At 47.3% G+C, this 69,873-nt stretch overlaps 5 protein-coding genes and 1 pseudogene across 11 annotated transcripts; 4 read left to right on the top strand and 2 right to left on the bottom strand.

The window, feature by feature from the left end:
- Positions 1-13,693: 13,693 nt before the first annotated feature.
- LOC103654144 (lysine-specific demethylase pseudogene) lies at positions 13,694-27,465 on the bottom strand (annotated as a pseudogene). Its single transcript, NR_163847.1, has 13 exons — positions 26,979-27,465; positions 26,791-26,902; positions 21,674-22,011; positions 21,504-21,584; positions 21,341-21,418; positions 20,780-21,249; positions 20,268-20,492; positions 19,997-20,158; positions 16,811-17,179; positions 15,334-16,732; positions 14,952-15,055; positions 14,678-14,875; positions 13,694-14,445 (listed from the first exon to the last, which is right to left on the bottom strand). The product of NR_163847.1 is annotated as a lysine-specific demethylase pseudogene (transcript).
- On the top strand, positions 23,308-24,236 carry LOC109945452 (uncharacterized). The gene is made up of 2 exons (XM_023302253.1): positions 23,308-23,403; positions 23,569-24,236. Exons 1-2 carry the CDS (start codon positions 23,308-23,310, stop codon positions 24,145-24,147), a joined length of 675 nt encoding a protein of 224 aa, XP_023158021.1. The 3' UTR covers positions 24,148-24,236.
- Positions 27,466-44,640: 17,175 nt separating the features above from the next.
- Positions 44,641-45,035, top strand: LOC118476983 (uncharacterized). The gene has a single exon (XM_035967432.1). The coding sequence runs from the start codon at positions 44,692-44,694 to the stop codon at positions 44,992-44,994; it is 303 nt and encodes a 100-aa protein (XP_035823325.1). The 5' UTR covers positions 44,641-44,691; the 3' UTR covers positions 44,995-45,035.
- A 157-nt stretch (positions 45,036-45,192) lies between these two features.
- On the top strand, positions 45,193-46,648 carry LOC109945866 (putative nuclease HARBI1). The gene is made up of 2 exons (XM_020552236.2): positions 45,193-45,728; positions 45,815-46,648. The coding sequence occupies exons 1-2, from the start codon at positions 45,225-45,227 to the stop codon at positions 46,499-46,501; spliced, it is 1,191 nt and encodes a 396-aa protein (XP_020407825.1). The 5' UTR covers positions 45,193-45,224; the 3' UTR covers positions 46,502-46,648.
- Positions 46,649-46,750: 102 nt separating this feature from the next.
- On the top strand, positions 46,751-48,028 carry LOC103654143 (uncharacterized). Its single transcript, XM_020552235.1, has 4 exons — positions 46,751-47,071; positions 47,166-47,238; positions 47,315-47,828; positions 47,965-48,028. The coding sequence occupies exons 1-4, from the start codon at positions 46,751-46,753 to the stop codon at positions 48,026-48,028; spliced, it is 972 nt and encodes a 323-aa protein (XP_020407824.1).
- Positions 48,029-52,784: 4,756 nt separating this feature from the next.
- On the bottom strand, positions 52,785-63,259 carry LOC103654141 (lysine-specific demethylase JMJ703). Of its 6 annotated transcripts, XM_035967430.1 has the most exons (13): positions 62,963-63,259; positions 62,776-62,887; positions 60,477-60,814; positions 60,307-60,387; positions 60,144-60,221; positions 59,582-60,052; positions 59,070-59,294; positions 58,799-58,960; positions 55,945-56,313; positions 54,468-55,866; positions 54,086-54,189; positions 53,812-54,009; positions 52,785-53,579 (listed from the first exon to the last, which is right to left on the bottom strand). In XM_035967430.1, the coding sequence occupies exons 3-13, from the start codon at positions 60,810-60,812 to the stop codon at positions 53,319-53,321; spliced, it is 3,684 nt and encodes a 1,227-aa protein (XP_035823323.1). In that variant the 5' UTR covers positions 60,813-60,814; positions 62,776-62,887; positions 62,963-63,259; the 3' UTR covers positions 52,785-53,318. The 6 variants fall into 6 exon arrangements, with proteins under 6 accessions (XP_035823323.1, XP_020408302.1, XP_020408303.1 ...); XM_020552713.3 differs by having other exon boundaries at positions 60,477-60,866; positions 62,776-63,016; XM_020552714.3 differs by lacking the exons at positions 62,776-62,887; positions 62,963-63,259 and adding an exon at positions 61,383-61,595.
- Between the last annotated feature and the right edge of the window lie 6,614 nt (positions 63,260-69,873).

Below are 69,873 nucleotides of genomic sequence, written 5' to 3'. Positions count from 1 at the left end.
AGCCCTGGGGTCGGGCGGAGCGGAGTTCGCCGTCTTCCGGGTCTTAGCCCGAGTCCGAGCCCTGGGGTCGGGCGGAGCGGAGTTCGCCGTCTTCCGGGTCTTAGCCCGAGTCCGAGCCCTGGGGTCGGGCGGAGCGGAGTTCGCCGTCTTCCGGGTCTTAGCCCGAGTCCGAGCCCTGGGGTCGGGCGGAGCGGAGTTCGCCGTCTTCCGGGTCTTAGCCCGAGTCCGAGCCCTGGGGTCGGGCGGAGCGGAGTTCGCCGGGGCGCCTTTGGCAAGGCCTAATTGCCTGTCAGACTCACTCTGTCGAGTGGCACTGCAGTCGGAGTGGCGCAGGCGGCGCTGTCCTTCTGTCAGACTGGCCAGTGGAGCGGTGGAGTGACGGCGGTCACCTCGGCTCTGCCGGGGGCGCGTGTCAGGATAGAGGTGTCAGGCCACCTTTGCGTTAAATGCCCCTGCAATTTGGTCAGTCGGTGTGGTGATTTAGTCAAGGTTGCTTCTGAGCGAAGCCAAGGCCTTGGGCAAGCCGGTGATGTGTCCGCCATAAAAAGGGGGCCTCGGGCGAGACGGAAGTCTCTCGAGGTCGGCTGCCTTCGGCCGAGGCTAGGCTCGGGTGAAGCGTGATCGAGTCACTCGTGTGGACTGATCCCTGACTTAATTGTGCCCATCAGGCCTTTGCAGCTTTATGCTGATGGGGGTTACCAGCTGAGAATTAGGCGTCTTGAGGGTACCCCTAATTATGGTCCCCGACAGTAGCCCCCGAGCCTCGAAGGGAGTGTTAGCACTCGCTTGGAGGCTTTCGTCGCACTTTTTTGCAAGGGGACCAGCCTTTCTCGGTTGCATTTCGTTCCGGTGGGTGCGCGCGAGCGCACCCGCCGGGTGTAGCCCCCGAGGCCTCGGAGGAGTGGTTACACTCCTTCGAGGTCTTAATACTTCGCTTAACGCTTCGGCTGGTCTGGTCGTTCCCTCATGCGAACTGGTCGTAGCCCGGGTGCACGGTCGGGGCCCAAGCTCTCGGGCTGGTATGTTGACGCTGTCAACGATTTGGCCGGAGCCGGTTTTTGCGAGAGCAGCCCCCGAGCCTCTGCACAGGGCGAGAGGACGATCAGGGACAGACTCGGCTTTTTACATACGCCCCTTCGTCGCCTTTCCGCAAGGAGGAGGGGGGAGTGCGCCATGTTACCCTCGATGGGCACCGAACATGGTGTCTCCGGTGAGCTGCAAGCGGGTAATCCGAGTGGACGTCCGTGCCCCGTTCGTTGGGGGTCGGCTAGGGGCCCAGAGGCACGCCCAAAAGTACCTGCGGGTGACTTGCCGGACCCAGTCCCCTGGCGACGGGGTCCGAGGGCTCGATGCCTCCCTCCGATGGGATTCCGTTACAAGATCGTTCCCACTGGTCTCGGATATGTCCTAGGGTACCTCGGGAGCGCAGCCCGAGCCTCGGTTATGTATCGAACGTAACCCTGGTCATCCCTCGCTCGGTGTCTGAGGCGACTGTGAACCCTTCGGGGGCCAGCCTTCGAACCCCTGATCAGTAATGGGCGCGGAGCCCGAGTAGCCTGAGGCGGCCATGGAGCCCTTCGGGGGGCTGGCCTTCGAACCCCTGACCAGTAGTGGGTGTCGGGCCCACGCGATCTGAGGCGGCTGTTGAACCCTCGGGGGGCCAGCCTTCGAACCCCTGATCAGTAATGGGGGGCGCGGAGCCCGGTTCCTTCGCGGAGAAGGATCCCTCTCGGGGTATCCCCCTTCCCCGGTCCCTGTTGCAAGAGATAGAGAAAGAGGAAAACGGAAAAGGATACGAAATCAGACGACGTGGCGTACCTTTTCTGACGCGGTTATTAAGGCGAAGGTGAAGCGTCGCGCGCTCCTCCCGCCAGAAGCGCCGCGTGTCCCGCCGCGGAGTTAATGCGACGGGGCGAGTGGTTGGCGGAGCGGCCGTTGCGCGCAGGTGATCCGTTCGAGGAACGGGTCACGGGTGCACCGTCTTCACGCCGTGAGAGGAGGCTCTCTTGCTGTCTCAGGATGGGACGTGAGCCTAGCTGACGACGTGACCGCTGCGCCCGCCCGCCTGCCACCGCTATTACTGCCGGCCCACTTTCGGTCGCTTTGACCGACGCGCCAGTCTGGCGCTGTTGGGTCGCCTCGAGTCGTGGCATAGGCTTCGCAACCGAAGAGGCGCGACGGTGGCACAAGTGGCGGTGCGGTTGCTTGCATGCAGCAACTGGCGTGCCAGTTGCTCGACGCGTGGGCCTGGGCCCCAGGCTGGCGTGTCAGAAGTTGGAGAAGCGCGTCCATCTGGCGCGGTTGCATGCCGCCTGCATGGCTGCCCGCCCCTTCTGCCCGTTGGTCTGGGCGAAAATGGGGGGTCGCCTGTAACCGCTGGACGGTCGTGCGCACCATGCGCGGCGGTTTGGCTTCTTCTGCCCCGAGCCGGCTTGCATGACATGCGGGACCCAGCCCCCGAGTCGCAGGGGAGGGCCTTGGAGCGTGTGTTTTCTGCGGCCGCCGAGGCCAGAAGAACACTCCCTCGCCGCGCTTGCGAAGCTGCGTCCTTTTTTCCTCTTGTTTCGAGCATCTGGACTCTGTCGGTAATAGGGATGTTTGTGTGAGCAAGAGTTGCTTTTCGCGGAAGGGACGAGTGAGGTATCCGTATCCCAGAGGCGTGGGAATCCCTCGGCTCGGTCGGCCTTGCCGCTTACGCGTACTTTCACCCGTCCATGAGGCCCTGTCCCCGATTTAGTCGAGAAAGCTTGAAGGACTGCTTCGGCAGGAGAGCTTCCGAACGTGATGACTCGTTCGGTCCACGGAGTCGCTTTATCCGAGCGCAAGTTACTTATCGCAGAAGGGGACGAGTGAGGTATCCGTATCCCGGAGGCGTAGGAGTCCCTCGGCTCGGTCAGCCTTGGCTGCTTACGTGTACCTCGTCGTTTCCAGGATCCGCTTTCCAAAGTAGTCAAGAAGCACGGAAGAAATCCTGCTAAAAAGAGGTCCTTTTTCGAGGAAAAAATTCGACGCAGAGGGGGTCTCCCCCCTTTTAGCCCCCGAGGGAGGGTCGGGCTTTGCCGAGGCTAGGCCGACCCTTCCTTGACAACTAAACTTTGCGTAGGTGCGAGGTATGTGAACAACTTGAAAACATCTTAAGGGTAGAAGCGACGTAGCTGTTTGATGTTCCAAGCGTTGCCGTAGATCTCGCCTTGACTGTTGGCCAGCTTGTATGTTCCGGGCTTCAGAACTTTGGCGATGACGAACGGCCCTTCCCAGGGGGGCGTGAGCTTGTGCCTCCCTCGGGCGTCTTGTCGCAGCCGAAGCACCAGGTCGCCCACCTGGAGTTCTCGGGACCGGACCCCTCGGGCGTGGTAACGTTGCAGGGACTGTTGGTACCGCGCCGAGTGTAGTAAGGCCCTGTCCCGAGCTTCCTCCAACTGGTCTAGCGATTCCTCTCGGCTGGCTTGGTTGCTTTGCTCGGTGTAGGCCCTCGCCCTTGGGGAGCCGTATTCCAGGTCAGTGGGCAGGATAGCTTCAGCCCCGTAGACCAGGAAAAACGGCGTGAAGCCCGTGGCATGACTCGGCGTCGTCCTTAGGCTCCAGACCACCGAGGGGAGTTCCTTCATCCATCGCCTGCCGAACTGGTTGAGGTCGTTGTAGATCCGAGGCTTGAGCCCTTGTAGAATCATGCTGTTGGCACGCTCTACTTGCCCATTCGACATGGGATGAGCCACGGCGGCCCAGTCCACCCGGATATGGTGATCCTCGCAAAAATCCAAGAATTTTCTGCCGGTGAACTGGGTGCCATTGTCGGTGATGATGGAGTTCGGGACCCCGAAGCGATGGATGATGTTGGTGAAGAATGCCACCGCCTGCTCGGACCTGATGCTGTTCAGAGGTCGGACCTCGATCCACTTGGAGAATTTGTCGATGGCGACCAGCAGGTGCGTGTAGCCCCCGGGCGCCTTTTGCAAGGGACCGACGAGGTCCAGACCCCATACAGCGAAGGGCCAGGTGATGGGTATTGTCTGCAGAGCCTGAGCGGGCAGGTGTGTCCGCTTCGCATAGAATTGGCACCCTTCGCAGGTGCGGACAATTCTAGTGGCGTCAGCCACCGCCGTTGGCCAGTAGAAGCCTTGCCGGAAAGCATTTCCAACAAGGGCTCGGGGTGCTGCGTGGTGGCCGCAAGCCCCCGAGTGTACTTCTTGCAGCAGTTCCCGACCTTCGGCGATGGAGATGCATCGCTGGAGGATGCCCGAGGGGCTGCGATGGTAGAGCTCCTCTTCGTCGCCCAGCAAGACGAATGACTTGGCGCGTCGCGCTACCCGCCGAGCCTCGACTTGGTCGAGGGGTAGCTCTCCTCGACGGAGATATTGCAGGTACGGGGCCTGCCAATCCTGGTCTGGCGTGGCCCCGCTCTGCCCTTCCTCGACGTTCAATGCCCCGCCCTCGGGGGCCGAGAGTACCTCGGGCTGGGCCGAGGGTGCCTCGGGCTGAACCGAGGGTACCTCGGGCTGAGCCGAGGGTACCTCGGGCTGAGCCGAGGATACCTCGGGCTCGGGCGCGTCGTCGAGCTTGACGGAGGGTTGATGCAGATCCCGGGAGAAGACGTCCGGGGGGACTGTCGTTCGCCCCGAGGCTATCTTCGCCAGCTCGTCTACGGTTTCGTTGTAGCGCCGAGCGATATGGTTGAGCTCGAGCCCGAAGAACTTGTCTTCCAGGCGCCGAACCTCGTCGCAGTAGGCCTCCATCTTCGGGTCGCGGCAGTGGGAGTTCTTCATGACTTGGTCGAGCTGCGAATCACCGCGGGCGTCGAGGCGTCTGACCCCTAGCTTGATGGCGATCCGCAATCCGTTGACCAGAGCTTCGTACTCGGCCACATTGTTGGACGCCGGGAAGTGGAGGCGCAGCACGTAGCGCAAGTGCTTTCCGAGGGGCGAGATGAAGAGCAGGCCCGCACCGGCCCCCGTCTTCATCAGCGACTCGTCGAAAAACATGGTCCAGAGCTCCGGTTGGATCGGAGTCGTTGGTAGTTGGGTGTCGACCCATTCAGCCACGAAATCCGCCAACACTTGGGACTTGATGGCCTTCCGAGGGGCGAACGAGATCGTTTCGCCCATGATCTCCACTGCCCACTTTGCGATCCTGCCCGAGGCCTCTCGGCACTGGATGATCTCCCCCAGGGGGAAGGATGACACCACAGTCACCGGATGGGACTCGAAGTAGTGTCGTAGCTTCCGCCTCGTCAGGATCACAGCATACAGCAGCTTTTGAACTTGTGGGTAGCGGATCTTAGTCTCGGACAGCACTTCGCTGATGAAGTAAACCGGCCTCTGAACGGGCAATGTATGCCCTTCCTCCTGCCTTTCGACCACAATCGCGGCGCTAACCACCTGAGTGGTCGCGGCGACGTAGACCAAGAGGGTTTCTCCGCCCGCCGGCGGCACCAAGACTGGCGCCTTTGTAAGGAGCGCCTTTAGGTTGCCGAGGGCTTCCTCGGCCTCAGGGGTCCAAACGAAACACTCGGCTTTCCTTAAAAGGCGGTACAGGGGCAGACCTCTTTCGCCGAGGCGTGAGATGAAGCGGCTCAGGGCCGCGAGGCATCCCATGACCCTCTGTACCCCTTTTAAGTCCTTGATGGGCCCCATGCTGGTGATGGCCGCGATCTTCTCCGGGTTGGCCTCGATGCCTCGCTCAGAGACGATGAACCCTAGGAGCATGCCTCGGGGCACCCCGAAGACACACTTCTCAGGATTAAGCTTGACTCCTTTCGCCTTGAGACACCGGAATGTCACTTCAAGGTCGGAGAGGAGGTTGGGAGCCTTCCGTGTCTTGACTACGATGTCATCGACGTAGGCCTCGACTGTGCGACCGATGTGTTCGCCGAACACATGGTTCATGCACCGCTGGTACGTCGCGCCTGCATTCCTCAGGCCGAACGGCATGGTGACGTAGCAGTACATGCCGAACGGCGTGATGAAAGAAGTCGCGAGCTGGTCGGACTCTTTCATCCGGATCTGGTGATACCCCGAGTAGGCATCGAGGAAGGACAGGGTTTCGCACCCAGCAGTGGAATCCACGATTTGGTCGATGCGAGGCAGAGGGTAGGGAACCTTCGGACATGCTTTGTTGAGACCAGTGTAGTCTACACACATCCGCCATTTCCCCCCTTTCTTCCTCACAAGCACAGGGTTGGCAAGCCATTCGGGATGGAATACCTCTTTGAAGAACCCTGCCGCCATTAGCTTGTGGATCTCTTCGCCAATCGCTCTGCGCTTCTCCTCGTCGAATCGGCGCAGAGGCTGTCTGACGGGTCGGGCTCCGGCCCGAATATCCAGCGAGCGCTCGGCGACATCCCTCGGTATGCCGGGCATGTCCGAGGGACTCCACGCAAAGACGTCGGCGTTTGCGCGGAGAAAGTCGACGAGCACTGCTTCCTATTTGGGGTCGAGCCCGGAACCGATCCGGATCTGCTTGGTGGTGTCGCCGCTGGGGTCGAGGGGGACGGCCTTGACCGTCTCCGCTGGCTTGAAGTTGCCGGCATGGCGCTTCACGTCTTGGACCTCCTTGGAGAGGTTCTCCAGGTCGGCGATGAGGGCCTCGGCGTACTCCACGCACTCCACGTCGCATTCGAACGCGTGTTTGTACGTGGGGCCGACGGTGATGACCCCGTTGGGGCCCGGCATCTTGAGCTTCAGGTAGGTGTAGTTGGGGACGGCCATGAACTTCGCGTAGCATGGCCTCCCTAACACGGCGTGGTAGGTTCCTCGGAACCCGACCACTTCGAACGTCAGGGTCTCCCTTCGGAAGTTGGAGGGTGTCCCGAAGCAGACTGGGAGGTCGAGTCGCCCGAGGGGCTGGACGCGCTTCCCAGGGATGATCCCGTGGAAGGGCGCAGCGCCTGCTCGGACGGTGGACGGATCGACGCGCAGGAGCTTGAGGGTCTCGGCGTAGATGATGTTGAGGCAGCTGCCCCCGTCCATCAGGACCTTGGTGGGCCTGACATCGCCGACAACGGGGTCGACGACGAGCGGGTATTTCCCCGGGCTCGGCACATGGTCGGGGTGGTCGGCTCGGTCGAAAGTGATGGGCTTGTCGGACCAGTCTAGGTAGACTGGCGCCGCCACCTTCACCGAGCAGACCTCCCGGCGCTCTTGCTTGCGGTGCCGAGCCGAGGCATTCGCCGCATGCCCTCCGTAGATCATGAAGCAGTCGCGGACCTCGGGGAATTCTCCTGCTTGGTGATCTTCGTTCTTGTCGTCGTCGCGGGCCCTGCCACCCTCGGCGGGTGGCCCGGCCCTGTGGAAATGACGCCGAAGCATAACACACTCCTCGAGGGTGTGCTTGACGGGCCCCTGATGGTAGGGGCACGGCTCCTTGAGCATCTTGTCGAAGAGGTTTGCACCTCCGGGGGGCTTCCGAGGGTTCTTATACTCGGCGGCAGCGACAAGGTCCGCGTCTGCGGCGTCGCGTTTCGATTGCGACTTCTTCTTGCCTTTCTTCTTGGCGCCGCGCGGAGCAGACGTCTCGGGAGCTTCTTCCGACGGGCGGCCCTGGGGCTGCTTGTCCTTTCGGAAGATAGCCTCGACCGCCTCCTGGCCGGAGGCGAACTTGGTGGCGATGTCCATCAGCTCGCTCGCCCTGGTGGGGGTTTTGCGACCCAGCTTGCTCACCAGGTCGCGGCAAGTGGTGCCGGCGAGGAACGCGCCGATGACATCCGAGTCGGTGATGTTGGGCAGCTCGGTGCGCTGCTTCGAGAATCGCCGGATGTAGTCCCGGAGCGACTCCCCCGGCTGTTGCCGGCAGCTTCGAAGGTCCCAGGAATTCCCGGGGCGCACGTACGTGCCCTGGAAATTGCCAGCGAAGGCTTGGACCAAGTCGTCCCAGTTGGAAATCTGCCCCGGAGGCAGGTGCTCCAACCAGGCGCGAGCAGTGTCGGAGAGGAACAGGGGGAGGTTGCGGATGATGAGGTTGTCGTCGTCCGTTCCACCCAGTTGGCAGGCAAGGCGGTAGTCCGCGAGCCACAGCTCCGGTATCGTTTCCCCCGAGTACTTTACGATAGTAGTCGGGGGTCGGAACCGGGTCGGGAATGGCGCCCGTCGGATGGCCCGACTGAAAGCCTGCGGACCGGGTGGTTCGGGCGAAGGACTCCGATCCTCCCCGCTGTCGTATCGTCCCCCACGCCTGGGGTGATAGCCTCGGCGCACCCTTTCGTCGAGGTGAGCCCGACGGTCGCGTCGATGGTGCTCGTTGCCGAGGTGGCCCGGGGCCGCAGGCGCGGTGTTGCGCGTGCGCCCGGTGTAGACCGAGGCTTCCCGCATGGATCGGGAAGTCGCGGCATGAGGTTCCGAGGGATATCCTTGCCTTCGGGATGCAGTGCTCTCGGCCCGCCGGGCCGCGGCGCCTTCCAGGAGATTCTTGAGTTCTCCCTGGATCCGCCGACCCTCGGTGGTTGACGGCTCCGGCATCGCGCGGATGAGCATTGCTGCGGTTGCCAGGTTCTGACCGACCCCGCTGGATGCGGGCGGCGGCCTGATCCTGACGTCGTTGGCGACGCGGTGCTGGAGACCTTGGGGCAGATGACGTATTTCTCCGGCCAGGGGTTGGCCCACCCATGCCTGTCCGACGTCCCGACGGATCGGCTCAAGCGCTCCCGTTCCCTCGTTGAGCCTGGCCTGCGCCTCGCGGACTTGCTCGAGTTGTGGGTCGTAACCCCCCGCCGGAGCGGGGACCACAGCTAGCTCCCGTGGGATGTCGGCGCGAGGCACCGGCCTAGGGAGATCACCATCCTCCGGCATGCCAAGATGGTTGCCTTCGGTGGGATTCCCTAGCTCGATGTGGAAACATTCGCGGCTTGGGCCGCAGCTCTCGTCGCCAAGGCTGCGGCTTGCATCGGAACAGTCGGACAGACAGTAGTCACATGCGGCCATGAAGTCCCGCACGGCACTGGGGTTGCCAAGTCCGGAGAAATCCCAACCGATGCTGGGATCGTCATCTTCCTCGGACCCAGAGGGCCCGTAGGTCGAGACGTCCGTCAGTCGGTCCCAAGGCGATCGCATACAGAACCTCAGTGGGGTTGCACTCGCCTCAATGAGGGCGCCCGCCAAAACGAGGTCGTTTGGCGGGTTGAGGCCGAGTCGAAATGACGCAAGATGGGAGTTAGTCGTTACCTTTTGGTCGACGAGGAGCGACGTAGTCACATCGGGGTCTGGTTGCGCCGTCATCTCTGGTTCGAGGGCGACGTCCTGCAGGCTTTCCGCGAGCGCGCCGGCGTCGTCTTCTTGCTCGGGGTCGTCGTGCCGCGGGGGGACGGCGCTTGCCTCCGTCTTGAACGCGAGGTCGATGTCCGGCGTGCCTTCCGTCGGGGCGTCGGGGGCGTCGATTCGCCCGACGGCCGGCGAAGCGCGGCCTCCCGTCTGGCCTTGACGGCCCCGCCTCCTCCTCCGTTGGCGGGGGAGAGAACGGAGCGAGCCCGAATGTTGCTTTTCCACCACGCGGGGTAGACGTCGTCGATTCCGCCGCCGGCGGGCGGGTTGTCGGCCGCCATTGTCGTGGTCGCACGGCGGTGGAAGAAGTATCATGTCGTTGCTGCCGTCGAAGGACATGAACTCGAGAGCCCCGAAACGAAGCACCGTCCCGGGCCGGAGAGGTTGCTGGAGACTGCCCATCTGGAGCTTGACGGGGAGCTATTCGTCAGCACGCAGCAGGCCCCTACCTGGCGCGCCAACTGTCGGCGTTTCGAGACAGGGGGGTCCCTAAGCCGACGAGTGAGTGTGCTGCGTGCCCCAGCCCAGATGGGTCGAGCGCGTGGGCGAGCGCGGAGGGGGGAGAGGCGAGGCAGCCGGAGCCGAGCGTGAGAGAGGTGGAAGTCCCGCGGCCTTCGTGTTCGTCCCGCGCCCAGGTCAGGTGCGCTTGCAGTAGGGGGGTTACAAGCGTCCACGCGGGTGAGGGAAGCGAGCGGCCCCAAGAGAGCGCCTGTCCCGTCCTCGGTCCCGCGCGGCCAACCTTCTCTGAGAAGGCCCTGGTCCTTCCTTTTATAGTCATAAGGAGAGGACCCAGGTGTACAATGGGGATGTAGCAGAGTGCTACGTGTCTAGCGGAGGGAGAGCTAGTGCCCTAGGTACATGCCGATGTGGCAGCCGGAGAGATCTGGGCATCCTGCTGGCGTGATGTCGTGGCTATCGGTGGTGCGGCGGAGCCTGATGGAGGGACAGCTGTTGGAGCGGTCGAGTCCCTGCTGACGTTGTCCTGCTGCCGTAAGAGAGCTGGGGGCCGCCGTCGTCATAGAGCTCGTGGAGCGCCATCATTGCCCCTCTGGCGGAGCTGGCCGGACGAGACGCCGGTCTTGTTCTCCGTGACCCGAGTCGATTCGGGGTAGGGTGATGATGACGTTTCCTGTTGACGTGGCGGTCTGTGCTCTAGGCAGGGCGACGTGGGGTTTCCTCCGAAGCCGAGGTTGAGTCTTGCCTTCAGTTGCCGTGGCCGAGCCCGAGCCAGGGGGTCGGGCGAGGCGGAAGTCGTCCGGCCGAGGCCAGGGCGGAGTCCGAGCCCTGGGGTCGGGCGAGGCGGAGTTTCGTCGTCTTCCGGGTCTTAGCCTGAGTCCGAGCCCTGGGGTCGGGCGGAGCGGAGTTCGCCGTTTTCCGGGTCTTAGCCCGAGTCCGAGCCCTGGGGTCGGGCGGAGCGGAGTTCGCCGTCTTCCGGGTCTTAGCCCGAGTCCGAGCCCTGGGGTCGGGCGGAGCGGAGTTCGCCGTCTTCCGGGTCTTAGCCCGAGTCCGAGCCCTGGGGTCGGGCGGAGCGGAGTTCGCCGTCTTCCGGGTCTTAGCCCGAGTCCGAGCCCTGGGGTCGGGCGGAGCGGAGTTCGCCGTCTTCCGGGTCTTAGCCCGAGTCCGAGCCCTGGGGTCGGGCGGAGCGGAGTTCGCCGTCTTCCGGGTCTTAGCCCGAGTCCGAGCCCTGGGGTCGGGCGGAGCGGAGTTCGCCGTCTTCCGGGTCTTAGCCCGAGTCCGAGCCCTGGGGTCGGGCGGAGCGGAGTTCGCCGGGGCGCCTTTGGCAAGGCCTAATTGCCTGTCAGACTCACTCTGTCGAGTGGCACTGCAGTCGGAGTGGCGCAGGCGGCGCTGTCCTTCTGTCAGACTGGCCAGTGGAGCGGTGGAGTGACGGCGGTCACCTCGGCTCTGCCGGGGGCGCGTGTCAGGATAGAGGTGTCAGGCCACCTTTGCGTTAAATGCCCCTGCAATTTGGTCAGTCGGTGTGGTGATTTAGTCAAGGTTGCTTCTGAGCGAAGCCAAGGCCTTGGGCAAGCCGGTGATGTGTCCGCCATAAAAAGGGGGCCTCGGGCGAGACGGAAGTCTCTCGAGGTCGGCTGCCTTCGGCCGAGGCTAGGCTCGGGTGAAGCGTGATCGAGTCACTCGTGTGGACTGATCCCTGACTTAATCGTGCCCATCAGGCCTTTGCAGCTTTATGCTGATGGGGGTTACCAGCTGAGAATTAGGCGTCTTGAGGGTACCCCTAATTATGGTCCCCGACAAATAGTATTTGTACCAAAGTTTCTATTTTATAAATTAGAAGTAAAAATATAAAGAGTCCATTAGAGTAGCTATATATCTAAAGTGCATCTCATCGATTGTTGTAATTAATAAAAGCATCACATTGCTTATAATTCAATCTTGAAGTACGCTTGGGAATATCTTGTTTTCTATCACAAGGAAGGATGCATGTATATACACAGCTAGAACAACGTAATACCACCATCAGCATGATGTCAGTTGTGTTATATACTAACTCCATTCTCGAATATTTATCACCTGTTAATTTATTTTTTAACTAAGAGTATGGTAGTAGAACAATGCAATTTTAGGCCCTTGTCGTAGTACGTCTGAGATTTGATAGAGCAAAAACAGGCCGCAGAAGTCCCTCGATCGCGAGCCTATCAGACGTCCTGTACTCCTGTCGACTGTCTTGTCATCACCGCAGCTGCTGGTGTCGCTGTGTGGACGTTGTTCTGAGGAGATTCTGCTTCGAATATTTTGGTCACATGGGCAAAAAGCAGGCCACAACTCGCCTAGTTTGATGCTCATGGGTAAGAATGTTTTGATCCAGATTATCCCGTTACCTATAGATTAAATAAGATTTGAAAAAATTTAAGAAGAAATTTAACTTGCTTGGAATTTAAACTCATTCAATCTCACTCAATCAACATGGATTAAGAACTAACCGAACAAACCCTTAGTTGATCGGGGTCTTTTCTCAGTGCGGTCGGCCCAAAAATTGCACTGTTAGGCCTTGTTCGGTTATTCCAATTATACATGGATTGGATGAGATTGAAAAAATTTGGAAAAACTTTGACTTGGTTGGGATTTAAACCCATCCAATCCCACTTAATCCATATGGATTGAGAGCTAACCGAACAAGCTCTTATAGGGTTTGAACAACCCATGTCTTACTGTGATAGCTGTCCATTTCAAATATGTATCAGATTATGTTGTAATGCATAAGCACATGTTTGCTAGTAAGTAGTCGATCACTATTAGAAAAACAATGTTGGAGGATTCGCCGTCACCGATCTCCGTGCTGGTAGACGGGACTACAAGTAGGGACGAAAACAAGTCAAATTTGCATGAAGTTGAATTCGGATATCAAATTTTGCCATGTTTTAATTCAAATTCAAATAGGGATATGGATACTATCGAATATGAGTAAGAAATGGATGTAACGGATTCCGATATCTGCTCAGATAATTACTCAGGTAAACTCAAAGTGCATGTTATCAAACTCAAGATAGATGAATAAAACTTTACTACTAATCTCATAGATAACCAAAGTGAAGTAAAATTAAAGTACATTCTTTATTATCTCCACTATCAAAGTAAACTAAATTAATCATGATGGTCAAAGTAAAGTAAATATATCAATTAATTAGTTATTATTTATATAATATTTATCATGAAACGAATTATGTAAACTAATTTACATCAGTAACTAAATAAATTAATTTAGTAAAAGCAACAAATAAATTATATTTAACTAAATTATAAAAATACTAAAACTAATTTACCATTTATGTATCATTAATAACATTAATAGTTATTTGTAGATATACTATTAATTACTTTCAATGTTTCGTTAGTAATATTACAATTAAATAATTAGTCACTAAGCATGGAGAGAGAACTGCTATACCACGGATTTATTATAAAGGTTTTCATGGATAGGGATAAATTTCGCATATTCCATAGTTTTGTCTAAAGCGGATCTGAAATCAAATAGAAAAAAGCTCAAAAACAAATTTGGATATATCTATTATTTAATGAAACGACTATTTTTACAAATAAGTTTTAGGTGCAAGCTTCTATTCTTAGATTTTTAGATCGTGATTCATCCGTAGTTTATATTTAATACTTAATTTCCCCGTCAGCTTGTGCACTTTATTAAAAAAATCTCTAACAAACTATGAATGCATATACGACTGAATCATGATCTAAAGAATCTAAAGGTCTAGAAGGTTTGCTTGCCCAGAAGTTGTATCTAAATCTAAACGTTTAATATTCATGCTATATCCGAATCGAATGCTCAGTTAGATTAGAATTCTAATATGTATGGATTAGATTTTATAAAACAGATATTTCATCATCCCTATTTGCAGAATATTCAGAGACTGGTCAGAGTGAAAAGTTGGCCCACTTGGCAGCGACCAGTCAGATGGGGTTCATTGGACTACTGGTCTGTAACAGCAGCTTGCAAGTACCAACTCCCAGTCAACCATGCAGGATGAGTACCTGAAGCACATGGACTGTTCGACTCTGACCAACTCGGCACAAAAATCACGCCTATCTGCTAGTAGTGTCAACAGGCCCTGCACATTTCTGATGTACACAACCTTTCATGTAAAAAACTCAGGTCTCATGAGCCTGCGTTTCAGCCTCACTAAAAAAGAAGGTTAAATATTTCGTTTAAAAGAAAAATAACTAAACCTACAACACCACAAGAGTTTCCAGACAGACGGTATGTACGCTGGTCAGTTGATGAGCCGTCGTCGGTCATTCGATCGCATCCAAATGGGGACAAGATCTTATGGCATGGAGCATGGACACAACAATACAAAGAATGGGCACGGGGGGCAACGGAAGGAGCCGCTCTCTCGTCAGGGTCGAAAACTGCTTGGTCCCGTCATGCCATCAAGAGATTACAGAGTTGTATTTACGCCTGTCAGCGCCACTGCTTGGCGATCTCCTCGTCGAGGATTTGGGTAGCCTGCCGCCTGGAGAAGTCGTCCGGGCTGATGTTGCTCACCAGTAGACTCCGTAGGGCTAGCAGCTCATTGCGGTTGGCTCGCTGGAATAGACCCCTCAGCGCATGCAGAGGACCCTGAGCCTGAGGTGGCGCCGTCGCACGATCTTCAGTGACAACATGAGGCCTGGATCTCCAGTACTCTGTGCAGATGCGATCTCTATCCCGTGCCTCGATTGCCTGGGATGAATTAAACGAAATCATTCAGTGGCATATATGTCAGTCACCAGTGGCTTGGGAAATTCGCAGCCACAAGCCGAGCATGTGCGGAATCATCATGCAGTTATATATGCAACCTGAAAACAGGTTCCACTGCTCATGGCATTGGTGTGCTTCAGTGTTTCTTCTTTTTTTCCCCATTTCTTGAGGTGTAGTGTGTTTCAGAATGCGGTCAAGTGAATACTTTCCTCACCTGAACTATTGCCGGTGACAGCAACCCGAACATTTCAAAACCATCAACTGATCCCGGTGGCTGTAGTGCAGGAAGATTAGCTCTTCCCGTACTGAGTTGCCTCCGTATTTCCATATTCAGCCTCTCACGGACCATGCTCCAGCACTTGGCAGGAGAGACGTTGATAAAAAGTTCGCCTGGACAGTTTTCCAGAGTCACCTGTAATGCATCAAGCAACATATATCAAGATACGGAAAGAACAGATGTACAGATGGTACAAAAGGCTGAAATTTACCATAAACAGAGGTCCCTGTGGTCCGGCGTCTAATATTTCAGATATGTAGTATGCCATTTGTGTTGGATCCACGATGCTGAAGTATTTTACTCTGCTCCTGAACCCTGTGTTTACAAAGGTAAAACAAGTTAAGGAAAACAGAAAAATATAAATCAAAGTGCTGGCGAAATCAAATATATCAGTAAACACACTCAGATAAGGAGTAAACCAGTAATTAATAGCAGCAAAACATTCCTATACCATGAATACTGCTACATATAACATAAAAATCATTCAAGGATGCAAAGCTGCAAAAGATTAACTCCTTATAACAAGATCTCTTCTAATTAAAACAAAGCTGGAAGATGCATAGATACATGCCAATTGTCAGGAGAAGACGAACCTTTTGGGAAGATTGCTTGGCTTGAGGACCACAACCTCCCAGATAGCACAACACCAATTTCCAAAGATTCAACTAAGCTCTTGAATCGATGTACAACGTTAGCCATCCGAAGGCCCTTGTGTGCACCTCCACTCCCATTATGATTTCCTAGAGCAGGTTGCACCAATGCAGCTGAATGACCCCTTGCTTCTGAACCAGATAGAGATTCAGATTTTCTTTTAAGGCATTCGTCACTTGGTTGCTGGTTACCAAAATTTGGATGTCCAATATGGGCACCGCCTGAACTTAAACCAACATATGTATTTTTCACAAGTGAAGAATCTATGAGAGGCTTTGAAGTAAAGACGCTAGGTGAAGCTTCCTGAGATACACTTTGTGCTCTTAAAACAGTTCCCGCAAAGGGCTGACTTGATGCAGCAGAAGCTTGACTGCTATCTTTTTCTGTCATCACTGAGGCCCTAGTCTCTGGTGTTACATGCATTTGGTCCTTGTAAGAGTAAAACTGAGTTGCATTAGTGTTAGATGCCATCAGCCTATGTGAATTGTTTGAGCTCTCCATACTAGGATTCATGTTGCTTCCTTGATCAATCATTATTGGCGGTATGTTATGATGCACACCAGGCGAAGAGATACAGTCTCCAGCCCGCGAAGATTCTCTACTCCCTTTAAATACTACCAAGTCATATGTGTTTTTCACAGATTCTCCTGCAGTACTTAAAGACCTTGTCGCAAAATTGGAAGAAAGTGAGTGGCCAGAAGGAACTGGCAAGCTTAGTGAGCTTTTATGGCCTTCAGGAATGACACTGCTGTTTAGTGTACAGGATACCTCAGTCTTCATGTGTGCCTCCTGTAGTGAAATAGTTCCAGATTTTATTTGCTCTGTAAAAGGACAAGTATCCGTTTCCAAACTAGCTTTGTCCAGCATCTTATTACCATTGTTGTTCTGTTCATTGCAAACCAACGAAGGTGCCAATGATACTGTTGACGCCTGAGACATGTAGGACCTTCTGGGGCCATCAGCTACTCTGCGAGGAGTCTTCGAATCTTGGTCTTTTTCTCTTTTGACACATGATCTCAAACTTAATCCAAGATGAGAGACACCCCATCTGTGAATTGCACTTAACTTCCCACCTAAAGCATCAGCCAACATATTTAACTCATTGATATCATAACGGAAAAGGAAAAATCTTTTGTCCCAGTCACATGAGCAAAGCTGCTTTGCATGTACAAGGCAGGTATATTTCCCTGGGCAACATGGACAGCCAGAAGCAGAAAGATGCAGATCATAATAGCACAATGCACACTCTCTATCAGTAGAATCAAATTCAGCATCCATTTTTCTAGATTGAGATGGAGAGCATATATTTTGTCTTTGCGCCAACTCCAAATCGATTCTTGCCTAAGCAGGAAATTATATAAGATTCCACTGATATTTAGATAAAAAACACTATTTATAAAAACTGCAATACACATTTACCTTAAGCGATTTGCATATAGTGCTGTCAAGTCCACACATGCTTTTCCACCTCAAGTTATCAGCAGTATTTCTCTTAAGGAACAGAATATCCCAATGAGCTCTTATTGCTTCTCTAGCAGCCCCTAGCAACAGCTTATCATGGGAAACAGTAATTTTCCGAGCTTGCTTACGATAAAGCTCGACTGCATCCTGTCCAATTGGTAACCAATCAATTGGTGCCACATTAACAGCTTCTGCACAATTGAAGCCACAGTTGAAACCAGCATGGTATGCCCGAGGGAACGTTAGGACAAACTCTCCCTCATGCTGAACACATCGGTAGACTGGTACTCCTTCAGATTTAAGCAATGATGTTGAAAATTGAGTAACCTGCAGAAGGCGTTACCATCTTATAAATGCACCCCCATATCGTTTGTATCAAAAGGAAGGTAACTCACGCAAACATCACATCCCGCAGCAGAACCAAATCTCATATAGCCACCATCACATCATTATGCTAAATAATCATCGCACATAAATAAAACACAGTTGTCGCGGGGTTATTAAAACGACGAAACGTTGAAACGCTCATGGGTGAGTTTTAACTTTTAAACGGTTTAAACAAAGTTTAAACGTAGTTTTAAACAACATAGGGAAATTTCAATATATCATAATTTCAGGCAATTATATCAAGTCAAATACCAAACAACCAACATAAGTTCACATAATAATATTGTGCAAAATGACATGTCCACAACCACATTACCAGTTTACCACAATAACACAAGTTCAACTAATAGCAAGTCGACAACTGCAAACAAAATGGAATGAGATGTCTAATAGTCCACAATCACAAACGGAACGCATATGTTCAGATGACAGCACCCTTCATCAATCCTTCTTCCTTCACCAAGTGAGCAACAGGAGGCTAGGGGTGTGTTTGGTTTGGCTTTTGGCTTTGGCTTTTGCCCCTTAAAAGCCAAAAGCCAACCAAAGGGCTGGATCTAGGAAGCAGCTTTTTCTAAAAGCCGACTTTCTCGTAGTGCAAAACTGAAAGCACCTCTGGACCTGCTTTTAGTGGCTTTTGGATGGAACTGTGAAAACATATATCAAAGAACTTTTAACGACTTTTAGTGGTTTCCACCAAACGATTTTTAGCTTTTTAACAGCACACAGCCTACAGCAGCTTTTTCCACAGCTCACAGCCCACAGCAACTTTTTCCACAGTCACAGCTCAACCAAACAGACCCTAGATTACTCACCAGTGGAGCATACGCCAGCGGACAGTGGGACAGTCAGTCTCTGTACTCTGTAGTCCTGCCGCAGTGGGACAGCAGAGGCGGGGCTGGCAGCGCCGGACGGGCGGCGCAGGAGGGAGGACGGCCTGGAGCGGCGGCACACAGAGGCTCTGAGGCGGGGCTGGAGGACGGCCTGGAGAGCAGCGGCCTGGAGGGAGGACGGCCTGGAGAGCAGCTGCCTGGAGCGGCGGCGGCCTGGAGCAGCGGCACGCAGAGGCGGGCCTGGCGGCGCCGGACGGGCGGCGCAGGAGGGTTGGAGCAGCGGCAGCGGCGGCCTGGAGGCTGGAGCGCGCCCTGGAGTGCGGCGGCTGGTGAGAACGCGAGTTCCTAATTGGGCTGGTGATAGTGCGGCCTGTAGCGGCGGTCTGGGTGGGCTAGGCGGGAGTTTCTAATTGGGCTGGGCCAATTTCTAGCAGCAGACGCATTAAACGCCCGAAACGCGGCGTTTCACTCTATACCGCGTTTAAACGTCAAAACGTGACGTTTAAACGACGTTAAACGACATTTTACGACGAATCGTAAAACGTTTTGTCGTTTCACTTTCTGTCAGCGTTTTATAGTTTAAACGACGTTTAAACGCCGTTTTAACGTCGTTTTAATAAGCATGCCGGCCTAATTCTAACAAATTGCGATGATCAGATTGTTTGGGCTCTAAACAAAACGGGTTTTTCAGTTAAGTCCATGATTCGAAAATTAGATGTGACTCGGTTAAGGTCCCGTTCAGATTCTTATGGAAGATCAAAATCCCCCCAAAAATTAAAACTTTTCTTTGGTTGATTGCTAATGATAAAATTCTATCCAAGGGCAATTTGAAAAAGAGAAATTGGAGAGGTTGGTGTGATTGTTGCTTCTGTGGAGTTTTTTAATCCACAGATCATTTGTTTTTTGAATGTTCAGTTGCGAAGTATATTTGGAGAATAGTCCAGGTTTTTTTAACCTCAAAACAATTACCGGGAAGCTGGTTGACCTCTTTGGCAGATGGCTCTGGGTTTCAATAAAAACCTTAGGAACTTATTGATCATTGGTGCTGGAGATATCCTTTGGTGAATCTGGAAATTTAGAAATGATATTTGCTTTAACAATAAGTGGTTTGTTGACCCTAATGATATGTTTTCCTCTTCTGTCAATGGATTAAATCTTGGGCAATTTTGCAGACAAAGAAGGGAAAAAGGATGCTGGAGGAAGGAAGCGCACAGGTCAAAACTCAAAAGGATGGCAAATGAGATTTTTTGTAGATCAAGAGGCTGGGCGCCAGCATCTAAGAGTTTCCTTTGATGAATATGGGGCATCTTCAAGCTGCAAGATGAAGTCTCTGCTTGTCTTTTGGGGTTTTCTGTCATCTGTCTAGTGATAGCTGTAGTTTCTGGGTTCTTAGTCCTCGTTTTGGGCACTAGGAGGTGGCGTGAATGCAGTGCTTGAGCATTTTATGTAATACCCAGTTGGGTCCGCTGGCATTGCGCTTTTCCCCTGTTTTCGTAAGGTGAATCTGCTGTTAAGTTTCGTAAGTCTTTTGAGTAGGGAGGTTCAGACTTAAACCCCTTAACTCTGCTGTTCCATTTCGCAAGTGTTTAGTTTTAATACAGGAACACTTCAAGAATATATTGAAAGCTGTGATACTTCAACAAGTGACTCGGTTTCTAGCAAAAAAAAATCTAACACAAGAAAGAACCCGCGTGTGCGAGAACAGGACTTTTTATAACATTACTCAGCACCAAATCTGTTTACTATAGTGATGTTACAGCATAATTTAAATGGACCACATGAGGTAGAGAGAGAGAGACGTGGGAAGACATGTGATAGTCAGACCCAATAAAAAATAACACCTACTCTAAGTTCTGATAACTATTAACTAATGTGTGAATACCTGAAGCCCTAGTTTATAATAACCAATCAAGAGAGAAACGCTTACCAGGTTGTGAAGCAAATCAGGTTGTTCCTCAAACAAGTCAGGTAGGTGTTTCCTCATTGCTGCCTCCAAATTTACAGCATCCTTTCCTGGAACTCCATACCACATCTTTGGAGCACCCCAATGCATGTAGTTCAGTGAGTACAAATGATGGTCTTCAACATGCTGTCAGCAGAGACATGCCAGTGTAAAATCTCAGAACATGAATGTTAAATTTGGATAATGACAACAATCTTAATTGTAAGAGAAGTAGACATGCCAACAAGCATCTTACCCAGCAGAATGATGAAAAGCACATTCCGACATACATCCAAGGGACCAAAACACCAGAGATGTCACCGCCCTCAAAAGATAGTACTGAACCTTGTAGTCTAGGCAAGTTGTTTAGGTTCCAACCAGACTCTAAGTACTTATGCTCAACATCAGATTTTACTTCGGGAGAAGACTTTGGGAAGCCGCTACCAAAAGTTCCAGTCTCCAAATCAGCACCATATACTACCTGTACGAGAACGTATTCTCTGATAAGTTAGTCGATAGCAGAACTATATGTCAAAAACAGAAATAAGAACTTCGAAAATATTATAATTAGGCCAAGAAACATCTGCAAGGACTATGTTCAGGCAATCAGGAATCATATACAAAAGAACAGAACTGCACTGGGAAGCTAAATCAGAAACTATCTAACAAATCCAGATCTAAAATGACATATACTGTACTTTCTAAAGTTTGGACAGAGCTATGAATTGCAAATGACATAGTTACTCTATGATAGCAGAAGACCGGTACCTCTATCTCTTCAGTAGGCTTTTCGACTATACGCCAATACTCGCCTTCAATGTCTTCTACTGATGGTGGTGAGTCCGCGGGCACTTCTTTCTTAAAATATTGTTCACGGAAATCATCTGCATACTTCTTAAATGTCTGAAGTGTGAACTCAGGTCCAGGTTCAAATCCAAACCTCTCTTGGTTTTGCTGCACCCCAGTTTGATTGTGATTAATATTATTGTTATCTTCCAGCTCTAAAAGCTTCTCCGCTTCTTCATCACCCCACCTCTTCTGCCCTTCTTGGATGATTTACGGTTTTGGAGCTTGTCAACCTTCTGTACCCGAGTACAAAATTTTGAGCATTCCCATATGTTCTTCTCTTTAAGAAGGCATGGAGGTTTCCATGAAGGCGGCGGGACAATACGACAAATTCCATATGGTTCTGCTGTAGACCGTATACTCTCAATGTATTTTAAGGTGTCCTTGAATTCCTGATCCACAAGAAGGTATCATGAGATTAGTGTATGCAAAAATAAACCAAGTACTGCCATACTACAAGGCAGTGCGATAAACATAAGATACCTCTTCGGATGGATAGAAAACAGGAGCTTCCTCAAGAACAGGCCTCCTTGCACCAGATGGATTCCACCTTGCAACAACCTGCACGATGTCGATGTGATGTGCATAAGCTGACAAAAAACATCTTCCTGGAAGTGACTCAGCAATTTAGCACAGTTACACAAACCTTTTGACAATCAGCACATTGTGCGCATCCCCGAAGTACTCCTTTCGGTAATTGTCGTCTGTGTCTCACTAATCCCACTCCCTGTCAAGAAAACAGAGCCATGTCATGGCAATGCATTAAAATCATGACGAATTCAGGTAATCACATAAGGATCAATACACGAATGAAACCTTTTCTGCTGATTCAACATCAGATTCTTCGTCCGAGATAAGGTCGAACTGGCTATAGTCTATTGGAGGCCTGTTACGAAGTGACCTCCTGCAACTATGGGTCCCTGAAGTACTAGCAGGAGTGTCACTCCAACCATGCGCCGAACCGTGTTCCAGAACTTCAACATCTTTCTCCATGCAGTGTGCTGCTTGAGCAGAACTAGAATGAGCATCAGCTGATTTGGCATTGTTTTGGATGCCCTGTAGCGCGAGGGCAACAAAAGGTCCGAATCCAGGTGGAATTGAGGGTTCAGGATCCCCGCCGAGTGTGGCCATGATGCACTCTGTTCCCATCATTGCTGCATCGGAGGACGACGCTTTGATCAGCAAACCGAGAGATCCGCTGTGAAACTAAGATGAACTTTACATAAAAAAAGAGCAAAACGTATACAAATGCCTACTGTTAACCTACCAAGGCAACCAATAAACCTCGATTTAGGTATATGAGCAAATTACAGTAGGGAACATAATCGCATCCATATTGTTCCAAACCAAAAATACAGAAATGATGCAACGTTTTGCCTGTTGTGCTAGTTGCAGACAGGGTACAGCTCAGCTGCATTTGCCACACCGTCGTCCTACTTAAGCTGATTCACTCATCTTCAACACAGAAGGCACTACAGCGCAGCAGGCTGCGGACAGCAGAATGTAGAGAAATCATATCATACGAAAGTGTAAGACGTCTATTGCTCCTTACTCCGCAAGCGGCAACGTGGCACAAACTCCAGCACAAGCGCACCCAACGCGTCCTACCCTGCGTGGATACAATGCCTCCCACTGTCTGACTGACGCAGGAAATCGCTGGAGTGGCAACTTGTAACGTAACGTGTAGAAGGGGTAAGGATGAGGAAGAAGAAACAGAATTACAACTGAGCAAGGCCGCCCCTGAAAACACGCGGGGAGGGAGGAGAGCGAACAGCCAGCCACGCACAGTAATCGCACGGGACCACGGCATCCACGGGCCCCGGGCTCCCCCAACTCCATGCCGTCCACGCCTCCGCGGGAGGGGAGAGTAGAGCTGTAGAGGAGAGGGGGCACCGAGCAGAAGCGGCCGCGTGAGGAGGGGAAACGAGAAGTATCCGTCACGTAGATGGACGGGCCAGATGGCCTGGAATAGCCAGCCCACACAAGACCCTTTCTCTCTTCACAATAGCCGGCCCAGTCGGCCCGCGAGGCAAAGAGGCCCAACGGGAGGGCGACGTGGCGCCAGGTGAGTGGAGTGCTGAGTCTCCCTCGCACCGTCGCACGCATCTGTCTCGGCACAGCGCACAGCGCACACCGCATCGCTGCGGCCGCATCTTTTCTCCTCTCTTGCGCCCAAATCGATGAACGATTGCTTTTCCTCATCTCATATCTCTGCGATTTTTACACTGCTTGCGAATGAAAAAGGTAGCGGAAGGGCATGGAAATTGGAAACGGATCTCTGAATCAATGCCCTCTGGACGCAAATCTAAAGAGACCACGGAGCAAAAATGCAGGAGCTTAGACCTCTTTTTTTTGTTTTGTTTTTGAATCAGTCAAACAGCAACAGAGCCTTTTTATCGTAGGTTGGACAATCAAAATACAGAAAAACCGCAGCAGATGATTTGGCTTGAATGCCGCCAAACGAAGCACAAACCAAAAAGACCCAGAAGCGGATCCACGAGCAGCCCCTGGTCCAAACGCCCAACCGGATTCGGACGTTCATGAGTGTTTTTTTTTCTTTATCTCTACTAACTATTAAGTTAGTACTGTAGACCGCCCCCGCCCCCTGTCTCCGCCCGCCCGCCCGCAAACCCCGCCGCGCTTCACGCCGCCAGGATGCCCCTTCCGCATCACTAACCCCGCGCCCCGAACTCCAAATCCTGAAAACCTAGCCGCCTCTCTACCCATACTCACCCTCGGCGGCGACGCCTCTGGCGGTGGCCGACCGCCATCCGAGTTCGAGTCGCGTCCGTCGACCTCCCGACTTCAGTGATTCTTGTTGTGGTAGCAGATCGAGGACGAGACGGCTCCACCAGATCCAGAAGACGGAAGTAAAGAAGAGAAGCGAACCAAAGCAAGCAAGCTTCAAGAACAAGGTACTGGATCAACAACTCCTAGCTGATTCGATTCTTGAGTTTGTTCTGATCCGATCTTCCCTTCCTATTCAGCGCTGCCCTATTCGATTCCATTTCGTGTTCCTCTGTGCTGCTGCAGGGGAGGGGGAGGAGGAGGAGGCCACGGGGCTGCCGTCCGACGTGCCGCGCGGCCACTTCGCGGTGTACGTGGGCGAGCGGCGGCGCCGGTTCGTGGTGCCCATCGCGCTGCTGGACCGCACCGAGTTCCGGTCCCTGCTGCGGCGCGCCGAGGAGGAGTTCGGGTTCACGGGCGCCGCCGGCGGCGGCGGCCTCGTCCTCCCCTGCGAGGATGTCGCCTTCCGCTCCCTCACCTTCGTGCTCGCCTGCACCCGGTGAACGCGCACCCGTTTCCAGGGGAGGGGAGGAGGAGGAGGCCACGGGGCTGCCGTCCGACGTGCCGCGCGGCCACTTCGCAGTGTACGTGGGCGAGCGGCGGCGCCGGTTCGTGGTGCCCATCGCGCTGCTGGACCGCCCCGAGTTCCGGTCCCTGCTGCGGCGCGCCGAGGAGGAGTTCGGGTTCGCGGGCGCCGCCGCCGGCGGCGCCCTCGTCCTCCCCTGCGAGGAGGTCGCCTTCCGCTCCCTCACCTCCGTGCTCGCCTGCACCCGGTGAACGCGCACCCGTTTCCTGCCGCTGCGTGCTTGGGATTTGCATGCCCGGCCCTCAGCCCCCGGCCGCCGCGGCGCTGCCTATTCGTTTGGTTCATTGGTTCGGCGAGAGCACCGTACCTACGGTGTCAATGGCCTGTGTAAAAATCAATTATTAGAGAAGAGAAACAGGTGGTGGTGCATAGCATGCACCCGCCCACCCGCCCGGACCGGCACTGGTGATCGACGGCCGGGCGACGGAGGAGGAGGAGGAGATCGATGGAGTGATATGGATGAGCGAGAGCTCCAGAGCTTCACTGCTGCTGGCTATTTGACTAGCTGTTGGCCGCTGCTCTGTGCTCTGCATGTACGATGTTTGTGCTGCGTTCTGCTTACTGTTCCTGGCCGGCCTCCTGCTGCAAGTAGATACGGTTAGGCCAGCCAGTGCGACAAGTGAACCATCAATCCATCATCAATGTTTTCTTATTTTTTTTCTCTACATGCAAAGATACTGATGGCACGCATACATGCATGGCCCGACGATGGCCATGAAGGCCAGAGCTACCTGATATGGGCGACCATACGAACCGACATCATCAAGCATTATTCAGATATGCGTACTACTACTTTCCTTCATCCGTCTCATGTTTCATCGATCAATTTTTTTGCGTGAAGCAAAAATAATATGCGTACTACTTTCCTTCTCTTTATTCAAGGTAGCTTGATATCTACTCATTATGCTATATCTTTTGATTCTCACTATAACGAAATGCTCATGAATACAAGTATAGAGTAAATAGAAAAAAAATCATTAATCAACTCCGGAACGCTGGAAAAGAAAGTGCGAACAGGCCTACATGTGTCGTCCGATCCGGCTGCACTGCGCGACACAGGTCACGGGCGTTGCCTGGCTCCGATCCGCATGTCGCGCCGCGCACAGCACATACGTCCCGGCCGAGGCTCCCCGCGACGTCGAACTGGAGGACCTGCCTGCAGCAGGCTGGAGCTGCAGGAGGTGAATTGAATTCTGGCCAGGCCAGAGAACATGGCGTGGCGCCAAGGGGGGGGACGCCGGGGCAGCCCATGTGCGGCGCGAGCGCTCGTGTGGTCGCGGCGGACGCCCAACCGCCGCGGCCCGAACACCGCCTAGAGGAACAGAGCCGAGCCATCAGCGGGGGAGGGGGCGCCGGCAGCAGGCGGGTGGCCCGGGCCCGGGCATCTCAGCTCAAGGAGCGGGATCCTTTGCTGCTGCTAGCCTGGACAACTGCTAGGTGCAACGCAAATGCAAAATCCACCTCTTTGGATTGGATGCTTCAAAAGGCGCCCAGAACGATCCGGCGCATTTTCACCATCGCAATAAGAACCTCCTCCTGCTCGTACCCATATCGTGTCAGAAGCACGTCACATGTTAGATCAGCGAGCGCGAGCAGCAGTAGCCCCCGCTTTTGGTGTAAGCTAACAGCATCTCCAAAAGCTCCCTAAAAAATGACTTCTCAAAATCAGCTTTAAGTGACAGCTAAAAAATTAGTAGATGTATATTTTAATCCTTTCTCTATAGATCACTTAAAAGCGACAAATTGTTTCTGGGGAGCCCAAAAATATCTAATTTCTTCAATGGTGAGACCATTAAAATCGTGACATATATTAAAGTCTGCATGATACTGATAGTTGCAATGTAGTAGTGAAACAACTAAATTAAAATAGCAAAATTTATGTATGGTCAGGATCATAAATAGATTATATAACATTTTCTAATAACAATATAAAACACATTTTGTATATAAGTTATCATGGTATTATATATTTCCGTTGCAACGCACGGGCACTCATCTAGTGATTTATGATGAGCCAAAATAGAATACAACAAGGCGGCTATGCGGTCAAACAGAAACAGGGACATGAGGAAAATGGAAAGAGATGGATAGATAGCAGTACCAGAAAGAAAGAAAAAAGGCAGCGACGAATCCGCACCCCCCACGCTGCGAAATCACGAAACGAACGGGAAACGAAATCAGACGAATAAAACCAAAATCACACGAGGCGGGACACATACGGAACGGATTATCCTCTGGAGACCCTTCTGGTTCGATTGAGCTTGAGGACCCTAGAATTTTTTTCCCAGCGCTAATCCCTACTATGAACAACTAGCTACACGAAACCATCCGGCCGCAAAACAGATCTATACTAATTTAGGAACAGCGATCTACAGATCTGCATTGCATGTCGCTCGCTCTAGCCCTTCAGATGGGCTGCAGACGTCTCCCCATCCTCCAAACAGAAAACATATTACTGGTTGTACAAACAACACAGAAAAAAATAGGAGACAGCAACAAGAATCAAATCCAGACGCCGGATCGGGGGAAGGAAGAAAAAAATGGAAGTGAGGAGATTTACCGGCACTTTACGCACGGACAGATCCGTCAGGTGAGGTGAGCTGTGCGGCAGTTCAATCGTTCGTGTCAGAAACGTCCTCATCGTCCCATCCCAACCGCGCTTTGTTATTTTCCTATATTTTTGTTGTGCCAGGCTTGTTCAGATCCAGGAACTTTTGCGGCAACGAAAAAATCGTGAGATTTACCCACCCGTTCTGGTTTATTTTTCTTTCAGAAATCGATTTGCTCCTCCCTGCCTTGGATGCTGCTGCCGCCCTGAGATCCTGGCCCTAGAAGATTAGATGCCCCCGGCACCCACCTCCTCCTCCTCCTCTTCCTTCTCCTAGGCCAGGGCGCCAGGTCAGGGTAGCAAGCAACACATACGCGGGCAGGAGGCAGGCGAAGGGTTGTTATTATTCTTGTGACGATGAACAGACGGACAGACAGATAGATAGATAAGCAGCAGATCCGATCCGCCGGAGAAGAAGAGAGGGATACTGTAGTAGTACCAACCAAAATACAGGGGGCTCGGGATAAATAGTGCGTGCTGCTGGGTTTCTTTCTTCAGCTTTGCGGAAAAGAGGGAGAGGGAGGAGTAGGAGATCCTGTGGGTGCTGGTAAACTGGTAGTATTCTGTATTTCTCGCGGGTGACCTAGAAGAAGAAATCCAACCAGCTGCACAGCAACAGCAAGCACGAGAGAGAGAGAGAGAGGAGGAGGTGCGAGTGTGAAAAGGTTGATAGCAAAGGGTGTTGCTGAAATTGTGCAAGAACAGTGGACAGGCAAGCAAATGGCAAAGTCTGCCTTGCTTGCCCATGTCCGTAGTTGCTTTTGGGCTTAAACCATGGGCAGCACCTTTGTCCTTTGCTTGCAGTAATGCTAGTGCTGGAGTACACTGATAGTTAATTCATTGGTTGGTTAACGCTTGCTTTGCGGTCAACAACTGTACAATCAGGTCTTATGTGTAAGCGTGCAAGCGAGATTTTTTATCCGTTAGATTATGATACAATCATGTATCACATTTAATACTTAAACCATCTCACCATCAGCTCATTTAGATTCATAGAAAACACCTTTTAAATTATGAATATGTCTATAGTTAGATCATCATCTAATGAACTAAGAGTCTCGCTTGTATACATAGTAGTTGTTTCTGCTTTGCGAGGGGATTAGCTTGGGGGGAGGTTGAGGGTTGGGACCAGCAGAGCAGATCAGCAATGGACGACATGGCGCGGCTCACATCACCTTTCTTGACCATTTTCTGGCCTCTTTGCCACGTCGTATGTCCCTCTCATGGTCAACGATCTCCGCTAGTCCTTTTGAGCTGGTAATAATTTCCCACCGAGTTTTATTTATGGTATCTATATGTTTCTCTATACTCACTTGCACTTGCACTTGCACTTTGAGAGAAGGAAAAAAGAATAATTTACTCGTTTGCACTTTCAGGCAAAGAATAGGGTGGGGGATAATTTTGGTTTTCACTCTCAAAGAAAATCCATTTCTGGTTCTCCAATCCAAGGAGGAAGGCACACCGGCGTGAATTGGTGACTTCATTTTACGACCGTCGGATGACGCGGTGGTCACCCGGATCAAACGCGCCGGCCAGCGGTGGGTCCCCGCGGCGTCGTCGTCTTCTCGTCGCGCCGCGTCGCGTCCGGGTCCGGCCGTCGGTGTGCTGTCGTTGCTTGCACGATAAGATTAGCCCGCGCACGGGGGAGATTAGGAGGGGATAAACGGACAGTCGGTATGGCCGAATGGGAATGGGATGGCGTGTGGGCCTGGCCCGTGCTTTCGTAGTGGACAGGACAGGCCGCGGGTGGCGGTATGGGCAGCGGCCTGTGCGGACCCACGCGTCCTTGACCGCTGCCACTGGCTCTGCACTGTGCTGGGGCTAGAGGGACGTGGCCGGAACCGAAGTCCGGAAGGTGGACGTGGAAGCGGACACACGTGCATGCATGGGCTCAGAAGAACCGGGCCGTCTGCAACCTCTTTGGACGCATCATTACCATTGGAGGATAAAATAAAAGGACGCACTCTTTTGCACTGCATTTTTCTTCCAGTTCAGAAACTACACCTTTCAATGCAATTCCAAGAACCTCGTCATATCGTTCGCAGTTGATAAAAAATAAAGGTTTTTGTAAAAAAAATACACCTAAACAACAACAAGCTTATTTCACAGCAGCGACAATTTGAGCTAGAATGGACTTCTTTTCCATTTTCAAGGTCTTAGTGCTACACGTGTGAAAACCACGACAGCCCATTAGTTATATGGGCCTCTATGGACTCTAAACCTAGCCTGCTTTACCTCTACTTTCTCCTGCTCTACTTTTTTTAACAAAATCCAATGCAGACACAAAGGTACTAAGGTAGCTTGGACGTTTTACACTAGATCGTTCTAAATTTTTTTTTATTATAGCAGAGTAGAATTTGAAATAGGAGATAGAATAGGTAAGCTGCTGGGAGACAAGCTTATGCTAAAAAATAAGACAGAGCTAGCAGTACACGCATGGGAACATGTTTGGTTAAGGAGCTTCTATTTAAAAAAACGGAAGATGAACCAATTTGGATTTTGCTTTTCTATCGTTACTTCCTTTTTAGTACAAATTTGAAAACAACTTGGAACCCTCCTTTTACTGCTTATCCAAGTTCCATATATTAATAAGACTTTGATGTGTTTTCTATTCCTAGTCATGATCCTTATGATGTTGTTGACAATCTATTTCTATATTGCTACGACACACTTTTCTTTATAGCATAGGGAGTAGAAAATTGCATCCCTATCTAGACGGTGGATCCCATCTAATACACGTCCAACTATTTCCATCATTATAGGTAAAAATGAATTTGTTTTTCTGTTTTTAAATGATGTATATTTTGATTAACGTAAGTTGTTTAAAAAATATAGTGTTTTTTTGTTTTTGAATGTAATAAATTTCTACTTTTTCTGGTATTTTGATTTTTTTATATATTTCAAAAAATGTTTTTGTATGTGCAATCCATAAAAAAAATTCCATATGAATATTATTTGCTTTAATTTTGTATATTGTATTAGTAAAATGTGCATTTAATTTTTAATGTTTAATGTTTAAAATGGATTGTGTGCCTTTTATTACCAACAAAGACACGCATGAAGGTGTCTCAAGTTGTCATTGAGACGACACTTGGTCTTAAAGTTGATGATGCAAGGATTGAGGAACATGAAGATAAAGTGATGGTCTTTGCACGTGTTTTGGAGGAGTTTCATGTTGATTTTTGAAGGAGTTTGCTGCTGAAGACACTTTTCTTTGACGACTAACTGGTGACAATCGACAAAGTCTTTGTCGAGTGTCCGATAAAAAGTACTCAGCAAAGAAGCCGTTGCCGATGTATAGTTCGACGAGTTTTTTTTTGTCGAGTGTCACACATTCTTGCCTATCTGGTCGTGTGCCAGCCTACAGAAAAGCGAGGAGGGGAGCACGGGAGGTGTGACACATTCCTGTATTACAAGTTGAGATTTTGCTAGGGAAGAATTCATTCATGGAGTTCTTTGAGATCCCACCTAGGATCAAGCTAGGTATGTTTCTTGTTATTTGGTATCTTGTTTTTGCTTCACTTCATTCATATGTTATGTTTTTTAGTCTTTTTATTTTTCTTTACTCTGTTTGTTGATTTTAATGTTTGAATTGTCTTTAATTATTAGAGTATAGTTTTTTCTCTTTATTTCTAAGTCTACCATTTATTTGTATATATAGGTTGTTGATCCAAATGATTTATTATTAGCTGTTAATGGTGTTGTTCCGTTCGCTTTAATTAGACATTGGACATGTTTCATTATTCGTTGTTGAGAATTTGAATCGGCGGGTTATTGGACCCTAGCTAGCTAGCTTGTTGTTGCTAAAGCTAACATTCTCTTGACAAGGTTGTTAGACTTAATATATTACTCGTATTGTTAGGCAGATCGAGCTTTGGTCCTTGGTATATATCCGTTTATCTATAGGTTTGCTCAAGATTCTATAAACATAGAACTATCTATGTCTAGCTTGGTGACTGACGAAGATGTTAATTTAATTTGATGGGTGGACCTGGACGTTCATATGAGATGGCTTTACAAGCCACTGATGCGATGTGCGCCACGCGCGCGCGCGCGTACGTGGCCCGGGGTCTGGGGCCGGCCAGTCAAAAGAGAAAAGACGACGGAGCTCCCCCGCATCGGCAGAGAAATTGAAGTGACCGATCGACGATCCATCCGGCCGGATCGATCTTCTTTTCCGACATGAGATGTGAAGCGTCAGCACACGGTGGGTGCCGGCGCTGGCTTTGCGACTCGATCGAGCAGTCAAGCTAAGCCAGCGCTAGCTAGCTACGACCGCTCATCTATCGTCGTAGTCTACCTACCTCATGTATCTCTCTTGTCACTAGACCGTACGTGTGTGTTCTATCTATCCCTCGTCTAGCTAGTGCTGAGTGCTCTGCCTGCTGGTAAACATCGTCTCTGTGGCAGCTAGCTTAGTGATCGATCGAGATCTCGCGTTCAAAGTTTCTTACGTGGAAGCTAAATTAGTAGGCGAACTAATAGTGATAAGCTAAGATGCATGCGTGCATGTATGCACGGTGTCCACGCAAGGCATGCATGCACTCATTGAGAGCACCTAGAGGGGGGGTGAATAGGTGATCCTGTAAAAACTTAAACTTATAGCCACAAAAACTTGTTAAGTGTTAGCACAATGATTGCCAAGTGGCTAGAAAGGAGTCTCAACAAAACACAATACCACAGGAGATCAAACACAGAGATGACACAGTGGTTTATCCCGTGGTTCGGCCAAGACCAACGCTTGCCTACTCCACGTTGTGGCGTCCCAACGGACGAGGGTTGCAATCAACCCCTCTCAAGCGGTCCAAAGACCAACTTGAATACCACGGTGTTTTGCTTTGCCTTTCAATATCCCGTTTGCGAGGAATCTCCACAACTTGGAGCCTCTCGCCCTTACACTTAAGATTCACAAAGAAATACGGAGTAAGGGAGAAACTAGCAACGCACACAAGACTCAAAAATCAGAGCAACAGCACGCACACAAGTCGCAACAAGAGCTCGCAACACAACTCAATGAGTCCACAACTCAACAAGAGCTCTAGATGCTATCACAATGAACCAAATGCGTGGAATCGATGTCTTGGTGCTTAGGAATGTTGTAGGAATACTCGATCATGCTCCTCCATGCGCCTAGGGGTCCCTTTTATAGCCCAAGGCAGCTAGGAGCCGTTGAGAGCAATTCTGGAAGGCTGATCTTGCCTTCTGTCTTCGGGCGCACCGGACAGTCCGGTGCACACCGGACACTGTCCGGTGCCCGATTTCTTTCCTTAAACGGCGCAGCCGACCGTTGCAGATCTGGGAGCCGTTGGCGCACCGGACAGTCCGGTGCACACCGGACAGTCCGGTGCCCCCTTCCGACCGTTGGCCCGACCACGTGTCGCGCACAGATTCCGCGGCCGACCGTTGGCCCGGCCGACCGTTGGCTCACCGGACAGTCCGGTGCACACCGGACAGTCCGGTGAATTTTAGCCGTACGCCGTCGGCAAATTCCCGAGAGCGGCCACTTCGCTCGAGGCAACCTGGCGCACCGGACACTGTCCGGTGCACCACCGGACACTGTCCGGTGCACCACCGGACAGTCCGGTGCTCCAGACCGAACAGCCTTTTGGCTGTACACAGCCAACTTTCCTCTGACTCGATTTCTCCTGTTTCAAGCACTTAGACACAATACATTAGTCTTCAAAACAATGTACTAAGGCTTAGAAACATACCTTTACTCTTGATTTGCACTATGTCCACCCATGGGTATAGATTCACATTTAAGCACTTGTGTTGGCACTCAATCACCAAAATACTTAGAAATGGCCCAAGGGCACATTTCCCTTTCAATCTCCCCCTTTTTGGTGATTTATGCCAACACAACATAAAGCAACTAGAACAAGTGCAATATCACTTCAAATAAAACTCAAATCTATTTTGATTCAATTTGGCATATATGGATCATTCCTTTGCCACCACTTGGTTTGTTTTTGCAAATCAACCTCAAAATCCTATCTCTAAGTCAAATCCACTTGTAGAGACATCAAGAGAGGTTTTCCAAAGAAAATTGATTCAAGATTCCAAAAACTCCCCCTATTTCTCATAGTCAATACTTCTCCCTACAAGAAGTCAACTTTTGACAAGAGAGACAACAAAAGAGTTTTGAAAAAGCTCTATTCTACTATTTTCAAAGACTCTATTTTCAATCAAAATTTCTCAAGTGGTAGCTAATCCATTTATCGCTTTGGCCTTTATTTTCTCCCCCTTTGGCATCAAGCACCAAAACGGGATCAATCTTGGCCCTTTAACCCCATTGCCTCACCAAAATCTTCAACTAAGAGCAAATAGGCAATAAGAGTATAAAGATGAACTTGGAAGAGTTACTCTTTTCATCGGAGTGCAGTGGAAGTCTTGCATGGTCCAAGTCCACCTTTTTCCCTTTCAATTCTCCTTGGAGACTAAAACAACCGAACTCAAGTACATGGTTAGTCTCAAAGGGTCAAGTTGCAACACGTCTCCCCCTAAAACTGTGCATCACTTTGCAACGGACTTGTGAGGTCCAAGGAGTGTGTGTACAACTTGAGCACCGTAATAAGCAACAAAATGCAACAAGGAACATGATCAAAGGCATAAACACATGTATGCTATAAATCAATCCAGGTTCCGCGAATCTAAGACATTTAGCTCACTACGCAACCTGCAAAAGGTCTTCTCATCTAGAGGCTTGGTAAAGATATCGGCTAGCTGGTTCTCGGTGCTAACATGAAACACTTCGATATCTCCCTTTTGCTGGTGGTCTCTCAAAAAGTGATGCCGGATGTCTATGTGCTTTGTGCGGCTGTGTTCAACAGGATTTTCCGCCATGCGGATAGCACTCTCATTATCACATAGGAGTGGGACTTTGCTCAGATTGTAGCCAAAGTCCCGGAGGGTTTGCCTCATCCAAAGTAGTTGCGCACAACACTGTCCTGCGGCAACATACTCGGCCTCAGCGGTGGATAGGGCAACGGAGGTTTGTTTCTTAGAGTTCCACGATACCAGGGACCTTCCTAAGAATTGGCACGTCCCTGATGTACTCTTCCTATCGACCTTACATCCAGCATAGTCGGAATCTGAGTATCCAACCAAGTCAAAGGTCGACCCTTTTGGATACCAGAGCCCGAAACAAGGCGTAGCAACCAAATATCTTAAAATTCGCTTCACCGCCACTAAGTGACACTCCTTAGGATCGGATTGAAATCTAGCACACATGCATACGCTAAGCATAATATCCGGTCTACTAGCACATAAATAAAGTAACGACCCTATCATTGACCGGTATGCTTTTTGATCAACAGACTTACCTCCTTTGTTGAGGTCGGTGTGTCCGTCGGTCCCCATCGGAGTCTTTGCGGGCTTGGCGTCCTTCATCCCAAACCGCTTTAGTAGATCTTGCGTGTACTTCGTTTGGGAGATGAAGGTGCCGTCCTTGAGTTGCTTCACTTGGAACCCAAGGAAGTAGTTCAACTCGCCCATCATCGACATCTCGAATTTCTGCGTCATCACCCTGCTAAACTCTTCACAAGACTTTTGGTTAGTAGAACCAAATATTATGTCATCGACATAAATTTGGCACACAAATAAATCACCATCACATGTCTTAGTAAAAAGAGTTGGATCGGCTTTCCCAACCTTGAAAGCATTAACAATTAGAAAGTCTCTAAGGCATTCATACCATGCTCTTGGGGCTTGCTTAAGTCCATAGAGCGCCTTAGAGAGCTTACACACGTGGTCGGGGTACCGTTCATCCTCGAAACCAGGGGGTTGCTCCACGTACACCTCCTCCTTGATTGGCCCGTTGAGGAAAGCGCTCTTCACATCCATTTGGTACAACCTGAAAGAATGGTGAGCGGCATATGCTAGCAAGATACGAATTGATTCTAGCCTAGCCACAGGAGCAAACGTCTCCTCAAAGTCCAAACCTGCGACTTGAGCATAACCTTTTGCCACAAGTCGAGCCTTGTTCCTCGTCACCACCCCGTGCTCGTCCTGTTTGTTGCAGAACACCCACTTGGTTCCCACAACATTTTGCTTGGGATGAGGCACCAGTGTCCAAACTTCATTGCGCTTGAAGTTGTTGAGTTCCTCCTGCATGGCCAATACCCAATCCGGATCTAGCAAGGCCTCCTCTACCCTGAAAGGCTCAATAGAAGAGACACAGGAGTAATGCTCACAAAAATTAACTAATCGTGATCGAGTAGTTACTCCCTTACTAATGTCACCCAAAATTTGGTCGACGGGATGATCCCTTTGAATCACCGCTCGAACTTGGGTTGGAGGTGCCGGTTGCGCTTCTTCCTCCATCGCATGATCATCTTGTGCTCCCCCTTGATCACACGCCTCCTGTTGATGAACCTGTTCATCGTCTTGAGTTGGGGGATGCACCGTTGTTGAGGAAGAAGGTTGATCTCGTTCATCTTGTTCCTGTGGCCGCACTTCTCCAATCGCCATGGTTCGTATAGCGACCGACGGAACATCTTCTTCATCTACATCATCACAATCAACAACTTGCTCTCTTGGAGAGCCATTAGTCTCATCAAATACAACGTCGCTAGAGACTTCAACCAAACCCGATGATTTGTTGAAGACTCTATACGCCTTTGTATTTGAGTCATAACCTAACAAAAACCCTTCTACAGCTTTGGGAGCAAACTTAGAATTTCTACCCTTCTTCACTAGAATGTAGCATTTGCTCCCAAATACACGAAAGTAAGATACATTGGGTTTGTTACCGGTTAGAAGCTCATACGACGTCTTCTTGAGGAGGCGATGAAGGTAGACCCTGTTGATGGTGTGGCAAGCCGTGTTCACGGCTTCCGTCCAAAAGCACTCGGGGGTCTTGAACTCTCCTAGCATCGTCCTCGCCATATCGATGAGCGTCCTGTTCTTCCTCTCTACCACACCATTTTGCTGTGGCGTGTAGGGAGCGGAGAACTCGTGCTTGATCCCTTCCTCCTCAAGGAATTCCTCTACTTGAAGGTTCTTGAACTCGGACCCGTTGTCGCTCCTAATCTTCTTCACCTTGAGCTCAAACTCATTTTGAGCTCTCCTGAGGAAGCGCTTGAGGGTCCCTTGGGTTTCAGACTTATCCTGCAAAAAGAACACCCAAGTGAAGCGGGAAAAGTCATCAACAATAACTAGACCATACTTACTCCCTCCTATGCTCAGATAGGCGACAGGTCCGAAGAGGTCCATATGCAGCAGCTCCAGGGGTCTTGAAGTGGTCATCACATTCTTGCTGTAATGCGTTCCTCCCACTTGTTTACCTGCTTGACAAGCTGCACAAGGTCTATCTTTTTCGAATTGCACGTTAGTCAAACCTATCACGTGTTCTCCCTTTAGAAGCTTGTGAAGGTTCTTCATCCCCACATGTGCTAAGCGGCGATGCCACAGCCAGCCCATGCTAGTCTTAGCTATTAAGCATGCATCTAGACCGGCCTCTTCTTTTGCAAAATCAACTAAATAAAGTTTGCCGTCTAATACACCCTTAAAAGCTAGTGAACCATCACTTCTTCTAAAGATAGACACATCTACATTTGTAAACAGACAGTTATACCCCATGTTGCATAATTGACTAACCGATAGCAAATTATATCCAAGAGACTCTACTAAAAACACATTAGAGATAGAGTGCTCATTAGAAATTGCAATTTTACCTAACCCTTTTACCTTGCCTTGATTCCCATCACCGAATATAATTGAATCTTGGGAATCCTTATTCTTGACGTAGGAGGTGAACATCTTCTTCTCCCCCGTCATATGGTTTGTGCATCCGCTGTCGATAATCCAGCTTGAACCCCCGGATGCATAAACCTGCAAGGCAAATTTAGGTTTGGGACTTAGGTACCCAACTCTTGTTGGGTCCTACTAGGTTAGTCACAATTTCCTTAGGGACCCAAATGCAAGTTTTATCACCCTTGCATTTTGCCCCTAACTTCCTAGCAATTACCTTTCTATTCTTTCTACAAATTGCAAAGGAAGCATTCAAAACATGATATATTGTAGAAGGTTCATTTAATTTCCTAGGAACATTAACAACATTTCTTCTAGGCATATTATGAACAGCATTTCTCCTAACAACATTTCTATCATGCACATAAGAAGAGCTAGAAGCAAACATGGCATGAGAATCAAAGGCATTATATGCATTACAACTCCTATAAGCATTTCTAGGTTGTCTTCTATCATAGTACATAAAGGCATGGTTCTTTTGCACACTACTAGCCATAGGGGCCTTCCCTTTCTCCTTGGCGGAGATGGGAGCCTTATGGCTTGTCAAGTTCTTGGCTTCCCTTTTGTAGCCAAGTCCATCCTTAATTGAGGGATGTCTACCAATCGTATAGGCATCCCTTGCAAATTTTAATTTATCAAATTCGCTTTTGCTAGTCTTAAGTTGGGCATTAAGACTAGCCACTTCATCATTCAATTTAGAAATTGAAACTAGGTGTTCACTACAAGCATCAACATTAAAATCTTTACACCTAGTGCAAACCATAACATGTTCTACACAAGAGTTAGATTTACTAGCCACTTCTAGTTTAGCATTTAAATCATTATTAACACCTTTTAAAGTAGCAATGGTTTCATGACAAGAAGATAATTCACTAGAAAGTACTTCATTTCTTTTAATTTCTAGAGCAAGAGAATTTTGTGCACTAACAAATTTATCATGCTCCTCATATAAAAGATCCTCTTGTTTTTCTAGTAATCTATTCTTATCATTCAAAGCATCAATCAACTCATTAATTTTATCTATCTTAGATCTATCTAAGCCCTTGAACAAGCATGAATAATCTATGTCATCATCATCACTAGAAGAAGCATAAGTGGAGTCTTGAGTACTCACCTTCTTCTCCCTTGCCATAAGGCATGTGTGATGCTCGTTGGGGAAGAGGGATGACTTGTTGAAGGCAGTGGCGGCGAGTCCTTCATTGTCGGAGTTGGAGGAGGAGCAATCCGAATCCCACTCCTTGCCTAGATGTGCCTCGCCCTTTGCCTTCTTGTATGCCTTCTTCTTCTCCCTCTTGCTCCCTTGTTCCTGGTCACTTTCATTATCGGGACAGTTAGCAATAAAATGACCAAGCTTACCGCATTTGAAGCATGAGCGCTTCTCCTTTGTCTTGGTCTTGCTTGGCTGTCCCTTGCGACCTTTAAGCGCCGTCTTGAAGCGCTTAATGATGAGGGCCATCTCCTCATTATTTAGCCCGGCCGCCTCAACTTGCGCCACCTTGCTTGGTAGCGCCTCCTTGCTCCTTGTTGCCTTGAGAGCAATGGGTTGAGGCTCATGGATTGGACCATTCAATGCGTCGTCCACGTATCTCGCCTCCTTGATCATCATTCTCCCGCTTACAAACTTCCCTAGAACTTCTTCGGGCGACATCTTGGTGTACCTAGGATTTTCACGAATATTGTTCACCAAATGAGGATCAAGAACGGTAAATAACCTTAGCATTAGGCGGACGACGTCGTGGTCCGTCCATCGCGTGCTTCCGTAGCTCCTTATTTTGTTGATAAGGGTCTTGAGCCGGTTGTAAGTTTGGGTTGGCTCCTCTCCCCTTATCATTGCGAATCGTCCAAGCTCGCCCTCCACCAACTCCATTTTAGTGAGCATGGTGATGTCGTTCCCTTCGTGAGAGATCTTGAGGGTGTCCCATATCTGTTTGGCGTTGTCCAGGCCGCTCACCTTATTGTACTCTTCCCTGCACAAAGATGCTAATAGAACAGTAGTAGCTTGTGCATTTCTATGGATTTGTTCATTTATAAGCATAGGGCTATCCGAGCTATCAAATTTCATTCCATTCTCTACAATCTCCCATATGCTTGGATGGAGAGAGAATAAGTGACTACGCATTTTGTGACTCCAAAATCCGTAGTCTTCCCCATCGAAGTGTGGAGGTTTGCCAAGAGGAATGGAAAGCAAATGCGAATTCGAACTATGTGGAATACGAGAATAATCAAATGAAAAGTTCGAATTGACCGTCTTCCTGTAGTCGTTGTCGTCGTCCTTTTGGGAAGAAGTCGACTCATCGCTATCGTCGTAGTAGACGATCTCCTTGATGCGCCTTGTCTTCTTTTTCTTCCCATCTTTACGCTTGTGGCCCGAGCCCGAGTCAGTAGGCTTGTCATCCTTCGGCTCGTTGACGAAGGACTCCTTCTCCTTGTCGTTGATCACGATTCCCTTCCCCTTAGGATCCATCTCTTCGGGCGATTAGTCCCTTCTTGAAGAGAACGGCTCCGATACCAATTGAGAGCACCTAGAGGGGGGGTGAATAGGTGATCCTGTAAAAACTTAAACTTATAGCCACAAAAACTTGTTAAGTGTTAGCACAATGATTGCCAAGTGGCTAGAAAGGAGTCTCAACAAAACACAATACCACAGGAGATCAAACACAGAGATGACACAGTGGTTTATCCCGTGGTTCGGCCAAGACCAACGCTTGCCTACTCCACGTTGTGGCGTCCCAACGGACGAGGGTTGCAATCAACCCCTCTCAAGCGGTCCAAAGACCAACTTGAATACCACGGTGTTTTGCTTTGCCTTTCAATATCCCGTTTGCGAGGAATCTCCACAACTTGGAGCCTCTCGCCCTTACACTTAAGATTCACAAAGAAATACGGAGTAAGGGAGAAACTAGCAACGCACACAAGACTCAAAAATCAGAGCAACAGCACGCACACAAGTCGCAACAAGAGCTCGCAACACAACTCAATGAGTCCACAACTCAACAAGAGCTCTAGATGCTATCACAATGAACCAAATGCGTGGAATCGATGTCTTGGTGCTTAGGAATGTTGTAGGAATACTCGATCATGCTCCTCCATGCGCCTAGGGGTCCCTTTTATAGCCCAAGGCAGCTAGGAGCCGTTGAGAGCAATTCTGGAAGGCTGATCTTGCCTTCTGTCTTCGGGCGCACCGGACAGTCCGGTGCACACCGGACACTGTCCGGTGCCCGATTTCTTTCCTTAAACGGCGCAGCCGACCGTTGCAGATCTGGGAGCCGTTGGCGTACCGGACAGTCCGGTGCACACCGGACAGTCCGGTGCCCCCTTCCGACCGTTGGCCCGACCACGTGTCGCGCACAGATTCCGCGGCCGACCGTTGGCCCGGCCGACCGTTGGCTCACCGGACAGTCCGGTGCACACCGGACAGTCCGGTGAATTTTAGCCGTACGCCGTCGGCAAATTCCCGAGAGCGGCCACTTCGCTCGAGGCAACCTGGCGCACCGGACACTGTCCGGTGCACCACCGGACACTGTCCGGTGCACCACCGGACAGTCCGGTGCTCCAGACCGAACAGCCTTTTGGCTGTACACAGCCAACTTTCCTCTGACTCGATTTCTCCTGTTTCAAGCACTTAGACACAATACATTAGTCTTCAAAACAATGTACTAAGGCTTAGAAACATACCTTTACTCTTGATTTGCACTATGTCCACCCATGGGTATAGATTCACATTTAAGCACTTGTGTTGGCACTCAATCACCAAAATACTTAGAAATGGCCCAAGGGCACATTTCCCTTTCACTCATGCATAAATCTTAATCTCGATCGCCAGATATGTATGTGGCGGCTGTACGTGTGCGCATTTAATTTGTCTGTATATGCATGCGTGCCTGTCATTGCCTGCTAGTACGTACAGAAACAGCCAAGGACATTTATTTAATTTCTTGACGGGTATATATTATGAACCGCCACGGATTTATGTTTTCTCGAGAGTAATAAACTGTCAAGTTATTAATTGATCTTTTCTTGGCGGTTCTTACCCCCAATTTCCTTGGCTGAGATTTCAGCCAAGTTAATGTGTGTGTAGCTTCAATTAGTCAAGAAAACATATATAGAGGATAACAGCCACACTCAAATTGACCTAGCTAGTATATCATATAGTCTAGCATCCATAGGTTCATTACAACACCATTCTTCATATATATTGGCAACCTATACATATACCATGCCACAGGGGGCTATATTGTACTGTACCAGTACATTTTAGCAAAAGGCTAGTCTCCTGTCATCAAAGGGGCCCAAAATAAGTTAGATGCCATCCCTGCAGTTAACATGGAATTGGTGGCTTTAGTCTTTCTTCTCTGTCACTCCCATTATATCCTAAGGCATAGAATATGTAGATCGGCCTGTATGGTCATGCATGCACCGTCGAGGTCATTAGAGTGTTCATCCCTTTGGTGTATGCTACCATCGTCATCACCTCCAATGCAGCCATCACCTTCAGGGTAGCCATAGTCATCATCAACAGTTGCAAAGTCGTCGTCACAGTTGGTGTTGGGCCTTTCACCATCATGCATCTACGTGAGACCTCATGTGATGATCAAGTAGTAGTCTCCAAAAGGAGGCACGTTCTTGATATACTTCATTCCATGTGACAAAAGCAAACTAGGCAGCCATGCTTGTTGAGAGAACAAAAACACACACACAACTGGCCTATTTGCTTAGGAAAAGAGGGGTATTACATTTGCTGTGAGGGTCGGACGCAGCGAAAGCGGGCCCAAAGCAGCAAGCTAAACTGTCACAACCATATCACCGAACACCTTGTGGGCTAAAGAAGCATCGAGGCTTCAGATCAAGCAACCACGTGATGCCTAGTAGTACAAAAAAACACTACATGCACAACAATCAGGTCACCACGACATCAGCCCCCATCAACAAATCACCAACATACCAAAGAAAACTTAAGATATGGCTCCAATAGCAAGTAAGATGATGATGAGTAATCGGCACATATGACAAGCAAAATACCCAAGTAAGTGGAGCCAGAGATTTACGTGGGAAACTCCTTGCAGAGAAAAAAACACACGGGCAGCGGCGAGCAAGAACTCCACTATAAAGATGAAGAATACAATAGGTGTAAGCCAACAAGCTAAGTGATGGGAGGCTCTAGATCCCCAAATCACTCTCTTAAATTTGTGGATTTGGTGCCTCTCGATCTCCCCACTACACTCTCTGACCCTAGCTCTCTGTTTTATAAATGAACTGGGTGCTCTCCGTTGGACCAAGCAGCCACGGGATGGAGATGGGGATATTTGTTGGTTGTTTTGCATAAGACACCCTAGCTGAACCCCGGGGTGGTTGTGTCCAGCCGACCCTGGGAGGATGTGTGCAGCTGGCCCTCAGCGGGAGCAGCAACTGTAGCCGATCCAGGGTGAAATTGGAGCTGCTGACCACAATTCTCCACTCAGCGATAATCGAACCATAGTGACAACAAAAGTTCAATTTCAAACTCTTCATCTTCAAGTCAACAAATCAGCATGTAACAATCTCACCGCCTCCAAAGCTCCACATGGGAGCTAGCTCGGGCAAGCATGAACACCCACCAAGCTCAAGCAGTGCTCGAACTTGGCTCTTGGGACCACCTTGGTTAACATATCAGTTGGGTCTTTTGTGCCAATCTTCATAACATAAAAGGCTTTATTTTCACATGAAGCCAAATGAAGAAATTTCGCACATCACTCGTTTCTTCCTCAGACGTCGATCAATGAACCTAGATTCCTACACTTGTGAAAATTGCATACTTCAACATGTAGAGATGATACTCCATCTCTTCCTTAGATGCAACCTTGCTAAAAGATGTTGGCTTATGATAGGTATCACCCCATCGAGCACAACAGATCTAGTACATGCTCTATTGAGGATCAGAGTGAGACTGAAAGTACCATGGAGAATGGAAATTATTATAATCATATCCTGGTGCATTTGGAGGAGTAGGAATAACTAGATATTCAACGAGATCCCACCCACGGTGGAAGCGTGCAGGGAGATGTTCAAGGGTGAAATGAGACTCATCTGCCATAGGATTAAGTCGGGAGTAGGTGATAGAATTAGAAGCTGGATACAACATTCTGTAACATAGTGGTCCGCTATCCCCTCCTGTAAAATGTACATACATACCCAAAAGCATTAAAAAACTGTAGGCAGTAACTTACCCTCACAAAAATATGTTTGGATCTCTCATGAAACTTCTCATCTTTTGCAAGATAGACCGCACTTTGATTATCACAAAAGACAACTCGTTCAACTTGCTCAATGACCAAATCACCAAGAAAATCATGCGACCAAATAGCTTCCTTCACTCCCTCAGTCAAAGACATAAACTCAACTTCTTTGGTAGATAAAGCAATTGTATGCTGTAATGTTGCCTTCCAACTGATGGATGACCCACAAAGCTGAAAAAATAGCCAGTGATGGAATGCTTGTAATCAAGATCCCCAACAAAATCAGAACTATAATAACCAACAACCTGTCCCGGATTGACTATCCTTTGATCAAACATCAAACCATATGTGCTCGTGCCTCTGAGATAATGGAGAATCCATTGCAAAGCCTTTTAATGTTCTTTGCTTGGCTTTGACATAAAACTGCTCACAACACTAATAACATATGCAATATTAGAACGTGTGCAAACCATAGCATACATCAAACTACCAACAACACAAGCAAAAGGAACTTTGGACATGTACATCTTCTCCTCTGCCGTAAAATCGCCACCTAAAGAAGCTCCACCTGAAATGTTACCTTTTGTGCTACCCGCTCTGCCTCAAAATTACAACATGAAGAAGCTCTGATACTGCTTGTGAGGGTCGAACGCAGCAGAAGCGGGCTCAAAGCAGCAAGCTAAACTATCACAAGCATTTCACCAAACACCTTGTGGGCATAAACCAAACGAAGCACCTAGGCTTTAGATCAAGCAACCACGAGATATCTAGTAGTACAAAAACACTATATGCACAACATCAGCTCAACACAACATCAGCCCCATTAACAGTTCATTAGCATACCATAAAACACATATATGCCCCTCATGTCGACATGACCATACACCAGAAAACTTGAGAGATGGCTCCAATAGCAAGTAAGATGATGAGTAATCAACACATATGATGAGCAAAATACCCAAGCAAGTGAAGACGGAGAGATTTACGTGGGAAACTCCTTGTCGAAAGAAAACCCACGGGCGACGGTGAGCAAGGACTCCATTTGAAGATGAAGAATATAAGAGGTGGGAGCCAACAAGTGAGGGGAGGCTCCAGATCCCCAAATCACTCTCTCAAATTTGTGAATTTGGTGCCTTTCAATCTCTCCACTCCTCTCTTAAACCCTAGCTCTCTGTTTTACAGATGAATTGGGTGTTCTCTTTTGGACCAAGCAGTCATAGGATGGGGATGGGGATATTTATTGGTTGTTGTTTTGTAGAAGACCCCACGGGTGACCCCCGGGGTGGCTGTTGAAAGGGAAATAGGGTCAAACCTTTTCCTAAGGGCCAGTTTGGAAGCCTATTTCCCGAGGGGAATTCGTCCTTTTCCCGTGGATACAGCCCACGTGGAGATTGGGCTCCGGGGAAATTTCTCGTCTCGTTTGGAAGACAACTCACCGGGCCAACGCTCCCCCACCCGGCCCATCCACGCGGGGAAATATTCCTGGATGCCTAAGGCCGGACACGTTTCCCCGTCGCGGTCTCTACGGTCCAAGGTGACCTCCATGGTCTGCGCCGCCACCATTCGCTCTGCCTCCATGGTCTCCACGGTCTGAGCCGCCAGCATCGAGGAGGAGGGACACGAGCGGATCCGGGGCGGCCTCCACGGTCTGCGCCGCCACCATCCGCTCTGCCGCCCTTCGCTCCACTTCGAAGGTAAGGAAACACTGGTCGTCCTCTACTCCGAATCCGAATCTGAAACAGTGGACGACTTCACCTTCGTCGACGCCCAGCAGCCTCCTAGTCTAGTATCTGCAGGAGGCGGCGGTTTCATAGTCCTGCCGCTGCTGTACCCAGTCTTGGCCGGCCGAGATCCCCTCCGCGGGCTGCTCCGGAGACGGCCACCACGCGGTATGAGCATGATCCACTTGACCAGCTGCTGGTACTCCAGCGCGTGTACTGCTTGCCATTGCCTGGGACATAGTGCCAGCACGCGTGTGCTGTCGGCCAAGGCAACCGCCAGGCACATACTGCCAGCACATGCTTGCCATTACTTACTCCAAGATTTATATTTTGTTGAAGAGAGATTCTGGGCGCCAGGAGGGAAGCAACTGCCATGGCTGGCTACTTGCTTTTTACTCTGTTGGTCTGGCTACTTGCTGTTTGGTCTGAAGCTTATTCATCTTGTGCTACTTGCTTTTTGCTCCGTTGGTTAGCTCTTAGTTGCTACCTGTTGTAGCTGGGTTTTTATATAGAGCGTAATAGCTCATGATATGTTTGTCTAAATATATTGAATCTCAGTCTACAATTTCTTATTAATCTGAACTTGTAAATTATTTGAATATTTCTCACTGTATTGACTCTACTATATTCTTCAACGTTGTTATATTGTATGAGAGGTAGCACAACTATATAAGTGCATGATTAAAATTTATGTTTCTAGATAATGGGTTCTTGGGAGGAGAATGTTAGGCAATTTTTGTTGGAGGAGGAGGAAGATGATGATGAATTATTCTTTGTTATTCTCCCTGCTATAATCCCATACCTCTCGGAAGAGAAAAGACCCATCCACACATCCTCCCTCACCGGTGCTAAAAAGGTTAAAGAAATTCTTGAAGGGCATGAGAGCTGGTGCAAATCTGAGTTTAGAATGGAAAAGGAAATATTCAAAGCCACGTCAAATTTTCTTAGAAGGGAGAATTTACTACGTGACACACGAGGAGTTAGTGTTGAGGAGCAACTTGGGATGTTCATGTATATGATCTCCCACAACGCCAGTAACCAAATGCTACAAAAGGCTTTTCAACACAGTGGAGAGACTATCCATCGAAAAATATCTGAAGTTTTTGAGATAGTTCCCATACTAACTCAACGATTTGTGAAGCTTCCTAGCTCAGTTCAAACTCATGCTAGGATTGCAACAGATTCTAGGTTCATGCCCTTTTTTCAGGTGAGCTACAACTGCAAACACACAATTATCCTATGCTAATTGCCACATGTCCTCAACATATTTTCATATTTGTTCCTTTAATGCAGAATTGCCTTGGTGCCATTGACGGCACACATGTACCCATCACTATCGCAGAAGACAGGGCCCCTCCATATAGAAATAGAAAAGGAACTCTTTCACACAATGTTATGGTAGTCTGCGACTTTGATCTCAATTTTACATTTGTCTCATGTGAATGGGAAGGGTCGGCATCAGACGCAGGAGTGCTTCGATCTGCTATTAGCAAAGGATTTAGTGTGCCAGAAGGAAAGTTTTATCTTGTAGATGGTGGGTATGCAAATACACCATCATACATTGCACCATACAGAGGTGTTCGATACCATCTCAGTCAATTTAGGAGGAGTCGTTCATCACAAAGTGGTTATGCAAACTACAAAGAGTTATTCAATCATCGCCATGCAATTCTCCGCAACCATATAGAGAGGGCCATTGGTGTTCTTAAGAAAAGGTTCCCAATTTTAAAAGTAGGCACATTCCATCCCATAGAAAATCAAATCAAGATCGCAGCTGCAGCCATTGCATTTCACAACATAATTAGAGGGCAAAATGGTGATGAAGGATGGCTGGACAACCAACTAGATTATATATCTCCAAGTCAATATGTTGATGTCCCTGGGGGAGACAACAATTATCCCAATGACACAGAGTCAAGTGATGGAAGTACACTAAGAGATCAGATCGCACTACAGATGTGGGCTGCCTACAATAGTTGATTAGCTTAAGTTTAAATACAATAAGGCACTGCAGATGTGGAGTTTTTGCTATGTCTAGTTTTCTACCATGCTTGTTAATTCGGGAACAATATTGTAATGTCGTTGTTGCCATTGTAATGTTGTAATGCAACTATTTGTCTTATCTACTTATACAATTGTGTTGGGATTTATTCAACTGTCCATAGTGTAATGTTGTATGTTCTTTTTTATTTTACTAATGGCTTTGAATATTTATTGAAAAATATAGTCATGTCAAAGGAAGTTGCAAGGGCGGCCTGGAACTCAACATATGAGAAGGGTTTAGTCGACGTACTACATGATTACAAAGATAACCCAAAGTTGAAGGGTCAAAATGGATGGAATTCAGAGGGATGGAAGTGTATCACTGCTAAGTTTAATGAAAGGTTCTCTTTGGCTCATTTCACAAAACAACAACTACAAGAGAAGGAGAAAGAACTTAAATCAAGCTATAAAGCAGTAAGAGATTCAAGAAAGGAAAGTGGAACTGGTTGGAATGACTCCCTATGTATGATATTAGCTGAACCAGAGGTTTGGGCAAGGTTGATTAGTGTAAGCAATTTCTTTTTATAACATGGTGTCTTTGCTTATTCAATATGATTTGTTGTTGTTGTGAACTAATTACATTTCATGTTGCATTTAATAGGCTCACCCAAAGGTTGCAAGGTTTCGCAAGAAGCCATTTCCTCTTTTCTACTCTTTAGAAGCACTTTATGAAGGTGAGTGTGTGTCCATTTCCTATTTTCTAATAGGCTATGAGCTATTATACCTATTCATATATGTTCATTTTTATAGGTAGTGTGGCTACAGGACAATTAAATTTCACATCAACTCAACAACTGCCTCCTGCTATTATTCCTCCTCTTGCTCCTCCTGCTATTGTTCCTCCTGCTCCTAGTTTTGTTGTTCCTTCAGCTAGGAGTACATCTGAACAGACTCTCCATCCATTCAATACAAATCCATTTGATTTGGATGGACAAGAGATGACAAGTGAAGCTCAATCTGTGTCAGCTATTCATGAAGCAAGAGAGGGAGAAGGTAGCAAAAGTAGAAAGCGTAAGCAGAGCCATGTTGGAGCAGCTCTCGAAGACTATGTGGAGTTCAAAAAGAGCCAAACTAACAAGGCACTTGATGCTCTCAAAGAACTTTCCATGAGGAAGTGTATGGAGGAAATAGAAGCAATAGGTGGATTCACAGAAGAGGAGAAGTCATATGCTGTGGAGGTCTTTGAGTCCGGGATTAATAGAGAGGCTTTCATGTCAACAATGAACCACAATGTTCAAAGAATGTGGCTAAAGCGCAAAATCAGGTATGTCCATAGTTAAGCATGTAACAAAAAATAGCTTTATGATTTTGGTTTCAGCTTACATGAGCACATATTCATAGTGTTTACATGAGCAGCAACATCTTCATAGTGTTTACATCCGTCCATGTTATATCATTAGACAACCAATTTACATAACTGCATCCTTGAATGGTAAAGTAGCTTGTAGGATACTTGGAACATAGCCTTATGATGTTTATGCATATGGTGCATATTTGTGCATACATTGCTTGGATGTGGGTTTTTCTTTGTGCATATAGTGCATATTTCCTAGTTGTAAAATGTTGGTACATGGTGTAAACTAAACCGTGTGTCAATTGGTGTTACTTGGTACTTGTAGAGTGCTGAGTGGAAGCAACATATGAAGCTGACACGGAAAAGGAAAATGGATGAGTTTGTGACAAATATATTTGATTCCATGTGGCAGTGGAGCAGATAGCCGCTGTTGAATTTTTTTGTATGTTGGCATGGACAGCTGCTATGCTACAATGCACTGCATTTTTAATAGTCTGTTTATGTGACTTTTATCTCTCCAAAATGTCCGTTGTATGGGCTAACATCATGATGTTTTTTCCTGAATTTTCCAAGTTTATGTGCACCGTCATAACTGTGGCAACAGAAAACGATTTGATTATGATTATCCATGTGACATTTTTTATCTTGTTGGGTTGATTGAATTTTTTTTATTTATATAGATTATTATTTTGCTGTGTTGGTTTCAAGTCATGTATGATAGAAGGCGTCATGTATCCTGTTGGTGGATTGTAGTGGTTCTGTTCTAACGAGCAAAGGAGCAGAGTAGTATTATGTTCCACCTGTGCAGCTTCCCTGGCCCATTCGGTTCCAAAGAGCAAAAGGGAATTCCACTGTGCAGGGATATCTCTCCCGGGCTCTAGCTGTACATGGAATCCTACGGCGTGGGGGTTTTATCCCTGGATTAATTACTCTCAGCTGCCAAACTAGCCCTAAATGATTTTGGTGGTTGAATTGCCCAACACAAATAATTGGACTAATTAGTTTGCTCTAGATTATAAGTTCTACAGGTGCCAAAGGTTCAACACAAACCAATAAAAAGTCTAAGATAGGGTTCAAAAAGAAAGGAGCAAAACCAACCGAAGGTTGCCCTGGTCTGGCGCACCGGACTGTCCGGTGTGCCACCGGACAGTGTCCGGTGCACCAGGAAGATCAACTCTGAACTGCTCAGCTTCGGTTTTTGGAGAGCCACTCCGCTATAATTCACCGGACTGTCCGGTGTGGCACCTGACTGTCCGGTGTGCCAAGCGGAGCAACGATCGCCAGTGCAACGGTCGAGTTCAACGGTCGGCTGACACAGCTACAGTGCGCGGACTGTTCGCGCAGAGTCAGAGCAGGCGCCAGAAGGCGCACCGGACAGTGAACAGTGACTGTCCGGTGCACCACCGGACTATCCGGTGCACCACCGGACTATCCGGTGGTCCCAGTTGTCAGAGCTCCAACGATCGAACCCTAACGGTTGGGTGACGTGGCTGACGCACCATACTGTCCGGTGCGCCCATCGACAGACATCGTCCCCAACGGCCATATTGGTGGTTGGGGCTATAAATACCCCCCAACCACCACACTTCAAGGTATCCAAGTTTTCAGCCATTGCATTCAATACAAGAGCTCTAGACTTCACTCCAAGACACAAACAAGAGATCAAATTCTCTCCCAAGTCCGGAATCACTCCAAACAATTAGTGACTAGTGAGAGAGAGACATTTGAGTTCTTGTCGCTTGGATCGCTTTTCTTCTTCCTCCATTCTTGTTCTCAAGCAACTTGTAATCAACGCAAGAGACACCAAGTTGTGGTGGTCCTTGTAAGGGGTCTAAGTGACCCATTGATTAAGGAGAAAACTCACTCGGTCTAGGTGACCGTTTGAGTGAGGGAAATGGTTGAAAGAGACTCGGTCTTTGTGACCACCTCAACGGGGAGTAGGTTTGCAAGAACCAAACCTCGGTAAAACAAATCACCGTGTCATCCGCTCTATTTCTTTGGTTGATTTGTTTTCGCCATCTCTTTCGTACTCGATTATATTTCTAACGCTAACCCGGTTTGTAGATTGTGCTTAAAGTTTATAAATTTCAGATTTGCCTATTCACCCCCCCCCCCCCCTTCTAGGCGACTTTCAGCTGTGTCTAGCCGACCCCTGGGAGGATGCGTGCAACTGACCCCTAGCGAGAGTTGTTGCAGCCGACCCAGGGTAAGAGCCTTCGGGAGATGCCTCGGTTTAATAGGTACCTCAGTTGTCTCCGCTCGTGAGTTTCGTCCTTATCTCTCTGAGTGCGTTGTTCGGGGGATAATTCGGGTATCCCTAATTATTACCCCCAACAAATCCGTAGGTGATGGGTAATTTTTATGTAACTTTATAAGGAGGTATGAAAACAGTGTTTTTGAAACACATTTGAGGAGCTTCGAAAATTTCATTAAACTGGCCTCTAGTTTCTGTTTTTAAGCTAGAACTCAGAAAGTTGGACCTGTTTGGATAGAAGAAGCTAAAATAAACTTAAAATTCTTGAAGTGAAGCTCTCTCAAACAAATATATGACCAGATCAATATATAACCTATCATCATCCAATCCATCTTTAGCACTACTATTATATTATGGCTGCAACTAATGTCAGCTGGGCTCCATAGTCCATGTTTGTACAGTTCCATGTAGTGTTGGGAATTGGGTCGACCCGCCCAGACTCATCGTGCTTTAGGCCCAGAAGGCCCAATTTTTTTTTGCTCGTGTTGTGCCAGCCCAAAGTGAAGAAACAGTGGCCTAGCTCGGCCCTTAAGCACGTCGTGCCGGCCTAAATCCGACCCATATATTTGAACCACATAAATTCCAAATATTACAACCGCATAAAGTTCATATAGCTTACTAAATTAAAGATATTAAACAATGTAAGCAACATTTGACCACATAAAATTTAAATATTATAACCACATAAAGTATATACCTTACTAAATTAAAGAAACTAAATAATATGAGCTTCATTGGGTCGTGCCGGTCCAAATCCTGCCCATGCGTGTGTGTCGTGCTGGGGCTCGACAAGCCGGAATTTGAGGCATGACCCATGCCCGCAATCTAGTTGTGCTAGTCCAGCCCAAATCCTGCCCATATGTGCGTGTCAATGCTGCGGCCCGACGAGCCAGAATTTGAGGCCCGACTTAGGCCCGTCTTCGGGCCACGCTAGTTCGGACCATATTATTTTGTGTTGGGCGATGCTTTGGGCTCCTGTTTTTAGGCCGTGCTCATGGCAGCCCAAAAAACTCAGCCTATATTTCCAGCACTAGTTCCATGTAAAAGATTCAACTAAGCTCTTGAATCGATGTACAACGTTAGCCATCCGAAGGCCCTTGTGTGCACCTCCACTCCCATTATGATTTCCTAGAGCAGGTTGCACCAATGCAGCTGAATGACCCCTTGCTTCTGAACCAGATAGAGATTCAGATTTTCTTTTAAGGCATTCGTCACTTGGTTGCTGGTTACCAAAATTTGGATGTCCAATATGGGCACCGCCTGAACTTAAACCAACATATGTATTTTTCACAAGTGAAGAATCTATGAGAGGCTTTGAAGTAAAGACGCTAGGTGAAGCTTCCTGAGATACACTTTGTGCTCTTAAAACAGATCAACTAACCGAACAAGCTCTTATAGGGTTTGAACAACCCATGTCTTACTGTGATAGCTGTCCATTTCAAATATGTATCAGATTATGTTGTAATGCATAAGCACATGTTTGCTAGTAAGTAGTCGATCACTATTAGAAAAACAATGTTGGAGGATTCGCCGTCACCGATCTCCGTGCTGGTAGACGGGACTACAAGTAGGGACGAAAACAAGTCAAATTTGCATGAAGTTGAATTCGGATATCAAATTTTGCCATGTTTTAATTCAAATTCAAATAGGGATATGGATACTATCGAATATGAGTAAGAAATGGATGTAACGGATTCCGATATCTGCTCAGATAATTACTCAGGTAAACTCAAAGTGCATGTTATCAAACTCAAGATAGATGAATAAAACTTTACTACTAATCTCATAGATAACCAAAGTGAAGTAAAATTAAAGTACATTCTTTATTATCTCCACTATCAAAGTAAACTAAATTAATCATGATGGTCAAAGTAAAGTAAATATATCAATTAATTAGTTATTATTTATATAATATTTATCATGAAACGAATTATGTAAACTAATTTACATCAGTAACTAAATAAATTAATTTAGTAAAAGCAACAAATAAATTATATTTAACTAAATTATAAAAATACTAAAACTAATTTACCATTTATGTATCATTAATAACATTAATAGTTATTTGTAGATATACTATTAATTACTTTCAATGTTTCGTTAGTAATATTACAATTAAATAATTAGTCACTAAGCATGGAACGACTTCAATGTTTCGCATATTCCATAGTTTTGTCTATTAATAGTTATTTATAGATATACTATTAATTACTTTCAATGTTTCGCATATTCCATAGTTTTGTCTAAAGCAGATCTGAAATCAAATAGAAAAAGCTCAAAAATAAATTTGGATATATCTATTATTTAATGAAACGACTATTTTTACAAATAAGTTTTAGGTGCAAGCTTCTATTCTTAGATTTTTAGATCATGATTCATCCGTAGTTTATATTTAATACTTAATTTCCCCGTCAGCTTGTGCACTTTATTAAAAAAATCTCTAACAAACTATGAATGCATATACGGCTGAATCATGATCTAAAGAATCTAAAGGTCTAGAAGGTTTGCTTGCACAGAAGTTGTATCTAAATCTAAACGTTTAATATTCATGCTATATCCGAATCGAATGCTCAGTTAGATTAGAATTCTAATATGTATGGATTAGATTTTATAAAACAGATATTTCATCATCCCTATTTGCAGAATATTCAGAGACTGGTCAGAGTGAAAAGTTGGCCCACTTGGCAGCGACCAGTCAGATGGGGTTCATTGGACTACTGGTCTGTAACAGCAGCTTGCAAGTACCAACTCCCAGTCAACCATGCAGGATGAGTACCTGAAGCACATGGACTGTTCGACTCTGACCAACTCGGCACAAAAATCACGCCTATCTGCTAGTAGTGTCAACAGGCCCTGCACATTTCTGATGTACACAACCTTTCATGTAAAAAACTCAGGTCTCATGAGCCTGCGTTTCAGCCTCACTAAAAAAGAAGGTTAAATATTTCGTTTAAAAGAAAAATAACTAAACCTACAACACCACAAGAGTTTCCAGACAGACGGTATGTACGCTGGTCAGTTGATGAGCCGTCGTCGGTCATTCGATCGCATCCAAATGGGGACAAGATCTTATGGCATGGAGCATGGACACAACAATACAAAGAATGGGCACGGGGGGCAACGGAAGGAGCCGCTCTCTCGTCAGGGTCGAAAACTGCTTGGTCCCGTCATGCCATCAAGAGATTACAGAGTTGTATTTACGCCTGTCAGCGCCACTGCTTGGCGATCTCCTCGTCGAGGATTTGGGTAGCCTGCCGCCTGGAGAAGTCGTCCGGGCTGATGTTGCTCACCAGTAGACTCCGTAGGGCTAGCAGCTCATTGCGGTTGGCTCGCTGGAATAGACCCCTCAGCGCATGCAGAGGACCCTGAGCCTGAGGTGGCGCCGTCGCACGATCTTCAGTGACAACATGAGGCCTGGATCTCCAGTACTCTGTGCAGATGCGATCTCTATCCCGTGCCTCGATTGCCTGGGATGAATTAAACGAAATCATTCAGTGGCATATATGTCAGTCACCAGTGGCTTGGGAAATTCGCAGCCACAAGCCGAGCATGTGCGGAATCATCATGCAGTTATATATGCAACCTGAAAACAGGTTCCACTGCTCATGGCATTGGTGTGCTTCAGTGTTTCTTCTTTTTTTCCCCATTTCTTGAGGTGTAGTGTGTTTCAGAATGCGGTCAAGTGAATACTTTCCTCACCTGAACTATTGCCGGTGACAGCAACCCGAACATTTCAAAACCATCAACTGATCCCGGTGGCTGTAGTGCAGGAAGATTAGCTCTTCCCGTACTGAGTTGCCTCCGTATTTCCATATTCAGCCTCTCACGGACCATGCTCCAGCACTTGGCAGGAGAGACGTTGATAAAAAGTTCGCCTGGACAGTTTTCCAGAGTCACCTGTAATGCATCAAGCAACATATATCAAGATACGGAAAGAACAGATGTACAGATGGTACAAAAGGCTGAAATTTACCATAAACAGAGGTCCCTGTGGTCCGGCGTCTAATATTTCAGATATGTAGTATGCCATTTGTGTTGGATCCACGATGCTGAAGTATTTTACTCTGCTCCTGAACCCTGTGTTTACAAAGGTAAAACAAGTTAAGGAAAACAGAAAAATATAAATCAAAGTGCTGGCGAAATCAAATATATCAGTAAACACACTCAGATAAGGAGTAAACCAGTAATTAATAGCAGCAAAACATTCCTATACCATGAATACTGCTACATATAACATAAAAATCATTCAAGGATGCAAAGCTGCAAAAGATTAACTCCTTATAACAAGATCTCTTCTAATTAAAACAAAGCTGGAAGATGCATAGATACATGCCAATTGTCAGGAGAAGACGAACCTTTTGGGAAGATTGCTTGGCTTGAGGACCACAACCTCCCAGATAGCACAACACCAATTTCCAAAGATTCAACTAAGCTCTTGAATCGATGTACAACGTTAGCCATCCGAAGGCCCTTGTGTGCACCTCCACTCCCATTATGATTTCCTAGAGCAGGTTGCACCAATGCAGCTGAATGACCCCTTGCTTCTGAACCAGATAGAGATTCAGATTTTCTTTTAAGGCATTCGTCACTTGGTTGCTGGTTACCAAAATTTGGATGTCCAATATGGGCACCGCCTGAACTTAAACCAACATATGTATTTTTCACAAGTGAAGAATCTATGAGAGGCTTTGAAGTAAAGACGCTAGGTGAAGCTTCCTGAGATACACTTTGTGCTCTTAAAACAGTTCCCGCAAAGGGCTGACTTGATGCAGCAGAAGCTTGACTGCTATCTTTTTCTGTCATCACTGAGGCCCTAGTCTCTGGTGTTACATGCATTTGGTCCTTGTAAGAGTAAAACTGAGTTGCATTAGTGTTAGATGCCATCAGCCTATGTGAATTGTTTGAGCTCTCCATACTAGGATTCATGTTGCTTCCTTGATCAATCATTATTGGCGGTATGTTATGATGCACACCAGGCGAAGAGATACAGTCTCCAGCCCGCGAAGATTCTCTACTCCCTTTAAATACTACCAAGTCATATGTGTTTTTCACAGATTCTCCTGCAGTACTTAAAGACCTTGTCGCAAAATTGGAAGAAAGTGAGTGGCCAGAAGGAACTGGCAAGCTTAGTGAGCTTTTATGGCCTTCAGGAATGACACTGCTGTTTAGTGTACAGGATACCTCAGTCTTCATGTGTGCCTCCTGTAGTGAAATAGTTCCAGATTTTATTTGCTCTGTAAAAGGACAAGTATCCGTTTCCAAACTAGCTTTGTCCAGCATCTTATTACCATTGTTGTTCTGTTCATTGCAAACCAACGAAGGTGCCAATGATACTGTTGACGCCTGAGACATGTAGGACCTTCTGGGGCCATCAGCTACTCTGCGAGGAGTCTTCGAATCTTGGTCTTTTTCTCTTTTGACACATGATCTCAAACTTAATCCAAGATGAGAGACACCCCATCTGTGAATTGCACTTAACTTCCCACCTAAAGCATCAGCCAACATATTTAACTCATTGATATCATAACGGAAAAGGAAAAATCTTTTGTCCCAGTCACATGAGCAAAGCTGCTTTGCATGTACAAGGCAGGTATATTTCCCTGGGCAACATGGACAGCCAGAAGCAGAAAGATGCAGATCATAATAGCACAATGCACACTCTCTATCAGTAGAATCAAATTCAGCATCCATTTTTCTAGATTGAGATGGAGAGCATATATTTTGTCTTTGCGCCAACTCCAAATCGATTCTTGCCTAAGCAGGAAATTATATAAGATTCCACTGATATTTAGATAAAAAACACTATTTATAAAAACTGCAATACACATTTACCTTAAGCGATTTGCATATAGTGCTGTCAAGTCCACACATGCTTTTCCACCTCAAGTTATCAGCAGTATTTCTCTTAAGGAACAGAATATCCCAATGAGCTCTTATTGCTTCTCTAGCAGCCCCTAGCAACAGCTTATCATGGGAAACAGTAATTTTCCGAGCTTGCTTACGATAAAGCTCGACTGCATCCTGTCCAATTGGTAACCAATCAATTGGTGCCACATTAACAGCTTCTGCACAATTGAAGCCACAGTTGAAACCAGCATGGTATGCCCGAGGGAACGTTAGGACAAACTCTCCCTCATGCTGAACACATCGGTAGACTGGTACTCCTTCAGATTTAAGCAATGATGTTGAAAATTGAGTAACCTGCAGAAGGCGTTACCATCTTATAAATGCACCCCCATATCGTTTGTATCAAAAGGAAGGTAACTCACGCAAACATCACATCCCGCAGCAGAACCAAATCTCATATAGCCACCATCACATCATTATGCTAAATAATCATCGCACATAAATAAAACACAGTTGTCGCGGGGTTATTAAAACGACGAAACGTTGAAACGCTCATGGGTGAGTTTTAACTTTTAAACGGTTTAAACAAAGTTTAAACGTAGTTTTAAACAACATAGGGAAATTTCAATATATCATAATTTCAGGCAATTATATCAAGTCAAATACCAAACAACCAACATAAGTTCACATAATAATATTGTGCAAAATGACATGTCCACAACCACATTACCAGTTTACCACAATAACACAAGTTCAACTAATAGCAAGTCGACAACTGCAAACAAAATGGAATGAGATGTCTAATAGTCCACAATCACAAACGGAACGCATATGTTCAGATGACAGCACCCTTCATCAATCCTTCTTCCTTCACCAAGTGAGCAACAGGAGGCTAGATTACTCACCAGTGGAGCATACGCCAGCGGACAGTGGGATAGTCAGTCTCTGTACTCTGTAGTCCTGCCGCAGTGGGACAGCAGAGGCGGGGCTGGCAGCGCCGGACGGGCGGCGCAGGAGGGAGGACGGCCTGGAGCGGCGGCACACAGAGGCTCTGAGGCGGGGCTGGAGGACGGCCTGGAGAGCAGCGGCCTGGAGGGAGGACGGCCTGGAGAGCAGCTGCCTGGAGCGGCGGCGGCCTGGAGCAGCGGCACGCAGAGGCGGGCCTGGCGGCACCGGACGGGCGGCGCAGGAGGGTTGGAGCAGCGGCAGCGGCGGCCTGGAGGCTGGAGCGCGCCCTGGAGTGCGGCGGCTGGTGAGAACGCGAGTTCCTAATTGGGCTGGTGATAGTGCGGCCTGTAGCGGCGGTCTGGGTGGTCTGGGCGGGAGTTTCTAATTGGGCTGGGCCAATTTCTAGCAGCAGACACATTAAACGCCCGAAACGCGGCGTTTCACTCTATACCGCGTTTAAACGTCAAAACGTGACGTTTAAACGACATTTTACGACGAATCGTAAAACGTTTTGTCGTTTCACTTTCTGTCAGCGTTTTATAGTTTAAACGACGTTTAAACGCCATTTTAACGTCGTTTTAATAAGCATGGCGGCCTAATTCTAACAAATTGCGATGATCAGATTGTTTGGGCTCTAAACAAAACGGGTTTTTCAGTTAAGTCCATGATTCGAAAATTAGATGTGACTCGGTTAAAGTCCCGTTCAGATTCTTATGGAAGATCAAAATCCCCCCAAAAATTAAAACTTTTCTTTGGTTGATTGCTAATGATAAAATTCTATCCAAGGGCAATTTGAAAAAGAGAAATTGGAGAGGTTGGTGTGATTGTTGCTTCTGTGGAGTTTTTTAATCCACAGATCATTTGTTTTTTGAATGTTCAGTTGCGAAGTATATTTGGAGAATAGTCCAGGTTTTTTTAACCTCAAAACAATTACTGGGAAGCTGGTTGACCTCTTTGGCAGATGGCTCTGGGTTTCAATAAAAACCTTAGGAACTTATTGATCATTGGTGCTGGAGATATCCTTTGGTGAATCTGGAAATTTAGAAATGATATTTGCTTTAACAATAAGTGGTTTGTTGACCCTAATGATATGTTTTCCTCTTCTGTCAATGGATTAAATCTTGGGCAATTTTGCAGACAAAGAAGGGAAAAAGGATGCTGGAGGAAGGAAGCGCACAGGTCAAAACTCAAAAGGATGGCAAATGAGATTTTTTGTAGATCAAGAGGCTGGGCGCCAGCATCTAAGAGTTTCCTTTGATGAATATGGGGCATCTTCAAGCTGCAAGATGAAGTCTCTGCTTGTCTTTTGGGGTTTTCTGTCATCTGTCTAGTGATAGCTGTAGTTTCTGGGTTCTTAGTCCTCGTTTTGGGCACTAGGAGGTGGCGTGAATGCAGTGCTTGAGCATTTTATGTAATACCCAGTTGGGTCCGCTGGCATTGCGCTTTTCCCCTGTTTTCGTAAGGTGAATCTGCTGTTAAGTTTCGTAAGTCTTTTGAGTAGGGAGGTTCAGACTTAAACCCCTTAACTCTGCTGTTCCATTTCGCAAGTGTTTAGTTTTAATACAGGAACACTTCAAGAATATATTGAAAGCTGCGATACTTCAACAAGTGACTCGGTTTCTAGCAAAAAAAATCTAACACAAGAAAGAACCTGCGTGTGCGAGAACAGGACTTTTTATAACATTACTCAGCACCAAATCTGTTTACTATAGTGATGTTACAGCATAATTTAAATGGACCACATGAGGTAGAGAGAGAGAGACGTGGGAAGACATGTGATAGTCAGACCCAATAAAAAATAACACCTACTCTAAGTTCTGATAACTATTAACTAATGTGTGAATACCTGAAGCCCTAGTTTATAATAACCAATCAAGAGAGAAACGCTTACCAGGTTGTGAAGCAAATCAGGTTGTTCCTCAAACAAGTCAGGTAGGTGTTTCCTCATTGCTGCCTCCAAATTTACAGCATCCTTTCCTGGAACTCCATACCACATCTTTGGAGCACCCCAATGCATGTAGTTCAGTGAGTACAAATGATGGTCTTCAACATGCTGTCAGCAGAGACATGCCAGTGTAAAATCTCAGAACATGAATGTTAAATTTGGATAATGACAACAATCTTAATTGTAAGAGAAGTAGACATGCCAACAAGCATCTTACCCAGCAGAATGATGAAAAGCACATTCCGACATACAGCCAAGGGACCAAAACACCAGAGATGTCACCGCCCTCAAAAGATAGTACTGAACCTTGTAGTCTAGGCAAGTTGTTTAGGTTCCAACCAGACTCTAAGTACTTATGCTCAACATCATATTTTACTTCGGGAGAAGACTTTGGGAAGCCGCTACCAAAAGTTCCAGTCTCCAAATCAGCACCATATACTACCTGTACGAGAACGTATTCTCTGATAAGTTAGTCGATAGCAGAACTATATGTCAAAAACAGAAATCAGAACTTCGAAAATATTATAATTAGGCCAAGAAACATCTGCAAGGACTATGTTCAGGCAATCAGGAATCATATACAAAAGAACAGAACTGCACTGGGAAGCTAAATCAGAAACTATCTAACAAATCCAGATCTAAAATGACATATACTGTACTTTCTAAAGTTTGGACAGAGCTATGAATTGCAAATGACATAGTTACTCTATGATAGCAGAAGTCCGGTACCTCTATCTCTTCAGTAGGCTTTTCGACTATACGCCAATACTCGCCTTCAATGTCTTCTACTGATGGTGGTGAGTCCGCGGGCACTTCTTTCTTAAAATATTGTTCACGGAAATCATCTGCATACTTCTTAAATGTCTGAAGTGTGAACTCAGGTCCAGGTTCAAATCCAAACCTCTCTTGGTTTTGCTGCACCCCAGTTTGATTGTGATTAATATTATTGTTATCTTCCAGCTCTAAAAGCTTCCTCCGCTTCTTCATCATCCCACCTCTTCTGCCCTTCTTGGATGATTTACGGTTTTGGAGCTTGTCAACCTTCTGTACCCGAGTACAAAATTTTGAGCATTCCCATATGTTCTTCTCTTTAAGAAGGCATGGAGGTTTCCATGAAGGCGGCGGGACAATACGACAAATTCCATATGGTTCTGCTGTAGACCGTATACTCTCAATGTATTTTAAGGTGTCCTTGAATTCCTGATCCACAAGAAGGTATCATGAGATTAGTGTATGCAAAAATAAACCAAGTACTGCCATACTACAAGGCAGTGCGATAAACATAAGATACCTCTTCGGATGGATAGAAAACAGGAGCTTCCTCAAGAACAGGCCTCCTTGCACCAGATGGATTCCACCTTGCAACAACCTGCACGATGTCGATGTGATGTGCATAAGCTGACAAAAAACATCTTCCTGGAAGTGACTCAGCAATTTAGCACAGTTACACAAACCTTTTGACAATCAGCACATTGTGCGCATCCCCGAAGTACTCCTTTCGGTAATTGTCGTCTGCGTCTCACTAATCCCACTCCCTGTCAAGAAAACAGAGCCATGTCATGGCAATGCATTAAAATCATGACGAATTCAGGTAATCACATAAGGATCAATACACGAATGAAACCTTTTCTGCTGATTCAACATCAGATTCTTCGTCCGAGATAAGGTCGAACTGGCTATAGTCTATTGGAGGCCTGTTACGAAGTGACCTCCTGCAACTATGGGTCCCTGAAGTACTAGCAGGAGTGTCACTCCAACCATGCGCCGAACCGTGTTCCAGAACTTCAACATCTTTCTCCATGCAGTGTGCTGCTTGAGCAGAACTAGAATGAGCATCAGCTGATTTGGCATTGTTTTGGATGCCCTGTAGCGCGAGGGCAACAAAAGGTCCGAATCCAGGTGGAATTGAGGGTTCAGGATCCCCGCCGAGTGTGGCCATGATGCACTCTGTTCCCATCATTGCTGCATCGGAGGACGACGCTTTGATCAGCAAACCGAGAGATCCGCTGTGAAACTAAGATGAACTTTACATAAAAAAAGAGCAAAACGTATACAAATGCCTACTGTTAACCTACCAAGGCAACCAATAAACCTCGATTTAGGTATATGAGCAAATTACAGTAGGGAACATAATCGCATCCATATTGTTCCAAACCAAAAATACAGAAATGATGCAACGTTTTGCCTGTTGTGCTAGTTGCAGACAGGGTACAGCTCAGCTGCATTTGCCACACCGTCGTCCTACTTAAGCTGATTCACTCATCTTCAACACAGAAGGCACTACAGCGCAGCAGGCTGCGGACAGCAGAATGTAGAGAAATCATATCATACGAAAGTGTAAGACGTCTATTGCTCCTTACTCCGCAAGCGGCAACGTGGCACAAACTCCAGCACAAGCGCACCCAACGCGTCCTACCCTGCGTGGATACAATGCCTCCCACTGTCTGACTGACGCAGGAAATCGCTGGAGTGGCAACTTGTAACGTAACGTGTAGAAGGGGTAAGGATGAGGAAGAAGAAACAGAATTACAACTGAGCAAGGCCGCCCCTGAAAACACGCGGGGAGGGAGGAGAGCGAACAGCCAGCCACGCACAGTAATCGCACGGGACCACGGCATCCACGGGCCCCGGGCTCCCCCAACTCCATGCCGTCCACGCCTCCGCGGGAGGGGAGAGTAGAGCTGTAGAGGAGAGGGGGCACCGAGCAGAAGCGGCCGCGTGAGGAGGGGAAACGAGAAGTATCCGTCACGTAGATGGACGGGCCAGATGGCCTGGAATAGCCAGCCCACACAAGACCCTTTCTCTCTTCACAATAGCCGGCCCAGTCGGCCCGCGAGGCAAAGAGGCCCAACGGGAGGGCGACGTGGCGCCAGGTGAGTGGAGTGCTGAGTCTCCCTCGCACCGTCGCACGCATCTGTCTCGGCACAGCGCACAGCGCACACCGCATCGCTGCGGCCGCATCTTTTCTCCTCTCTTGCGCCCAAATCGATGAACGATTGCTTTTCCTCATCTCATATCTCTGCGATTTTTACACTGCTTGCGAATGAAAAAGGTAGCGGAAGGGCATGGAAATTGGAAACGGATCTCTGAATCAATGCCCTCTGGACGCAAATCTAAAGAGACCACGGAGCAAAAATGCAGGAGCTGAGAACTCTTTTTTTTTTTTGAATCAATCAAACAGCAACAGAGCCTTTTTATCGTAGGTTGGGCAATCAAAATGCAGAAAAACTGCAGCAGATGATCTGGCTTGAATGCCGCCAAACGAAGCACAAACCAAAAAGACCCAGAAGCAGATCCACGAGCAGCCCCTGGTCCAAACGTCCAACCGGATTCGGATGTTCATGAGTGTTTTTTTTCTTTATGATTTATGATGAGCCAAAATAGAATGCAACATGGCGGCTATGCGGTCAAACAGAAACAGGGACATGAGGAAAATGGAAAGAGATGGATAGATAGCAGTACCAGAAAGAAAGAAAGAAAAAAGGCAGCGACGAATCCGCACCCCCCACGCTGCGAAATCACGAAACGAACGGGAAACAAAATCAGACGAATAAAACCAAAATCACACGAGGCGGGACACATACGGAACGGATTATCCTCTGGAGACCCTTCTGGTTCGATTGAGCTTGAGGACCCTAGAATTTTTTCCCAGCGCTAATCCCTACTATGAACAGCTAGCTACACGAAACCATCCGGCCGCAAAACAGATCTGTACGAATTTAGGAACAGCGATCTACAGATCTGCATCGCATGTCGCTCGCTCTAGCCCTTCAGATGGGCTGCAGACGTCTCCCCATCCTCCAAATAGAAAACATATTACTGGTTGTACAAACAACACAGAAAAAAATAGGAGACAGCAACAAGAATCAAATCCAGGCGCCGGATCGGGGAAGGAAGAAAAAAATGGAAGTGAGGAGATTTACCGGCACTTTACGCACGGACAGATCCGTCAGGTGAGGTGAGCTGTGCGGCAGTTCAATCGTTCGTGTCAGAAACGTCCTCATCGTCCCATCCCAACCGCGCTTTGTTATTTTCCTATATTTTTGTTGTGCCAGGCTTGTTCAGATCCAGGAACTTTGCGGCAACGAAAAAATCGTGAGATTTACCCACTCGTTCTGGTTTATTTTTCTTTCAGAAATCGATTTGCTCCTCCCTGCCTTGGATGCTGCTGCCGCCCTGAGATCCTGGCCCTAGAAGATTAGATGCCTCCGGCACCCACCTCCTCCTCCTCTTCCTTCTCCTAGGCCAGGGCGCCAGGTCAGGGTAGCAAGCAACACATACGCGGGCAGGAGGCAGGCGAAGGGTTGTTATTATTCTTGTGACGATGAACAGACAGACAGACAGACAGATAGATAAGCAGCAGATCCGATCCGCCGGAGAAGAAGAGAGGGATACTATAGTAGTACCAACCAAAATACAGGGGGCTCGGGATAAATAGTGCGTGCTGCTTGGGTTTCTTTCTTCAGCTTTGCGGAAAAGAGGGAGAGGAAGGAGTAGGAGATCCTGTGGGTGTTGGTAAACTGGTAGTATTCTGTATTTCTCGCGGGTGACCTAGAAGAAATCCAACCAGCTGCACAGCACAGCAACAGCAAGCACGAGAGAGAGAGGAGGAGGAGGTGCGAGTGTGAAAAGGTGGATAGCAAAGGGTGTTGCTGAAATTGTGCAAGAACAGTGGGCAGGCAAGCAAATGGCGAAGTCTGCCTTGCTTGCCCATGTCCATAGTTGCTTTTGGGCTTAAACCATGGGCAGCACCTTTGTCCTTTGCTTGCAGTAATGCTAGTGCTGGAGTACACTGATAGTTAATTCATTGGTTGGTTAACGCTTGCTTTGTGGTCAACAATTGTGCAATCAGGTCTTATGTGCAAGCGTGCCAGCGAGGTTTTTGATCCGTTAAATTATGATACAATCATGTATCACATTTAACACTTAAACCATTTCACTATCAGCTCGTTTAGATTCATAGAAAATACCTTTTAAATTATGATTATGTCTACAATTAGATCATGATCTAATGGATTAAAAGTCTCGCTTGTACGCTTATACATAAGTCCTAATTAATTAGTTGTTGTCTGCTTTGCGAGGGGATTAGCTTGGGGGGAGGTTGGGGGTTGGGACCAGCAGAGCAGATCAGCAATGGACGACATGGAACGCAGAGGCAGGAAAGGAGGCGCGGCTCACCTCACCTTTCTTGACCATTTTCTGGCCTCTTTGCCACGTCGTATGTCCCTATCATGGTCAACGATCTCCGCTGCAGGCAAAAAAAGGGTGCGGGAATAATTTTGGTTTTCGTTCTCAAAGAATACCCATTTCCGGTTTTCCAATTTTAATCTCTACTACTTATTAAGGCTGTAAGGGTAGCCTGCCGTTCTGCCACTGCCTCCCTCCCGCACGGCAAAAATGGGAATCGAACCATGACCGATTCGCTAGAGGAACCCACACTTAACCAACCCAACTACGGTTGTTTTGTGTTACATGTGGTCGTTTATTTGTTTTATAGACTCCAAAGAAACCGCACAGCAACGACGAAGTCTCTACTACTTGTCTATTACTTGTCTCACTACCATCTCAGTATAAAATCAGTGGGCTGTGGCATCCACTGAAACTTGGTTACCTTACAATGGAGGTAACCTTAGTGGCTATAACCATTACCCTTGCTCTTTTCTAGCAAAGCTCCACACTATGACTTATCCATGTCTAACCTTTGATAGCAGAACCTATGTTTCTAATGCGTTCTTAAAAATCTGAGTTTACTTAGGCCTGCAAAATAGTGAAGGGACATAGATAAAGAGATTAAACCAGAGTCAGATAAGAGCTCTTTTAGAGGAGACATGCTAGCGCCCACATGATTGGGAGTGTGACATTATTCAGGTGATATGTTCCAGTTCTATTTGGGTTCTCCTTTCCTTTGTGACTTCATTATGCTTATGCAAATGACAACCTTTTTTGTGCCCACAAATGGTGAATCATAACTCTTACCATGAAGATCCATATTCTAAAGAGTTTGGCATTAATATCAGTGAGCGTTTGGCTTCAATCTAGGCAAGAATTTTACTTGCTCCTCGGGTAGGTTGAAACCCACTCATGTTTCTTTTAGCGAAAACAGTGGGCGGAAATCCTATCGAGTATGAAGATAAATTATAGAGAAAAGAACAATATAAAGGGTAAGAGGTCCAATGTTGCACCACTCTTATTGCAGCAGTGGCTTTTAAAGCATTTTTTATTGTTCATATTACCCTTCTTTGTCATAGTTAATATACTCCTGTTTTGGGATGAACTCCTGTTTTATAAACTAGGGCAACACTTTGTGGGTTTGATAACTAACAACAGTCGTATTTTCTTGCAATATATTTAGCCTTTTATATTTTACTTATGATGAAGCTCAAGTATAATAAAACTGGCAGAGAGAATGACTGCTTGCCTAGAGTTGGGCATTGGAATATGATGGACAAGGTGCTCACCATTTACTGAATAGTATTTTGTAAAAATCAATATAACCAAATAGTTAAACATATCGTCTAATTTTTTCTTGCCATGATGTTCCTTGTAGGCAAGCCAAGCTGACATCTTCTAACAATTGGATGGAGTCTTTTTGTGGGTGCGAAACGGCTTAAAGTCTGTGACTCTATCTTATTTAGCAGGTCAGCATTTAAACTGAGTAACATATATGAGACTATTCTTTGTCTTAAGCAAATGCACATGCCACTGTTGAGAAACTAAATCTGTCAGACTTTGTATAATGTTTTCCCAATATTATCATATCAAGGGGTTACAAAAACTGATCACCTTGTAGAATCTTTCCTTGACTTAAATACCATGTGAATTTGTATGCTACTTGATTAGTAAATCTAGCACGTTAGCTAGAGTTTGATTAGTAGTGGTAATCCGATACGCTGGTTGATTTGTTCGTTTGTTTGCTAAAATTACAAGGGATGGTGATGTGTAGCTAGCTGTAGTGGAGCCTGATGTCTCATGTTATTTGTATATTGTAAAACAACCGCTGCTCTCCATTTGACCGATTGAATGAATGATGTTTCTAGGTCTACTCTTATGTGAAATATTTTTTTGTCGTGGTCGAGCCTCCACCGCCGCCAGGCATCCTCCCGTGCGCATGGGCCCGTCGTCATGTTGTCTGATGTCCTCCACCCCTTTTCAGGGACCGACGAGGAGGGACGCGGCAGCGCTGGACCCAGAGCTGCTGCAGCTGGTGGAGCTTGCCCCGGGCGCGCTTTGTGAGAACTCCATCGCTGATGTGTTGTAAGTTAGAATTGGCCTCAAATGAATTATTACATCACACTTTGCAAATTTGTAAGTCAGAATTCCTTTGATCTATATAATTAAATAAATTGTGCAAACATATAATTCTAATGTCTCATGGTTTGTAGGTTCTTATGCCATGGAGATACTCTACAGGCTATGTACTTTTCATTATTAATCATGCAAACAAATTTGTGTCTGTGTTTAATTTCACACCTACTCCAGAATGGTGCAAAGATATTACACTAAAAAGATTTTGGGAAGTTATTCTTCTTATTTCAAAGAAATATAAGGTTGCATACGATGTCAAATGTATTGGATGGTCACATGACATTTATATGTGGTGACATTTAATTCAACCTGATGCTCCAATCGACTTAAAAGGGTAATTACTTAAAATTATTATGTCATATATATATAGATGTTATGTTTATAATTTCATAATATAACAAAGTTGGTAACTTTTTCAGTCTTAATACTGGTCATTTTGCTCTGCACATTATTATGGAGTGGTGGGACAGTGGTTTAAAAGCGCAACTTAGTATGGTGAGAATAATAGCATATATGTAATTTGTAGTTAAGGATAATATTACTTATAACATTTCTTTACATGATGGTGCGACTCTGCGTAGGAATTTATTTATTGATCTATTGACATACGAGAGGAACACAACGATTTAACAGTCCTGGAAATATATAAGAGTATCTTGATCGTATTATGGAAAAAACTAGATGAAATAGATAGTTATGCTTATGTTTATTTTATATTTATTGATTTTGAATTTTTGACATTAAATCTTGTTGTTAAATTTTATATAATACACTATTAGGTGAGTGCCCGTGCGTTAGAGGCCTGAGTTTCTCTTTGATATCATTCTGGATGGCTTGCGGATGTTGTCATTCATCTCATAATCGTATAACACATATTTGTATATATAAGTTATCGAGATATTATATGTTCCAGATGCAATGCACGAACACTGACCTATCTTATATAATACACTAGGTGAGTGCCCATGCATCACAGGCCCGAGTTTTTCTTTGATGTCATCTCGGACAGCTCGCATATGTCATCCTCTATCTCATAACTATATAACACATATGTGCATATATAATTTATCGAGATATTATATGTCCCCGTTGCAACGCACGGGCACTGACCTAGTCCAAGGAAGAAGGCACACCGGCGTGAATCGGTGACTTCATTTTACGACCGTCGGATGACGCGGTCAGGGTCTCCCGGATCGAACGGGCACGGTGGCTCGAGCACGCCGGCCAGCGGTGGGTCCCCGCGGCGCCGTCGTCTTCTCGTCGCGCCGTGTCCGGGTCCGGCCGTCGGTGTGCTGCCGTTGCTTGCACGATAAGATTAGCCCGCGCACGGGGGAAATTAGGAGGGGATAAACGGATGGTCCCGAACGGAACGGGATGGTGTGGCCGAATGGGAATGGGATGGCGTGTGGGCCTGGCCCGTGCTTTCGTAGTGGACAGGACAGGCCGCGGGTGGCGGTATGGGCAGCGGCCTGTGTGGACCCACGCGTCCTTGACCGCTGCCACTGGCTCTGCGCACTGGGCTGGGGGGCTAGAGGGACGTGGCCGGAACCGGAAGTCCGGAACGTGGACGTGGAAGCGGACACACGTGCATGCATGGGCTCAGAAGAACCGGGCCGTCTGAAACCTCTTTGGACGCATCATTACCATTGGAGGATAAAATAAAAGGTCGCACTCTTTTGCACTGCATTTTTCTTCCAGTTCAGAAACTATACCTTTCAATGCAATTCCAAGAACCTCGTCATATCGTTCGCAGTTGATAAAAAATAAAGGTTTTTGTAAAAAAAAATACACCTAAACAACAACAAGCTTATTTCACAGCAGCGACAATTTGAGCTAGAATGGACTTCTTTTCCATTTTCAAGGTCTTAGTGCTACACGTGTGAAAACCACGACAGCCCATTAGTTATATGGGCCTCTATGGGCTCTAAACCTAGCCTGCATTACCTCTACTTTCTCCTGCTCTACTTTTTTTAACAAAATCCAATGCAGACACAAAGGTAGCTTATGTTGAGAACTACATTACCACGGATCACCAGATCCGCACCCTTCCCTCCCGTCAGCAGATTAGGCGCGAGAAGTTGTAGAGAACTCGTCTCCCTTCCCAGAAGCACAACATAATAAACACACAAGACACAAGGTATATGGTTGGGCCTCTGGCCTCTTTCTCTTCTCTATTCCATATGAGGGGTACAGGTTCTATATATAGAGACGCGATAGCCCTTAGGGCTATATTCGGTATTTGCCCACATAACCCTTCATTAGGGTTTCTCAATACTCTCCCTTGGGCGAATACCGCGACCAACACATGCCTCGTTAAAACTCCAAAAAAAACCAGTGGGAAAAATATGGAGAAAGAGTGCATGGTGATACAAATTGCATTTGCACTTTGTTGCCTCGTTAAAAACCTCATGTGAGAAACTTCAAGAAAACTCACCAAGGGAAAAAGAGTACAAACAGCTGTCATCGGGACAGATTTCGATCCTCTGGGATCTAGATTCTATCGAATCTTCTACAAAGGCTAAGTTTAGAAATGTGCTCCCCCTGATCCTTGCAAAACTGTATCAATATGGCAAAATATTTTCTTCTGGAAGTATATGCACATATAGATTTAGCAAACAGATTGCATATCCTTGCAAAGATTATTTCAGGAACTTCACCTCAACTCACTTCTAGGATACACGAGGTAAGTGCACGTATCAACATAAATAAGTCACTTCGACTAGTGGTGTTCGATCGACTAGATCTACATATTTGATAGAAACTTCCATAAAGGTTCACATATTGATCATCAAGCTAACGCCTTCAGGGCATAGAATATGGCATTTATTGTCACACGATTGTGATCAATATAAGCATTCGCTCCCCCTGACGATGACATATGTCAAAGTCGTTATCCCTCATAACTCAAGCATATTCTTCAAGATATATATCTCATTGTTCATCTAGAATAACAAGAATGGACGAGGTTGGGGTGCTATCATTTTCTATCTTACACCACAATTTATACATAGTTGTGCAAAGTAAGTAACATGTCCTTATATAGGACTTAGGGGATAATATAGTTGCAATAGTACATATTCTAAATATGACACATCGCTCCAGGCGTTCATCAATTGCAACATTTATGATGGTGTAACAAAAGTCCATCAAAGATCGTAATCCATCAGGGATTTTTCATCGATCAGATACATCGTTATAGTCTGTCATTCTGGCATAATGGGGATATTTTTGCCAGTAACACCTAAACCTTATAGGTTTCTGCCATCGGGGCTTTAGAGGATACCGTAATTCCACATCAAGTGGAAAATACCATGAGTAAAACTCGTGGAATGCACATGTGGTTATTCGGTGAACTTCAAGTCCTTTGGTACCTCATCTTATTCCTTTTCGGGTCTGTATGGGTCTTTATCCCTTTATAGGGATTATCAAACTTTGGTGTTCAACACAGACTTTATTTCTTCTGGAAAGGTTCCATCAAGGAACTATAATCTCATCTAGGAGATATTCTCTCTACATAGAAGAGTGTTAATTCGTCAGGAATGTATTATTCGGTATGAGATTTATATGTTGCATATTTATAATTCAAAGATATGGATCCTCCTAGGATCTCATGACGGATCTTCAGAATCCTATTAACTGCATAATTTAAGTCATGCCATTTGTCAGATATATTACATAGCGGAACAGTGTTTATTTAACACATACGTGAGATAGGT

This window comes from Zea mays, chromosome 4, assembly GCF_902167145.1.
Source record: "Zea mays cultivar B73 chromosome 4, Zm-B73-REFERENCE-NAM-5.0, whole genome shotgun sequence".
NCBI lineage: Eukaryota > Viridiplantae > Streptophyta > Magnoliopsida > Poales > Poaceae > Zea > Zea mays.
Note: the sequence above shows the minus strand (reverse complement) of the source record. Positions and strands in the feature narration are given on the sequence as shown.

Bases quoted from the DNA above. Each gene is read 5' to 3' on its own strand.
- LOC109945452 (XM_023302253.1), top strand. From the start codon at position 23,308: ATGCCGCCAAACGAAGCACAAACCAAAAAGACCCAGAAGCGGATCCAC. The intron at 23,404-23,568 runs GTTTTTTTTTCT...CTGAAAACCTAG, and splicing joins GGATTCGGACGTTCATGAGT to CCGCCTCTCTACCCATACTC.
- LOC118476983 (XM_035967432.1), top strand. From the start codon at position 44,692: ATGAGCATGATCCACTTGACCAGCTGCTGGTACTCCAGCGCGTGTACT.
- LOC109945866 (XM_020552236.2), top strand. From the start codon at position 45,225: ATGGGTTCTTGGGAGGAGAATGTTAGGCAATTTTTGTTGGAGGAGGAG. The intron at 45,729-45,814 runs GTGAGCTACAAC...CCTTTAATGCAG, and splicing joins GGTTCATGCCCTTTTTTCAG to AATTGCCTTGGTGCCATTGA.
- LOC103654143 (XM_020552235.1), top strand. From the start codon at position 46,751: ATGTCAAAGGAAGTTGCAAGGGCGGCCTGGAACTCAACATATGAGAAG. The intron at 47,239-47,314 runs GTGAGTGTGTGT...TCATTTTTATAG, and splicing joins TTTAGAAGCACTTTATGAAG to GTAGTGTGGCTACAGGACAA. The intron at 47,829-47,964 runs GTATGTCCATAG...TTATATCATTAG, and splicing joins TGGCTAAAGCGCAAAATCAG to ACAACCAATTTACATAACTG.
- LOC103654141 (XM_020552713.3), bottom strand. From the start codon at position 62,856: ATGAGGACGTTTCTGACACGAACGATTGAACTGCCGCACAGCTCACCT. The intron at 60,388-60,476 runs GTTTCATTCGTG...TTTTCTTGACAG, and splicing joins ATGTTGAATCAGCAGAAAAG to GGAGTGGGATTAGTGAGACG. The intron at 54,010-54,085 runs GTAAATTTCAGC...GATGCATTACAG, and splicing joins CACAGGGACCTCTGTTTATG to GTGACTCTGGAAAACTGTCC.